Here is a 72,089-nt window from a genome sequence, read left to right as displayed (position 1 = left end):
CAAACAACCCCTAGGGCACTCAACTAGACGATCATTGACCTTCTGGTGCTCTAAACAAATACCACTACTCATATATCCTATCATACAAGGATATACACTATAACACATAGTATAATGAGGAAACTCACCTGAAATGCATAACCGGAGAATACTACAACACTCTCAATTCCTTGAACTGGATAGACCCGCGAACCGACTATCACTCAATAAAGGTCACACCTTGATCAACAACCCTAACCCTATAAGTTAGACCCAAGGTCAAACTGGTGAAAACTTAACGGTCAACAGTCAAAGGTAGTCAACGGTTACTAGGTCAACATCCACCACGTTGTTGCAAACTCTTGGCCACGTCATGGCCAATTAAGGACAAAATAACCAAGATGTTGTGCGTCACCACGTCATGGAAAGACCTTGGCCACGTCATGGTTTCAGGCAGAATTCCATAAATCTCCATTAAGTTCTTAATCCTTACAGACCTAAACCTATGACCTCATATCTGACCATTTTCAATGAATTAATGGATAAAGTTTACAACATTATCCATTATACTTCACCACAAGGCTAGATCTACAACCCTATGTCCATTAATTCCTTAATGAGACCAAAACTTGTGCATGGACACAAGGTAGCTCCAAAAATTACTCCTTTCTCATTTCTCAGAAACTTAATGAACATTAGAGATCCATCAACAAGCTATGGAGTTCTTCAAACTCCCAAAGCATCCAAGAAAGGGACCAAAATCCTTTAAAATGAACTCAAACTTGAAACAAAAAGAATAAGGTTCAAGGTATGAATTTTATACATCAAATAACTCAGAAATCAGAAGACGATGATGGATCCAAACCGAATCCTTGCTTCTTTGCATCAATATAAACTTCCTTTTTCCTCGAGCTTCACCTAAATCCAAGGAATAAGCTCTAAATCAAGAAAACAAGCTCTCAAACATGCATGGAGTCTAGGGTTTCGTGTTGTAGTATTGAGTTAAAACCTTTAAATATGGAGACAACCCTAAAAATCATGGACTTGGGCTGCAGTAGCTTCCACGTCATGGCATCCCTCTTACCATGTCATGGTGGCCATCAGATTCATGTTCCTTATAATCTGCATTCCATGTCATGGTCCTCTATACACCACGTCGTGGCACAAGGTTTTTCCTAAAAACCTTATATTTGATCCATTTAAGTCCTCAACTGATTCATTCTAGAAACCGGATGTTACAGGTCGTAGCGACCATTTCGGGAATAAATAAAAGGCCAAGTGACTTTTTAAAACTTAAGTTTAGTTAAGTGACCAAATGTTAAAAGGTTAAAAGAAAAAATAAATCTATAAAAATGATTTATAAAAGACTAAATTACAATATAAAATGTTGTTGCAACTTGCAACCCAACGATAATCCGGAAAATGATTAAATGCAAAAAAAAAAAAGCAAACATATTTTTTATTGACATTATATAAAGGGAAATGATTTAAAATGGAAACAAATAACACAAAACTTGTTCTTTGGGTCATTTCCATTGCCACATCTAACTAAAAACCTCTTGTAATCATTTTTCTCAAACCACAATCGATAAGCATTAGTAACACCATATTGTTTTATGACATTGTGATTTTAATCGATAAAAATCTATCTAGTTGAAGTTGTGATTTGAGAAAAATGACTATAATAGGCTATTACTTAGACATGACAAAAGAAATAACATTGTTTGTTGTCATTTTAATCGATAAAAATTGTAATCCATTGTATATTAAAACTAAAATAAAAGTTTCTTTGCTTATTGGATACAATTAAAAGTTTATTGACCTAAAGAGCAAATTTCAGTTTATTTGTTGCCATTTGAAGTCATTTTCCCTTATATAAATTGATTAAAGTGTTTTTTGGAAGCAAAATTTTTGGTGGAAGATCATTTTATTAGTTTTTTATAAACTTGATTATATTTTTTAAGGATAATTTAGAAATTTGATGAATTTGTTATTTTGGTGATATCTTGTATTAAGATTGTAACACCCTTTTTCCGAGAATGGATCAGATGAGGGATTTAAGGGGTCAGAGCAGTGTCGTAGCCACTTATGCACAATGTAGCTCCTAGGACCTACCTTTTTTAAATACAACAAGTATATATATAAAAAAACTAGGCGTAACCTCACGCGTTGCGCAAGAATGCATTTAAGTGGTAAAAATAATTATGGAAAAAAAATAGAAATATATTGAAATTTACGTTTTTAGTAATGTATTGGACATTAACCGAATTATCAAATCACATAAAAATTCATCAACTTATATTTTGATACTATCTAATATAGTTCATACCTTATAAACTTTACTTTTACTTTTATAATATCCAATATTTATTATAAGTTTTTGTATAACAATAATATAATCTACTTTTCTTATCTCCGATAATATTTTTTGGATAAAATAAGAAATAAGTTGTTTTGAATGAACTATTAATAAACAATATTGAACTAATAAACTTTGTATTACACTATTTATATTACACCAAAACATCCAGGGTTTCATATATGAACTTTCAAATATTAAACATTGAAATTAAGAATGAAGTCATACAAAATATATCATTATACATAAATGTCATCAAGAGTTTTAAAATAAGTCGATTAGTAAATATGATATTTAATTTTAATTACATATTTTTCAAGGCGTACGTTTGACTTTATGTTGGTGCGCCGAAAATCCTCTTCCTTAATTGTACCTAAAAATTTAAAGTGAATAGGAATATAAAATAGATATTTCTAAGCATTAATATAAATAATTTAAAATGGTATGTGGATCTCCTACCATCGGTTAAAGACAACATAAATCTCTAGTGGTATTGATTCCTATGTGAAATTGAAGTAGTCAGTCTATGTACACCTTGTTCTCTAATTACATAAACAAATATGAGTAACCAAACATAAAAATGTTATATTTATGCAGGAAAAATATTTTAGTTAACTAACAAATTAAATAATATAAGTTTAAGAGTTAGGAGTTTCAAAACATTAATATTTTTATTAATCAATCAATTAAGTAACACATGTTGAAATTTTTACAATCATTATTAAAAAGCATTTAAAATATTAGATTTTAAATGAATTTTGGTTGAAGTGTTTTGACCTCTATTATAATATATATATATATATATGTATATATATATATATATATATATATATATATATATATATATATATATATATATATATAGAGAGAGAGAGAGAGAGATGGAAAGTATAACATATGTATGAGTTTTAATTAATTATCTTTTTGAAACGGTACAATTACAAAACAAAAAAAACATATTTAAAATATTTAATTAAATATTTTCGACATCACCCTATATAACATATGATCAATATATTAACGATTAAACCACAATATACAACGACTGTATTACAATAATCCAAACGAATAAAATATAAAAACGAATTAGTATAACAAACTTACAAATTAAATGCTCTAATATAATAGCATATCTCCAAAAGTGGTCATAAGACTTCAACCCAACACAAAAACCTTTAAGTTTGTTTTCTTTTTGAAATTTGTATATGATTTGTATGCATGTCTTCCCAAAAGATTGGCCTTTTTATAGTAAACTTTTCACTAAATGCTAATTAAACATAATATAAGTTATAAAACTTTTGAGTGTTAAATCATAATTAAGAAAACTTTTGAGTTGCATTAATTAAAAAAGGGGGTTTCAAATGAATGTGGTTTGAGGAAGTTAAAAACTGGGGTTTCAAATGCATGAGATTCAAGAAAAAATGCTAGCTTTATAAGTATGTATGATATGATAAGGAACTACCTTATTTTTGTCAAAAGACCTACCTTTTACATAAGGAACCACGTGGTTTATGGTTCTAGATTCGCCACTGGGTCAAAGGTAAGATTTTTGGGAAAAATCTAGTTCCAAGATGTGGTAAATGGAGAACCACGACGTGACATGTCTAATGTAGAAATGCATGTTTGGATGGTCGTCATGACGTGGCAAGAGGAAGGCCATGATGTAACGCTCATTTCAGGTATCAATTTCTTTTTAGATCTTTATGATTTCAGACTGGAACTCGACGATTTGGGGAGCTCCAACTCGTCGAGTAGAGATCATTTGTGGGACGCGGGATTTAGGACCTACTCGACGAGTTGGAAGCCCTAACTCGACGAGTAGGCGCTGTAAAGGAAAACCCTAAATCTTAGGGTTTGCACCCTATATAATCTCCTTAAAACCTTAAGGCTGACCTTTCATCAGCCTCCAAACCCTAAGAACGCCAGTGATAAACCCTAACCTCCATTTTCTATCATATTGTGAGCTAGAGTGACTTTTGGAGCTTAAGATGAAGACGATAGTGAGAAGAAGGAGAAGATCCAGCAAACAAAGCCCTCACTCTTGAGCTTCACCATCTTGTGGACTATTGTAAGCATTCAAGATTCGATTTTTATCTTAGAGTATGACTAGATCTCGAGTTTACTCTTCCTTTCCTATCATTCTTATCGACTGCATGCATGGGGTTGATAAAGTTTGCAACTTTATGAATCTCCAGGGCAAAATGGTCCCATGGTGGGCTAGATCTAACTTTTGGTCAAGCATGGATACCATGCATGGATTTTAGGGTATATTTTTCCTTCTTTGGCCATTTTGACTTTAAGACATGCATTGGACATGCGTGTCCATAAAGTCTCCATATTTGGAACGTTTTGAGGATTAGAACCTCTTCTAGAAAAGAGGGATTCCAGATCCCTAGAGTCTTGAACCACATGGCTAAGCTTTTGAACTTTCCAAGATTTGTTAAGGGCCTTAGAGCATTCAGAGTGGTTCTAGAGGATAAAGTTGGAAACTTTATCCTTCTAGACACCTTTAGGTTTCAGATCTAAGCCCTAGAGTCCCTATAATCAACGTATCATCAGGATAAGCTAACAGGGGGGAAACTCGACGAGTTGACCTGGCAAATCGACGAGTTGGATCGGGTTTTCCCGTTTTCGGTCTGCAGGGCAAACTTGGCGAGTTGATAAGATAACTCGACGAGTTTGATCGGGTTTTTCCCCGGTTTTCTGAAGACTGAAGGAACTCGACGAGTTACTAGATGCACTCGACAAGTTAGGTCAACATTGATTGTTGACCTTGATTGTTGACCTTTGACTTTGACCATGGTTGACCAAGTTTGACTTTGAGGATATTATTGGTATGTTCGGATTTTGACAAAGTAGTCATATAATGATTGTAGGCAGTTGAGTAGGATCTGTGTTTTGGGAATTATCTGACCTTATCTTATCAGTTCAGCATTTGTGAGAGGAGAGTCTTCTCACCATACCAATGGGTCTAAGGCACCAAGGCCGGCCCATGTTATGTTATGTAGATTATTGATTGATTATGTGTTATGTTGGTATGACATGTACATGAAAGACCCCGGGGGTTCCTGGGGCAATAGATTGAGACCATGTAGGGGTTCCTATGGCAGGAAGACCATGTGGGAGTTCCCATGGCAGGTAGTTAAGACCGCGTGGGGGTTCCAGTGGAATTAGGTATAAGACCTTGGAGTGTTTCCATGGCATCCTTATATGTTGTATGCCTGGCTTATGTGGTTTATGTAGCTTTTATAGCTAATATTATTTATGTGATTATGTGGATTGTGTAGGGTATGCTCTGGGGAACTCACTAAGCATTAGCTTAAAGTTTGTTGATTTGTTTCAGGTACTTTAGAGCCTAAGGGCAAGGGCAAGGCTTGATGGCGCGGCATGGACTCTCCGGTTGATTTTGATGGGACACTCTGATATTTGAAATAAAATGTTGATGTTATGGATTTGAAAACAATTGTATTTGATATTTCACATTTTATGGGAATGTTTTGACTATTTAAAAAATGAAAATTTTCTTTTGAAAATTGGGTTGTTCCAAGTTGGTATCAGAGCCTTGGTTTGAGGGATTCGGGAACACTCTCGGGTGTGTCAGGATTCAAACTAAGGAAATGATAAAATTGTTTTCAAAAATAAAACTAAAAACTTCTTCAAATGGAAAAGAGGAGAGTGCAATGCGCGTGATCGGCCGAGCCAAGTAAGTAGTTCCCCAATATGTTAGCCATGTTATACTGATATTTGAGTTATGATAATCGTATGAATCTTGCTACGTGTATGCTTTCAAAATTGTATACGGTTAGGGTCTTATAGCCTCAGAATGATTCATTTGGCCTTATTTCATGTTCCTTGTCTGGTTGTGGTCTTAGGGTAAAGTCTGTTATTCGAAAGTCTATTTGATCCCGTTCTTTGTATAATTTGCCTACATAAGGTAACCTGTGATGATTGGTCTGATTTCTGGTTTGATGTGGGTAGATCAAATCTTAGGATAGCCTAGGATTTGAGTTATGTTGTAGCCTGTGAGATATGTTTTGTTCTGGGATGACTTAGAGTTATCAGGTAGAACCTTGGGGAATGTACAGGTAGGTGTGGAAGGTAGTATTGGGCCCGTACTACTGAAAGCACGGGACCCGTACCCGAAATGATGTTAGATCTGGAAGCTCTAAGGAGAACCGGTATGGGAGGATCCCCTTTTTGGACATCTTGATCATTATGATTTATGACATTGCAGTTCAGTATGATGGTGACACGATTTGGATAAGGGGGATCAGGATCAGGATCTAGGTCGGGCGACGGTATCGAGCCCATTGATGAGAGGCTGTGCGAGCTCATTGCAGCCGAGGTTACGAGGAGCATCCTTGACGCCACCACAGTGATTTTTGGGACGGTAAAGGAAGGGATGATAGAGATTATGTAGGAGAAGCTCAGATCATTCAGAGCCGAGATTACTGCGGGCCAGGTCGGGGCCCGAACTCCCTCGTTCCGGGAGTTCAAGGCGTGTGGGGCGCCCGAGTTCTTCGGAGTCAGGGACCCCATAGTTAGATGGCGTTGGGTGGAAGACATGGAGAACGCCCAACGCACGAGTTCTTTCCCTGATGCGGCAAAAGTGGGTTTTGCTTCGTGTATGCTGAGGGATCGGGCCCGAGATTGGTGGGGTGAGGTGACTAGCTAGGTGGGAGCAGCCGGTGTAGCTGAGATGACATGGGGAGAGTTTTTTCAGACGCTTTGATCTGGAATTTGCACAACCTATTGAGGTGCAACGGATAGTGAGGGAGTTCCAAGAGCTCCAGCAGACCACCGAGACTGTGGCGGAGATCACCGCCAAGTTTTGGAAACGAGCATTGTTGATCCCACATTATGCTACAGATGAGGACAGGAGGAAGACGAGATATCATTCCATGCTGAGGGATGATATCCGGGAGTTTGTGAGCTTTACAGGGTGCAAAACCCTGAACGAGATGGTGGAGAAGGCCCGTGAGCGGGGTATGGAGTTGGAGTTTCGCACCAAGCGGAAACCAGAGCAGGCACAGACAGCAGTAGGTTAGGCTAAAAAGCCTAAGACCTAGGATTCTACCAGTGGGGGGCAGCAGGGTCATGGCCGGTATGCCAAGTGTGGGAGATCTCATGGTGTAGCTTGCCGGGGGATGGGCCCGGTATGTTATACGTGTGGTCAGCTGGGCCACGTGAGCAGGGATTGCCCCAAGAAGGGCCTGATTTGTTTCCACTGCAACCAGACTGGTCATAAAAAGGCCGATTGTCCGAGGTTGCAGGGAGGAGGAGGAGCGGTGGCGGCGCCTGCGCCCGCCACGATGAGGATCACCGATGGCCGCCCTGCCAATTCGGATAATCCAGCGGTGAAGAGCCGTGCATTCCAGTTGACCACTGAGGAGGCTCGGGCAGCGCCAGACGTCATGGCTGGTACGTATTTATGTTCCTGCTCTATATTGTATTGAATTGCTTATGTGTATATTTGTGCTCATGAATAGGGACCTTTTTGGTCAATGGTATGTCATCTCACGTTCTATTCGACTCGGGTGCTACCCGATCGTTTGTATCCCTTGCGCTTAGCAAGAAGTTCTGGGATGCGCCGGGGACTTTGGATTCCCCGCTTGAGGTTGAGATTGCAGATGACCACACCATGAGTGCTGCGAGGGTGTATCGGGACTGTGACCTGCATGTGCTTGGGGAGAGGTTTCGTGTTGATCTAGTCCCGATACCGTTGTGAGGGCTGAAGGTGGTCGGCGAGATGGACTGGTTGGGGGCCAATAGGGCCATGATAGATTGCGAGCGCCAGTTGGTGAGGGTTCGAACCCCAAGTGGGGGAGAACTGGTTATTCATAGAGAGAGGGCCTCGTAGGGGCCAACCCTCTGTTCAGCTGCGGGGCTAGGAGACTTCTTCAGCAGGGTTGTTATGGATTTTTGGCTTATATCTCAGATACGAGGGTTGAGACCACGACGGATGTGGGCAGTGTACCGGTTGTACAGGAGTTCCAGGATGTCTTTCCCGAGGAGTTACCTGGAGTACCTCCGAAGAGGCAGGTGGAGTTATGCATTGATTTGGTGTCGGGTGCCGCTCCAATAGCCAAGGCACCATACCGGCTAGCTCCGCCAGAGATGCAGGAGCTATCTATGCAGCTTCAAGAGCTACTGGACCGAGGGTTTATGCGTCCGAGTAGTTCCCCTCAGGGAGCACTGATCCTGTTTGTGAAAAAGAAGGATGGGTCACACAGGATGTGTATTGATTATCGAGAGCTGAACAAGCTAATGGTGATAAACCGTTATCCGCTCCCGAGGATCGATGATTTATTCGATCAGCTACATGGTGCATCTTGGTTTTCCAAGATTAATCTTTGGTCGGGGTACCATCAGATGAGGATTTGGGATGAGGATATACCGAAGACCGCTTTCAGGACTCGGTACGGGAACTATAAGTTTGTGGTGATGCCATTCGGGCTCACCAATGCCCCAGCAGCGTTCATGGATCTCATGAATAAAGTGTATAGATCGATGCTGGATCGGTCGATAATCGTTTTCATCGATGATATCCTGGTCTATTATAAGACCAAGGAGCAGAACGAGCAGCATCTGAGGGACGTATTGGAGACACTGAGAACGGAAAGGCTATATGTCAAGTTCTCAAAGTGTGATTTCTGGTTGCGAGAGGTGCAATTTTTGGGGCACATCATCAACCAGGAGGGTATTTCGGTTGATCCAGCCAAAGTTGAGGCAGTGATGTGGTAGGAAGTACCGAAGAATGCATCAGGCGGGGTATTATCAGAGATTCATCCAGGATTTCTCCAAGATTGTCGTGCCATTGACCCGTTTGACCAAGAAGAATGTGATTTTCCGTTGGGGCCCGGACCAATAGTCGGCTTTCGAGACCTTGAGGCAGAGGTTATTTGAGGCTCCGCTTCTCGTACTACCTGAGGGGCTGGATGACTTGGTAGTGTATTATGATGCATCGATCTCAGTGTTAGGGGCGGTACTGATGTAGAGGGGGCATGTGATTGCTTACGCCTTGAGGCAGTTGAAGCCTCATGAGGCCAATTACCCCACTCACGACCTGGAATTGGGGGAAGTGGTGTCTGCCCTCAAAATCTGGAGGCATTACTTGTATGGTTTGTCGTGCACTATTTATACTGATCACAAGAGTTTGAAGTATTTGATGGATCATCAGAACCTCAACATGCAGAAGAGGAGGTGGTTGGATGTACTAAAAGACTATGATTGCGAGATCTTGTACCGTCTAGGGAAGGCCAATGTGGTGGTCGATGCTTTGAGCCGCAAAGCGGCAAGTGCGCCGATCGGGGATGTTTGTTTGAGGATGACGGTGATCCCTGCATTGTTGGATATAATCAAGCAAGCTCGGGTGGAGGGTGTGAAGAAAGAGAATTGGAAAATAGAGCGGATTCGGGGTCAATTTCCCTTATTTGTTCGGGATAGTCGAGGTCTTCTGACACAGTGTGGTCGGGTGTGGGTACCGGTAACCGGGGGGTGTGAGACAGAAGATCCTGGAGGAGGCACACAAATTCAAGTTCTCTATTCACCCCGGGGCTACAAAGATGTATAGTTTCCTGAGACTGAGTTACTGGTGGCCTTGCATGAAGCGGGAGATCGTCTGGTTTGTGGAGCAGTGCTTGACCTACAGGAAGGTCAATGCTGAACATCTGCAGACTCATGGCAAGGTTCAGTCGCTACCCATTCCCATGTGGAAATGGGAAGAGATCACCATGGACTTCATCATGAAGTTACCGAGGACGGAAAATGGTGTGGATTCCATATGGGTTATTGTGGATAGATTGACGAAGAGTGCCCACTTTATTCCGATCTCCAAGAGCATCTCGACGGAAAAATTAACGAATATTTACGTGCAAGAGGTGGTGGTTAGGCACGGGGTGCCAGTGTCAGTAGTCTCCGACCGGGATGTTCGATTCACCTCTAGGTTCTCGAAGAAGTTCCACGAGGAACTGGGCACTCATTTGCACTTCAGCATGACATACCACCCCCAGACAGATGGCCAGAGCAAGAGGACGATCCAGACAGTCGACCTCGAGGACGAAGTCTGGTTCAAGTGGTGGAGATTTGTAACGCTCGTTTCAGGTATCAATTTATTTTCAGAATTTTAGGGTTTCGGACTGGAACTCGACTAGTTAGGCAGCTATAACTCATCGAGTAGAGATCATTTGTGGGACGCATGATTTAGAACCTACTCCACGAGTTGGAAGGCCCAACTCGACGAGTAGGCGCTGTAAAGGAAAACCCTAAATCTTAGGGTTTGCACCCTATATAATCTCCTTAAAACCTTGAGGCCGACCTTTCATCAGCCTCCAAACCCTAAGAACGCCAGTGATAAAACCTAACCCCCATTTTCTCTCATATTGTGAGCTAGAGTGACTTTTGGAGCTTAAGAAGAAGAAGATAGTGAGAAGAAGGAGAAGATCCAACAAACAAAGCCCTCACTCTTGAGCTTGACCATCTTGTGGACTATTGTAAGCATTCAAGATTCGATTTTTATCTTAGAGTATGACTAGATCTCGAGTTTACTCTTCCTTTCCTATCATTCTTATCGACTGCATGCATGGGGTCGATAAAGTTTGCAACTTTATGAATATCCAGGGCAAAATGGTCCCATGGTGGGCTAGATCTAGCTTTTGGTCAAGCATGGATGCCATGCATAGATTTTAGGGTATAATTTTCCCTGTTTGGCCATTTTGACTTCAAGACATGCATTGGACATGCATGTCCATAAAGTCTCCATATTTGGAACGTTTTGAGGATTAGAACCTCTTCTGGAAAGGAGGGATTCCAGATCCCTAGAGTCTTGAACCACATGGCTAAGCTTTTGAGCTTTCCAACCTTTGTTAAGGGCCTTAGAGCATTCAGAGTGGTTCTAGAGGATAAAGTTGGAAACTTTATCCTTCTAGACACCTTTAGGTTTCAGATCTAAGCCCTAGAGTCCCTATAATCAACGTATCATCAGGATAAGCAAACAGGGGGGAAAACTCGACGAGTTGCCCTGGAAACTTGACGAGTTGGATCGGGTTTTCTCGTTTTCGGTCTGCAGGGTAAACTCGGCGAGTTGATAAGATAACTAGACGAGTTGGATCGGGTTTTTCCCCGATTTCTGAACACTGAAGGAACTCGACGAGTTGCTAGATGCACTTGACGAGTTGGGTTAACATTGAGTGTTGACCTTGACTTTGATCATGTTTGACCAAGTTTGACCTGGAGGATATTATTGGTATGTTCGGCTTTTGACAAAGTAGTCATATGATGATTGTAGGCAGTTGAGTAGGAGCTGCGTGTTGGGACTTATGTGACCTTATCTTATCAGTTCAACATTTGTGAGAGGTGAGTCTTCTCACCATAGCAATGGGTCTAAGGCATCAAGGCCGGCCCATGTTATGTTATGTAGATTATTGATTGATTATGTGTTATGTTGGTTTGACATGTGAATGAAAGACCTCGGGGGGGTTCCCGTCGCAATAGATTGAGACCATGTGGGGGTTCCCATGGCAGGAAGACCATGTGGGGGTTCCCATGGCAGGTAGTTAAGACCACATGGGGGTTCCAGTGGCATTAGGTATAAGACCTTGTAGGGTTTCCATGGCATCCTTATATGTTGTATGCATGTCTTATGTGGTTTATGTAGCTTTTATAGCTAATATGGTTTATGTGATTATGTGGATTGTGTGGGGTATGCTCTGGGGAACTCACTGAGCATTAGCTTACATTTTGTTGATTTGTTTCAGGTACTTCTGAGCCTAAGGGCAAGGGCAAGGCTTGATGGCGCGACATGCACTCTCCGACATTTGATTTTGATGGGACACTCTGATATTTGAAATAAAATGTTGATATTATGGATTTGAAAACAATTGTATTTGATATTTCACATTTTATAGGAATGTTTTGAATATTTAAAAAATGAAAATTTTCTTTTGAAAATTGGGTTGTTACACACGATGTGGCAGCTTATGCAGCCAACCCTTGATTTTTAGGGTTTTCTCCATATTTAAGCACCTAACTCAAGGATTAGGGCATCCTCTTCAGCCTCTAACCCCTCATCAATGAAACCCTAGCCTCCATGAAGATTAGAAAGCTTATTAGAACGATTTGAATCTTGTTCCTTGGATTTTGGTGATGCTTGAGAAAAAGGAAGTTCACAAGGAAGCAAGGAAACAAGGAGCTGGTTTGGATCCATCATTATCTTCAGTTTTCTAAGCTACTTGTATAAAGTTCTCACCATGAAACCTCTTCTTCTAGATTCAAGTTTGAGGTCATTTTGGGTGGTTTTGGTTCTTTCCATGAATGCTCTTGGATTTTGAAGAACTATAGAGCTTGTTATGGCTCTCTAATGGTCCATAGGATCTGTTAAGTGAGAAAAAGGCCTTAGTTTGGATGATTATTGGTCCCATGCACATGTTCTAGCCCCATTAAAGACTTAATGGACTTAGAGTTATAGATCTAGATATAGAATGGATTCCTAATGGATAAAGTTGGAAACTTTATCCACTAAATCATTAAAAAAGTAGATCTAAAGCTTTGGGCTTAGATCTATAAGGATTAAGCACTTAATGAAGAATATGGAAATCTGCAAGTTCCTACGATGTGGCAATGGGCTTGCCAAGACGTGGTGGTTCTTTGATTCACGATATCTTGTCCTAGTATTCCCGTGACGTGGCCAAGAGGTCCCCACATTGTGGTGAGCGTGGACTTGGTTGACTGTTGACTTTTGTTGACAAATGACCATTGACTTTTGACCAGTTTTCCTGTTGGTCAAACTTGAAGGACTTGGGTTACTGATTAGGGATTTATCTTTATTTGGTTCCAGTCAGTTCACGGAGGTGATCAGTACACGGAATGAGGGCGTGGTTGTGTTTCCGGGTTTGCATTCAAAGTGAGTTTCCTCACTATATTATGTGTTGTAGTGTATATCATTGTATGTCATGATATAAGAGTAGTGGTATGCTGGTTTGAGTACCATTAGGTGGATAATCTTCTAGTGGAGTGCCCTAGAGGATGAATGTAGTCACGTAGGATAGCTTGAGAACTCTTGATCTAGGATTTCTTGCATGTTCCTTGTTTGGTTATGGCTCTAGAGTGGGATCACATGTTCAAATGTGTATCTCACCTCTGGTTACATAGAGCTATGCATTCCTTGGAGATATTCCGATAGTGGTGTAGTGTATTGTATGAGGCCTGATATGATAGTGAGTTGTTAGACAGGTAGACTAGTGTAGATAGTTGCATGTGTTCATGTGTTTACTTGATTGCTTGTCTGCTTCATATGTTGACATATTGGGTGGTGGGTTGGGGTGGTCCTGCTTTGTGTTGTACACCAAGATACCCGGGTGGGCCAGCGGTGTGTTGTAGGCCAAGTGTGGATCAATTATATGCTGAGAGAGAGCAGTCCAAGTGTACTGTATGCCTTGTGAGGCGGTCCAGTCAGACTGTAGGCTTAAGAGAGTGGTCCAGGCATGTTATAGGCCTTGTGAGGCGGGCCATAGAGACTGAAGGCTCATGTGTTCATGCATTATATGTATATTTTGTAGTGTATGGTATTTTAGGGAAACTCGCTAAGCTTTGACTTACTGTTATAGATTAAATGTTTTTCAGGTACCATTGGTGACCATGGGAAAGCAAAAGCGTGAATGTACACACTCATCAGCAGCCATGGAGATTCCGCATTATTTATATTGCTTTGATTTTCAAACAACTGTAATTTGGAACAAATGGGTTTTCATAACTTGGGTTTGATGTAAATGGTGATTTTGCCTTATTTAAAAATGAAAATTTTGCTTGTGAAAAAGGGACGTTACAAGTTGGTATTAGAGTGCTGGTTTGAGGGATTTAGAGGAACACTTGTGTGAATCCAAACTCAAATCAGGATCCAAGAATTTTCATAAAATGTTTTCGAAAAAGAATTTTTAAGAAGACAATTGGGTGAGAGACATGTGATCGGTCTCTTGTTATGTTCTTGTTTGGCTGTTGGCCTAGGATCGTGAACATGGATCTCTGACTCAACTTGTGTTTAAAAGAAGATGTGATGTGTACAGTCAGTCGGAGCCCGAACAACAAAGTGATTCCCAAAATATCCATATTGGTTTATATGTTGATTTTGAGCTTGCTGATATGTGAATTGTTAGAAATGCATGCTAGTGGATAGGCTGAGGATCCCTTCAGGAACTATATGTTAGTATTTTCCTGACTTTTGTGATGCCTTAAAGCCTAGGAAATCGCTTGTTATGTGCTACTTGGTTATGTTAATTTCTAAGTGTATGTTGTATAGTTGTATACGATTAGGATTATATAGCCTTAGAATGATTGACTTGGCCTTATTTCCTATTCCTTGTTTGGTTTTGGACTAAAGGTAGAGTCATTTATTCGACATGTTATTTGATCATGTATTGTGTACAACTTGCATGCACGAGACAATCTTTTTCAAAAAGCCTAACTGAACATTTTCAATACTGTTAGCACAAACCATCTTTTGTATAAATAAAATTGCATTATAAATATATGTAGTTAACAAAAGTACTATTTATGATTTTGTTAATTGTATGAATTATATAATTTGTCATGAAAAATAAATTATATAAAACTGTAGAAAATCATCATATTATTATATGAATTATTAACGAATATATGTTATTATATGGGTAAAAATATTTTTTTCTAGCTTCTTTAGTTGGTCGTTTTAATTTTTACATTTGAATTTTTTTATATGTATATACAACTCTATATGCAAGAAAACGAATATATATATATATATATATATATATATATATATATATATATATATATATATATATATATATATATATATATATATATATATAACGGTTTACTAATAAAAACTAAACATAAAATTAAGCATAAAAACAAAGATGTAAAAACAAGAATGCCTTAAAAAAACCATACATAAAAACATTAATGTAAAAAGTTTTATTAAAAAAATTCATATAAATAAAAAATAATCTTATTACAATATATAAATCAAAACTATAAAAATGATTGAGAAATGTTTTAAAAGTATTAAGGGTTCAAATTTTTAACAAAAATTAAAATTCATGTAAACAATGTATGTTACAAAGAAAATGTCAATGTAGAAGTGTAATAAGAATAATGTCATCTAAGAAAATAAGAGGATTGGAGGATTAAAACCAAGATTCTAAAAGGGTTGTCATGCTTCGTCATGGCGCGTCATGACTCCAAGGTTTATATTTGACGTCACGCTTTAACAAAATGCCGCCTTAAGCAATATATTTATGTAAAAATGAATAATAGTAGAATATATATATATATATATATATATATATATATATATATATATATATATATATATAGAGAGAGAGAGAGAGAGAGGGGGGGGGGGGAGGGAGAATTATTAGTTATATACAAAATTATCGCCTTAAGTCACGCCTTACAAACGACGTAACTCGCCACGACTCGTAAAAGTTTAAGGCTTGATCTTTTAAGAACATTGATTAAAACCTTCGATCTGTTAAGATACACATTTGCTGTGGAAAACGTCGTGAAAAAAAATATTTAAAACTGTTAAAGGTTAAAAAAAATTAAAAATAGGCAAACAAATATTATTTGAAAAATAGGTTAATGTAATAAGAAAAACACCATCTAAGAAAATAAGAAGATGGAAGAATTCAAACCCTTAATCTCCAAGATATACATTACAGGGGAAAGAGTTTAGAAAATAAGTAGATGTTGACCCATATTTGCTGACATGTATGTGGCACTGACATTGTCGTACTAAACAATAGTAGAAGAGGGAGTCGAAAGATGAGGCTCTCGAAGAAGATTGTGAAGCCATATAGTTTTGGTGAAATGCATTGGCTACACCCTGATATTCGGCCTTGGTGCTTGATCTGGAAACGGTGTTGTCGTTTGGACGACCATTGTAAGAAGCCAAAATTTAAAGAGATTTGACTTTTAGTAAGATATTCATTAAAAGGGAAAATGGTTATTTATGAGAAGTTGGTAAGTTTATGAAGTTGTGACTTCATGAAAATGGTCAGTATAAGTTTAAAGTCAGTTGGATAAGGTTAGATAAGTAAGTTCAAGAGAAGAAATGCATGGTAAGATGCATTTTGGACAAAGGGGTAAAATGGAAAATTTTATGCTTTTTAGGCCAACATTGTGGCTTAATAGATTAAAACCCATATTAAGTCATTGAAAAGTGACTTAATGGAGTTGTAGAAATCTTTCCCACCTTCGCGTGGATATAAAGATCATAAAAAACAGGTTAGAGACGAAGAATATATGCGCTTTAGAAGATTGGAAAAAAAGTCCCAAAGTTGGAATATAATTGGCTAAGGGAGTTGTTGTCAAGCAGTCATCGTGGCGTGGTGAAGAGGTTGAAACAACACGGTGAGAGTGACGAGGTTTCTGATGATAATTCTCGTCGTAAGTGGAAGGCAACGTACTTTGCACTACATCATGGTATATGGCTACCGCGATGCGATGGCCAAAGTAGATTGTTATGGGAGAAAGGCATTGCGGCTTGGCAAGAGGCTGATCCCAGCCAACTTACACATACCACGATACAGTAAAGGTAATACTGTGATGCGGTTTCGAAGATAAAACACATGTTTTAACCTGTTAAGAGGTCATTTTGATCCATTTTCTTTGGAGATCGATGGGAGAGCTTAAAGATGGAAATTTTGATACCAAAACCATACTATGATAAAATAGAGATGGTGGATTACTAGGATTATTATCCTTTCCACAATAAGGTAAAAATTTCTCCATTTTATCAAGATTTGAGCTTTAATTGAGAGATTTCTAGTTTGGTTATAGTTTTTGGTTTGATCAACCTATAGCTTAGGTCTGATGCTATTAAGAGTTTTTTATAAGCTTTAATCAAGGTTTGGAAGTGATTTTCATGGTGAAATCAATTCATTGGGAGTTAGGGTTTAAAACCCTAACTAGTGAGATTAGTAAATTAATTCAATAGATTAGATTGTAATGAATTAGGTAGTATGTGATGCTTAATTCATTGGTTGGAATAGGTTCAAAAGTAAAAAATTTAGAAGATATAATTATGATCCATTAAGTGGTCATTTTGACCAACAGTGTCATTAAGCTCTTAATAGGCTAAGACAAGTTTTAAGAAACTTGATATGTTGTATGAATAGGACTTGAGCAAAGAAGATGGATCAAGATGCATCAATTGAAGAAAGGAGCCAAGGGGTAGTTTGATGGGTTTTAAGCACTATAACAATCCTATGGTGCACGTACAACCCTAATGCTTAGGATCTAAGTTTTCTCAAGTTATACATGAAATTTCATTTCATCCAATGCATAAACCCTAACTAGCATACAATTGGAGAATTACAACATAAAATCTAGTTTGATGAATACCTCTTAGTTGTAGCTTGTAGTTCTTGGCCTTTCAAAAGCTTAGTACCTCAAATGTGATACTTCTAATAATTCACAAACACCAAGAACAATGGAGGATAGTGAGAGAGAGGCTAGGAGGCACCAAAGATCGGCTAGGGTTTCTTCTTGGAAGTCTTGGCTGATTTTGGGAAGGCTAGGGGTTCAATTTATAGTGTGGAATCCTTAGGGTTTCATACATAAAACCCTAATTTACTTAAGCCTTTAAGTATTCCAATAATCCATATGATAGGCCCTTTGGACTAAATCTTCATGGACTCTCACATAGATTAATCCATCCCTAATCAACATGGATCATTAGCCTAAACTATAAGTATTACTGATCTACCTAATCAGTCCCTTTTAATCAGTCTCTTTTGATCACTAAATTAATTCCAAATTAATTCTTGATCAAGACCAATTAAATAATATGATTTCTCAATTAATATAGTATTCTTATAATATATTAATAAATCACAAATAATCCAACAGTCTCCCACTGTGATAAGTCTAATAACTATAACTGCCAAAGTAACTTGAAAATCCGATTAGCAATTGTAGCTCTCAAAAGCCGCTGTCGAACTCTGATCTTATCAGTAACGCGTCCTTTAGATAAGGGATCAAATATTCCTCCATTCTACAAGATATTGTATGGACATGAGACATGGATTATGATCATTCTCTCTGTCCATGTGTTGTTTCCCGATTTCCGATTTACGACAACTGACAACTGACTACAATTGAACACATCAACTTAGTCCAGGCTTGGCCAAGCGCTTAGGGTGTCATCACTAAATCATCGAGGCGCCCACATATATCGCTTTTATCCCTCTTAGGGTAAAAGGAACGGATAAACTTCGACTCATATGCTTGCTCAATTTACTCATCAAATCACACACAACAATACGTTTTATAACACCAAGTTACTGGTGCGTTTACGTATTATTAATGTGCAACCGACTCGTAAATAACAACTGTATGTCTCCGTTTGAAAAATATAACATATTATCATCTCACAATCACTCGTGATAAAATCCATGAAGTGATTCATGTGAGCGTGGGTTTAATCCAATACTAAAATTCGTATTTCAATAGTACTCATGAACACTGCAACAAACATTTGCTATGTATAAGCTTTTAGACAATCTACAGACGGATTCATGATAGTCTTTCCTCATTACTTACTTCCAAAGTATGATCGACTGTGGATGTTTGAATAACCTAGTTATTCGGGAAGTAAAACATGCGAAGTGAAACACAAGAATAATTTAATCCAATATGGTCTCAAAACTTTTCAATATAAATAAAAAACACTTATTATTTAATCACCATATCGATTACACATTATTCATTGTATAATTGTTTCGACTAATCAACTTAATACTTGAATTAAAACAATAGTTATCCCATGCTCTAAACATGCACACTATGTTTACCTATGGTCCTTTCTTTGTGAAACAGATCAATTGGAAACATTTCCAATGATGCTTATTTCACAATTCCAAATCCTTATCATAAGTGTAATCTTACCAAATTCTTCCACTATTAGAATGTGTTAGATTCTAAGCTGTTATGCAATGATCATTTTGTAATGACTAGGCACCAAAGTCATAGAGACTTTGCCAATTACAAAACATTCCATTGGGATACGAAGTCTCATATTCAAAGTACATTCCTTTGAACGTCTTTCTTGCATAAAAGTTTCTACACATAGATTCTTAATATCCAACTCCAATTATGGAAACATTTCCATATTTCCATATGACTATCCATTCTTAACAGAATCCTATCTATTCAGAATCACGTCAATATGGTCCATCCATTATTGTACTTCCAACTGTCCATAAGTAACCAATCTTTAACGAACTTCAGATTGTCCTTGACAGTTGCTTAAAACTTTCAGTCATATATTGTTCTAGTTATTTTTCCCTCTTAATACCCTAGGTATTTGGCAATTAGAATAATCGAATATTATAGCATATGTAATCGATCCTATATCCGAAGAACATGGGATACGATTTGTAATGTCTTACATAAAGACATGATATTAGACCAGTCCTTTGCTATAACATTTCTATATATACAAAATTTCTAACGTTGAAAACATTTCAACATTACATTCATATATATCCATGACTAAGTCCCTTTAATAATTTCAATCTAATCTTTTTGATTCGAAATGAAGTATGAGCTCCTATCCCTTAAAAAATTTTATAACGAAATAACTTTTCAAACTCTGCAACTTTGCAAATTAAAACTTTGTTTCCTATTAATAGTATTGCTAACTCGCAACACATAAATGTAATAATTGTGCTCCCGCTAGCATAATAATTACATACTTATAAGCATAACACTTATGCTCCCACTAGCTTTGACATGTATTTAGAAATCATCTGGACTTCTAGAAATCAATACTTATTGACTTTCTTACCAAAGCTCAGATTTCTGATACGAAACGCTTCGATAAGTCTTTATCTAAGCTCATTAATCATTTATTAGAAAGCTCATATGTGTGTTTAAACTATTTCAGAACTTAGAACAATAAGTCCCGAATTTTGAAACTATTTGCCATTTTCTCACAATTCGAACTATAAAGAGGGATGCCGCAATCATAATCGAATTTGAGAACGCAATTAACACAACTGCTATCTCCTTAAAATCTACCAGTGAAAGCATTTCCTCACAATCATTTTCATGAAGGAGAGAAACCTTTTTCCACTTAGATTTTATAGTGTATGTGTTCCTATCCATGTGAATTTGTCATAACCATAATCACAAGACAAGGTTTGTGAAAAATCCAAACTCATAAGGACCGAACTTGTCCAATCTTAATTTATTGCAATCTAGTAGCACAAGGGCCTACCATTGCTTCCAAGTTGTTGTACAGCTCACCACTATCGATCAATGTACTTTCATTGACCAAGGTGCTTTGCCTTATTCAATCAAATGAGAACTCCTAGAACTCACATGCATAGTTAACTTAATTGGAACGGGCACAGAAACAAGAATATGTCAACACGATAGGTTGCAAACCTCAAGTCGTGTGCTAGTGATTAACAATAGGTTTATTCTTGATTAGTTCTTGAAACCATTCAAGATATTTTAAGACTCCCACTGACCTCTTGACATATAAGATTCTCTTGTTAAGGAACATTCCTCGACAAACTAATATTCAAGAATTAGTACGGGTTCTCATCAAGAACAACATTTCATACGATTTGTTTTGATCTTTGTTTTATCCAAAACATCACAACTTCCAATCTCAAATGTACATGAGTAAGAAAACTTTTCTACTCTACATTTTATGAGGCGTTATAAACCTACTTAGAACATGTCACTCAAGGTATAACTTGGAGTAACTTAGAGTACGATTCTAAAACTCGAATTTGGAACGAAGTATGATTCATCTTATTAATTTAACCATTTCAACAATTCCCGATTCCTCTTCTTAGCCATACAAGTGCACTAAGGTGTCCTTAGAGGATCAATTGTGACATGGTTCCATAATCAATAGGATGATCATAAAACACGATACTAAAGTACTCTCCTTTCCTTTCAGATTGGAGAAACTTTTATCTTTCTGCCTAATTTGATTCTTCTTATTTGTTCTGCTATACTTTGAATCTTTTTAAGGTATCAAAATTATACTTAATCTTGTGAGCATAATCATATTTACTGGAATTTCAGTAAATCATGACGAATAGACTTTATCGCCTTTTGTGGTGGATCTGACCAGTTCACATCAATGTGTACTAGATCCTTTAGTCTTTCACTTGACTTACATACTTATGTAAACAAGGAATTAGTCCCAATTTTCCCAAGTATCAAGATTTTCATACATCACATAATTCCAATCATATGATTCCAAGTTTCTGTCCAATTGAAACTTGGGCGATGAGGATATTTCCTTACTTAGAAAAATGATGACACTGCCCCAATCGATATAACTAAGAATCAAACCATTTTCGACATTGCTATTAATAGAAACATACAAACAACAATTTTCACAAATGTCATTGCAAGGAAACATAAAATAAGATAAAATCAAAATTTTCTTTATTTATAAATGCGGAAAAACTTGTCCTTACAATGCAAATTCATATGAAAACTATGTTTCTAAATATTCCTAAGCAATCTATCATAACTTGTAAGCAGCAGCTCAAAAATCTGATCATCGAACCATGTGATCGAAATCCATCTCTTCACGATCAGACTCAGCTCAATCTTCCTTTAAGCTTCCTTTCTTTTCTTTGATCCTACATGTAAGTCCCGAATTCGCTTGTGTATCAATCAGATCCGTTTGATGGTGCAGAATCTCAATCAAACGGATGATGTCATATCTAATGAAGAAGAAGGAGAAGAAGAATATGATGAATCTTGTATGATTTGATTAGAATGTAGATCCAAATACAAGATTCACACACAACTTACACACACTTAGCTCCTCTCTATCTCTCTTCTCTCTCTTGGCCGTACACTCTACCACATGCACTCCTCACCACTAATACAATATATAGTGGACATGGGCCGTGAAAGGGTTCACGGTCGTAAACACCACCTGGCCGTGAACACACCCGTGAACACATCTAACCGCAAACACCAAGGATGTTTACGGTCCTAGACTAAAAATACAATTGCCTAGAAAAGCAAAGTATAAACCAATATTTTTGACCCAACAATCTCCCCCTTGGTTTATAGCTTTCTTTTCTAACTGACCCAACAAACTCCCCCAAAAAAGGTAGCTAGTTTTTTTTTGTTAATCATCATTGGGAGCTTGGCTTCAGCATTAATCTTCAAATTCTTCACAGCTTCAAGATGAACTTGATGAATCTTCAATAAATGACTTCATCGTGAGCACTTGGGCTTTTCTTCAGAATTTGGCTTTGAACGCACGTTGGGTGAGGAGGCTTGATGTACTGATTCTTGAAAGATAGCGATTTCAGCTTGAGAATCTTCAGAGAGAACAATAGAGAGATCTAATCTTCTGGATCACTTCAGCAGGTTCATAGATATCAGCAAATTGATCGAGGAGGCTTCAATGCAATCTGTCACATAATCTTCAAGTCATCTTCACCTTGCTTCTAGGGTTGAAGGATTGAATGTTTAAAGAATAGTCTTCATTTCTTGCTCCTTCGAATGATAATTCTTCGATGATCACGGACGAAGCCTTGGCTCAGAAATTCTCAATACATTCTCCATGAGTCTCATATTTATCTGAATTCACTTTTCAAGACAAAACAAAACTAAAAGAAAACTTAGCATACAATATTTTTGTATTTTTCATATTTTCTGGAAAAATAAAAACAGAAACAAAAATATTTTTGGATTTTTGATTTTTATGAACAAGAAATAAAACATAAATAACACTATTTTTGGATTTTGAATTTTCTGATTTTTGTTTGATTTTTGAATTTTGATTTTTTTTTAATTTCTCCCCCTAAATTTGTGCATAGAGGAAAACTATGAACAAATTTAACAAAACCAAAATATTTGGGATCAAAGTTGTGAGACAGTCTTAACTTTGTTTATCAGTACCTTCACCTTCATGAATAGATCTGGTCAATTGCTGGTATTGTGGTCCACTTAAACACGAAGAATATTGACAAACTTTTCCAAATATACCATTCAGCTGACGACGAGCACGGGTATTGTTGTCCACTTAAATTAAGCAGCGAGATCTACAGACAACCTCTAAATGGTTCAATTTTAGTTGCACTAGAACGTGTTCCCCACTTCCCGATATACCCTGGTTATCAAGAACTTCCAAAGAACTCCTTACTTTAGGTGAGTAAACAATTATTAAGGAAGAAATCAGATATAGAAGTGGGTGCATATGTTGTGTCCCAGGTCGGATCTCTTTCAATCACGCAGAGGGGACAACAAATGACTAACATAGATAGAGGGATTGAGAGGTAGAATGTTGCATATGCTGTGTCCCAGGTTGGATCTTCCGATCACGCAGAGGGGACATCATATGGCTAACAGATAGAAAGAATTTCATAGATAAGGAGGTGCGTAGAATTAGAGTTGCATATGTTGCAATCTAGGTCGGATCTCTTCCAATCACACAGAGGAAGCAACATATGACTGACAGATACAAAGCAAGAAAACAATTTCCTACAGACCTACTTTATCAGAACCCCCAGTTGCCCTATCAGAACCAGAATTAAGGACATAAGTCCGTACATCAAGGAAAAGTTGAACCACTGTTCTAGATGCAATTTAATTTAGTGTATCCCGTGGGTTCCCATGTTTATCTCACTGCTCAATCTACCTGAGCGTCGTATGGTCAGTCCAAACAATCCTATCTAAATCCACACTGTCAAATCCTTCGTGCCTACCAACACATTGAACACAGAGTCTAGACAATTCAGATTCAGTCCCTTACACTAGTTTAGACTGCCCGTTATCACTTTCTTGATATCACTTCCTAATAAACATATAAGAAAATAAAAGATTATCTATAAAACGAATCAGTGTAAGATAAACTCAGGAGTATCGAGAAGAAAAATCAAACTGTAAGTCATTGATTGAATTTGTACAGTTAAGAGATGTACAGTTAAGAGATGTCCCCTATCATGTTCCTGGAACAGCCACTACCAACAAACCAAAGTCTGATGATATGCCTCCATACATGCTCTAGCACAGAGCGGAATCAGTTGGTCTTTGGAACCCAATCTATTTTGAAACTGGGTTGACCTTTGTCATCCTTGCACGGTACTCTCTCCCATGACATATCCTATTTATCACAAACAAAAGATGTAGAAATATTATAATCATTAGAAGATTTGGGAGATTGAACCTTTGGTACCCATCTGTAGTTGGGTTTAACCCATTTCTTGTTCGATCCGATGGGTGCCTCAGTACTTGCTTTTGAACTGGAAGCCGATCGTTGAGATGAATTTGATCTGACTGATCTTGATTTCGCTGGAGCATCTCTTGGATTGGACTTCTTGGCCGGCATACCCTTCATGTCGTTGGGAGTTGGATTCTTGGCCTTGGGAGTTGAATTCTTGGCCTTCTTGGCATTCCATTCGCCATTGTCTGATCGTGACCTTGAGGGGGTTCTTTTGGAAAATCTCCCTCCTGGCACGTTCTGCCAGCCTTGTGCGTAGTAGGGAATGTATGCACGATTTGGACAATTTCTGGAAATGTGTCTAGGTGTTCCACAGTGAAAACATGTCTTTTTCTTCACTGGTAAATTGTTTCTTCCTGCCCCTGGTGGTGTGTCCTTGCCTTGTCGCTTATTGTTACCACAAGAACACTTGCAACAGGCCGTCGATTTCGCTTATTTTGGTGGCCTGTATTTACCAACAACAGGTTTGTTAGAAGTAACTGAGTTTAAAGCAACAGATTCAGAGTTCAAGGAGTCATTTGTTTGTTCAATAGTGTTCTCCTTGTTCTCATCATCCACTACTTTACCTGCACAAGAAGTAGAAGCATTAGAATCGTTCAGCTCAACACTTTCTGGCACAACCACGACAGAATTATCAAAGATATCATCAAATATATCGAAAAAATTTGAGTCATCAGACTTTGATACAATTTTATTATCAGACACACTCTCTTCAGCAGCTTGCTTTCAATGACTTAGAGGTTGATCTGCATAGGAAGTAGAAACATTAGTATTCTCAACCTTAGAACCACTTTCCGGCACAAATACAGCAGGTTTTCCATATTTGAGATGTGCCTCTCTGTCCATTTCCTCTTTTGTCAAAGGATTATACTGATAGGTGTGATTAAAAGGAGGAGGCACTTTATCATACCCTAAACCCTTTGACTGATTATCTTTGAATCTCAAACTATGTTCTATCATGGACGCAACTACCTCACTTGACACATCAAATTTTCTGAAATTAAAATCTGCATTTTTAAACTTATTTTTCAATGTGTCAAGTTCAGCAGTTAACTCAGCAAGTTGTCCTGTCACATATCTATAGTTAGCACATTTATTGTTGTACTCTTCCTGAAGTTTTCTAAAATCTTTGGTTTTGCTTCTAATTGTGCTTTCAGAGGTTTCTGTCCTTTCCTAAGTTGATATGCTTCGTATTTTAGGTCCTCATTTTCCTTTTTTAGCAAATCAATTTGTTCGCGAAGAAATTTAATCGTAGCTTCACAAGATGGAGTACATGAAACTTCATTTACCGGAATGGATGTAGAACTCATTGTTTACCAAGAATGCCCTTTGACTTAAAAACTCAAAAGTCAACCTTAAAAGTCAAATTTAAAAAGTCAAACTTAAAAGTCAAAATTGAAAAGTCAAACTTAAAAGTCAAACCGAAAAGCTAAATGTGAAAATTTTAGGGTTAAACGAGAAAGTCAAAGTTTAAAGTCAAAAGTCAAACTTGAAAGTCAAAGTCAAAATTTAAGGTCAAAAGTCAAAAATTAAAAACTAAAATTTTTGGGTTGAAAATGAAATTTAAAAATAAAAGAAATTGATTTTTGGGTTAAAAATGTTAAATTTGTGAAATTAAAGTTGAAGCAACGAAGCCTTATGAAGTAAATTGGGAAGGATTGTATCGTGTGGCAGACTAGCTCAAGTAGACAGGACGCGTTGACTGATGAGGTAGAAGACCCGGGTTTGATCCCCGACACCCCCCAATTTTTTTAATGTATGATGATGCGCGTGCGAGGATCCATTGCAGGGCCGAGAACGAAGCTAAGACCGAGAACCGCTGCTGAGCCGTAAACTCCGAAGCGAGGCTGGCCGCAAATTCCCGAGCCGTAAACCGAGGACCGTAAACCCGCCTGACCGAACACGTGTCTTCGGACCGTAAACTCGCGAGACCTCAGACCGTAAACCCTCAGACCGCAAATCGTTTCCGGCCGCAAACCCTTCGGAAACCCTAGCTGCTGGCCGTACACGCCGCCACCCCCTCGCTGGTTACGACCAAAAATAGCATTTTTTCGACTTCGTAGCTCCAAAACACGATCAAAAACTCGTTTTTATCAAAAACACGAAGAACAACCCCCCTATTTTGCCAAGATCTATCCAAAAACGAAAAAGTCCTTCAAAAATAAGATCAAAAACGCTCCAGATCTGCAAACTTTGATTGATACAATCTAAGCTCTGATACCACTTGTAAGTGCCGAATTCGCTTGTGTATCAATCAGATCCGTTTGATGGTGCGGAATCCCAATCAAACGGATGATGCCAGATCTAATGAAGAAGAATGAGAAGAAGAAGATGATGAATCTTGTATGATTTGATTAGAATGTAGATCCAAATACAAGATTCACACACATGTTACACACACTTAAGCTCCTCTCTATCTCTCTTCTCTCTCTTGGTCGTACACTCTACCACATGCACTCCTCACCACTAATACAATATATAGTGGACATGGGCCGTGAAAGGGTTCACGGTCGTAAACACCACCTGGCCGTGAACACACCCGTGAACACATCTAACCGCAAACACCAAGGATGTTTACGGTCCTAGACTAAAAATACAATTGCCTAGAAAAGAAAAGTATAAACCAATATTTTTGACCCAACACTACAAAACATCAAAATGCAATCTTATCACATCATGTATTAAGAATCTATAAATTAGGAACTTAATAGAGTTAGATAGTAGACTTACCTGAAGTAGAGTCATACATTTTGACTTTACTATCATTGCGATCCTTCAGGTAGATACATCAGCTTCGCATCCACTGCCCCTTCTCTTGGAAATATAAACAAATAGACTCTTTTGGAATGACATATGGAACAATCCCAGACCTGGCCTTTCTCTTATGGTCAAACTTTTCGACCATGGCTAATTTCTCTCCCTTAGGAGAAGAAATCTTTTCTGCATCATCATTTCCATCGCCTATGTCTATGGAAATTTTGGAGGTAGATCTTCCAATCAAATTTGTTTTACAAGTGTGCCAAATCATTTCTGATTCAGCAACAATCAGCAAATATGTCAGATCAATGAGGATTATGTCGTGATCTGTCACACAGTAGTCATTAACAAACTGACTATATGACTCGGGAAGTGACTAAAGAACCAAGTCTACAGCTAGCTTCCTTGGGAAAACGACACCCAACATTCCTAGTCTATCAATATGTAACTTCATCTCCAAGACGTGAGCACATACAAACTTTCCATCTTCATGTTTACTTGTCAATGGGGCTTGAGTGATCTTGAACTTTTCAAGTCGACAAACATGTGGGTCAGGGAGAATTATTGGAGGAGGTGGAGGAAGAGAAATTCCACCAACGCACGAGGAAGGAATTGATCTTTCACCTTGATCGTCACGTGGAATATCATCTTCATGAGGAAAGCTTTTTCCAAAAGATTTAGGAAGACCATAGTTGTCAGAACTATACATCTCTAAGGGAGAAATTCAAGTTAGTTGATTCAATCCTTAATATAACACCCAAATGAAATATTAAGGCTAGGACCCAACACAATGATTCACAATTCGGAAGAGGGATGCCGTAATCCAATTGTAAATTATTTGTCGGTAGGTAAATGACTATTTACCAATTCCACCATGAAAACAAAATCTTAAACGAATTAGTTTTTAAATGAAATTCCTAGATCTTTTGAGATTCATTGAACTTCTCAATGGCATGTTTAATCTCGATTATGCCCTTCAAGTTTGTGACTGGGATACCGAGGATCACAAACAAGGTGTGAATAACCATGAAAATTAGCTTGGTACTCTCGAAGTCATTTATCACCTAATCAATGTGCCGGTTAGCCACACACGCTCCATTGATCTATGATAACCTACGAGCTACCCATTGCCATCCTTCATTAGTCTCATATTAGTGTGTCAGTTAACCACACACGCTCCACTAACGACCAATAAGGTGCAATGTGCAATTTCATTAGTTAGCATCAAATTCATATTTTTTCTTAAGTAACTAATATTGGGAATTTATAAAAGGTTTAGTTACTTGTATTTTCATTATACTTATTAATGAGAATGCCATATCCTACCCGTTCGGCTAACGACCCTCCACTAGTCAAGAGTGTGGTGGGTAAGAGTGTATACCCAATGGCGGTCATTTTACAGGCCGCTTCCTTAAACACCCCTTATAGACCAGCTTCATGAATGAGGCCTACTAACTGTAATACTGACTTTTAACTTATACATATATAATATATTAGACTTTTAATTTTATATAGTATAAGGGTGTATTTTAAACCTTTAAAATACCGGGAGGTTTAATCTTTTAAATAAATTAGACTTTTAATTCAATTAAAACTTTAGACCATTCTATTATGGATTTATTAATACTTTTTTAATTAATTATCAACAAAGCCATAATTATTCCTTCTAGTTGTGTCCATTTAAATTTCCAAAATTAAAACCTTTAATTCTAAATTTAAATTATGAAACCAAAAGGATGTATTTTAAACATTTAAAATACTAGGGTTTTAGAGTTTAATATTTCACAATTAAAACTTTTTAATCAAATTTTAAATTCCAAAATTTGAGGGCAAGTTTTGAAACTTTGTAAAACCTTTTGGATCAATTTAAAAACAATTAAATTATTTATATGATTTATTTATATCACAAAATTGACCTAATCTAATTTCATATAGCAAGATGATTCAAATCAAATTCTACAAATAATTAATTTTTCACAAAATCAAGTAATTATCTTAAAATTTGACAATCGTCATTCAATTGGATGAGTATAATGATTGCCTTATCAGAAAAATTGAATTTTATCAGTCAAAACAGTTTGTGGTAATGATCCTAATCCAAACCTGGCCAAAAACTCGAAAAATCTGCCAATAGATGATCCAACTCGTCGAGTCAGGGCATGGACTCATCGAGTTCATCACCAGATGATCCAACTCGTCGAGTTCCCTCATAGTACTCGTCGAGTCCAGCAGTCAGAGGCAAAAAATGAAACTTATTCAGCTTTGAAAAAAGTACAATTGCATCAATATAACAGAAAACAACCTGGGCTCTGATACCGCTGATGGGTTTTAAGCACTATAACAATCATATGGTGTATATACAACCCTAATGATTAGGATCTAAGTTTTCTCAAGTTATACATGCAATTTCATTTCATCCAAAGCATAAACCCTAACTAGCATACAATTGGAGATTTACAACATAAAATCTAGTTTCATGAATACCTCTAAGTTGTAGCTTGTAGTTCTTGGCCTTTCAAAAGCTTAGTACCTCAAATGTGATACCTCTAATAAGTCACAAACACCAAGAACAATGGAGGATAGTGCGAGAGAGGCTAGGAGGCACCAAAAATCGGCTAGGGTTTCTTCTTGGAAGTCTTGGCCGATTTTGGGAAGGCTAGGGGTTCAATTTATAGTGTGGAATCCTTAGGGTTTCATACATAAAACCCTAATTTACTTAAGCCTTTAAGTATTCCAATAATCCATATGATAGGCCCTTTGGACTAAATCTTCATGGACTCTCACATAGATTTAGTCCGTCCCTAATCAACATGGATCGTTAGCCCAAAATATAAGTATTACTGATTTACCTAATCACTCCCTTTTAATCAGCCTCTTTTGATCACTAAATTAAATCCAAATTAATTCTTGATCGATACCAATTAAATAATATGATTTCTCACTTAATATATTATTCTTATAAGATATTAATAAATCACAAATAACCACTTTCTCAAATATCCATCCTATCAAATTGCTCCGGTGAAGGCAACCCAAAAGGACCATGCTACTATCGGTTCAAGTACATACCAATTATAGTTATGGGCTTGGACACTTAATCCAATATAGTTAGTATTCACTAACTACCAAGGTGAGTTATAGCTCTCATTCTCTCTTTAGATAATGTGTATATGTTTTATGTTTATATTTATATATATATATATATATATATATATATATATATATATATATATATATATATATATATATATAGACACACACATGTATGTTGAATCTTGAGTCAGTAAGTGAATACCCTCAAGTTATTATATGGAAAGAGATTCTATTTATACGTTTAAAATCATGTAGTTGAGCATGTACATATAATTAGAGTATGTATGAAGAGTATACGTTTAAAATCATGTATCTGAGCATGTACGTATACTTAGAGTATAAATGGTTGGATGAGAAGATTATTTTCTAAATACCTAAGAGAGAGTAAAAAGAGATAGAATATGATTATATGCATTATAATCATATAAATGAATATGTATGTATGTGCAGATGTTAATGGTATTCTGTAGAATACCTATGTGTATGAGATGAAGATAGAGATTAAGTACTTAATGACTTAAGTACTATATGAGTAGTAGAAGATATATTGATGAGATAAAGAGGTAGAATATCCATGGGACAAGTATTATGTAAGACTATGGTGAGACCATAGTAAGTGTTGAGAAAGATTTTGAGAAGAGTATAAAGATGATTTCCTTTGGGAATAAGATTATGATTCCTTTGGGATACATATAAATGATTCTTGTAGGAATGAGGTTGTGGATGGTTAGAGAAGATAGAGGAAGGGTTCGATGAGTGAAATAGGATAAGAGAGTTATTTGGAAGAACCTAGATGTCATCCGCGAGGGATGAAGAGTAAGGAATCCGTAAGGGATGTAAGAGAAGAAGTATGGTTAAGGATCCACGAGGGATTAAGAGAGAAGGGAGTAAATCGGGATGCATGTACCTGGAAACGTTAGTTGGATTTTGTTTTCCTTATATGATAGATGTAACTATCATATGAGATTGGACCGTTAGGTCTAAATAAGAATAGAATCCTAAGGCATGAGGAGTTGAGAATAAAGAGGTAAGTGTAAAATGAGTACGAGAAGGCGTGCTAAGAGTAAAATATATGAGAAGGGAATACATAGGGTATGAGAAGAGAAAAGAGATGTGATGAGATAAGAGTAAGGTACACGAAAATACGTGAAATGGGAAGAGTATGAGAGATGTAAAAGATAAAGAAGAACAAAGTATGGGACGATCCTGAGAAGAGGCTTAGAAAAAGTATGAGACGAGAAGGAAAGATTAGAACAAAAGAGTATATGAAGCGAAAGAATATTGAGTAAGCTAAGAGAGAAGATATTAGATTTACATAGTATGAGACGAAATAGAGAAAAGAATGTTAGAATATGTAAAGAAGGAAAGATAAGAAAAAGAAGAAGATGAAGAAGATGAATTACATGAAAACATATAAAATATAACTCACCGGACATTGTTGTCTGATACTGTAGAGATGTTTCATATTTTGAAGGTTCTGGTAGCAGATGTGGTACGTGAGAAGATAGGAGCACAAGAGTTTGAAATAGAAGAATAATTTTATTCTTTGTATTTTCCCTGTTTCTTTAATTTTTATTTATGTTTTAGTGTAAACCCGAAACTAACCCTAGGATGTAAATTGGTTGAGTTAATAAAATTCCGCATTTTAGTAGAAACTTTGATAATTCCTCTTTAAATAGATGTAAAAATGTTTAGGTCGTTACAACCATGAGACTAGATTATCATTGAGGAAAACACAATAGTCGGATGTAGAACAATGGGTGACTAGGCATCCACCCCAATCGACATTAGAGCAGGCAGTTAGGACCGAAGATAAGGTAACATATAACTAGAGACTATGGATGTTATTCAGGACGAAACCAGACCCGGCCTGAATAAACCAAAAACCGAATAAGACTACTTAGAGGAACTGAAATCCAGATCGATTAAACCAATACAGGTTTAATTCGGTTAAGGTATTAATCAGTTTGGTTTGGTGATATCCGGAATAAACCAAATAACATTTACAATATGATTAAGGACCGAACAAAACCAAATAATACTGAAAAGAACCAAATAAACATTATTGTTTGGTACTTTTTTTTAACTTAGGAGCTATTTTTGTAATTATTTGAGGTATTAGAAATGTAATAAGATATATTTTCGAATGTATTAAAATATTTATATTGTTGGGTTTCACAAGTTTTAAAATAATATATGTATTTTATATTTTTAACATGCTATGATTCTATATTTAAATGTTAACTCATATCAATTCATTTTCAAAAAAAAATAATCATGATTGATTATAGGTAACTTCAAATTGTACGCATCCAAATCTTGAGATATAGTTCTGAAAGCAATATATTAAACACTAAATATTAAACATCCAAAAATCCATATATAAGTATATAAGTTACATATAAAACATTAAACACCCAAACTAAAATATGAATAAGCCTAAAACACATACCTAATAATTGAACAGAATAGCTTATTTGGTCCTAATTCGGTATGGTTCCTTTAAAACTGATTAAGTAGTTATTCAAGTAAACCAAACTATAATACCCGAGAACTGAATAAGCCTAAAATACATACCCGAGAACTGAACCGAATAGCTTATTCGGTCCTAATTTGGTTCGGTTTCGGTACCGATTCTAGTATTCAGTCCAAACGCTCGTACCTAGTAGAGACCATGATCAAGCATATCGTGAATGTAGCGTAAAATACGTTTGAGATCATAAAGGTGTGACTCTCGAGGACTGTTCATATAAATATACACTTTTTGGGCAGCTAAAGAGATGATTGGTCTAGTAAATATCCAATAGTCAAGTGTCCCCGCAAGACTACGGTATAAAGATAGGTCGGAGTCTGGTTTACCGGCTGCTCCGAGCTTCGAGGTTGGATCAATCAGAGTCATGTACATGTTACAATTTTCCATTTTTGCTCACCGAAGATTATCCGTTGCATATTTCTATTAAGATGAAAATTGTTCAGAGGTAGACCTGGTCGCCTAAATGCCAAGAAAATAGTTAAGTGGCCGCAAGTTTGTCATTGAGAACTTGATACTAAGGAGAGAGATGATATGTAGCATGAGAGTCATGTTGGAAGTCGTGAGGATGATATCGCCCATATATAATAGTATATATGAAAGCACTTGCCCCCAACGCAAAATAAAAATGGGTGGGTCGGTTGTCTGGTTCATAAAATCGAGGTAGAGTACATACTCGACAAATCTTTAGAACCAAGAATATCGAGTTTGTTTTAGATTGTATATAGAGTTTTGAATTTTGTAAACATGGTAGGGAAAACTAGTTTGTGCATGAAAACCCCCCTCGGAGAGTTATACATGAAGAAAGGCATTCTTAACATCAATTGAGCATTGTTTGTATGGTGGTGAGTTTAACAACCGGGTTAAATGTCTCATCACAATCAATACATGGTTGTTAGATATTTATGTTTGCAACAAATTGATCTTTGTACCTTCTAAGAGAACCATCTGCACCGAATTTATGTTTTGACAACCACATAGATCGCACAATGTTTATTCCATGGGGTCGGGGAACAAGTAACTACATTCCATTTTTAGTAAGAGTGTTACATTCATCATGCATATCTGTTTTCCCAATTTAAATCCTTGATGGTTTTAATATGAGATTTTGGAAATGAAAGAGAGTAGTGGAGTGAATATTTAATCTTTGAATGGGTTCAGTGATTCCTAGGCTTGACCGCATGGTCATAGGGTGAGCGAAATGAGTAGTAGGGGTGAAGGAGGAGTTATCGATACTGTGATAGGGTATGTCGATGTTGTTACATAGGTTGCTGGAGGTGGCAGTAGGTCAGTTGTCGGTGGTCACCAAGATTGAAATATAATCTCATTTAAATTATTTTAAACAATTTGATCTTATATAAGGGTGGAGGGTATCCATCCCTCCCAACCCATATCACTGCCACATCAACTTTTCTCTCTCTCTCTCTCTCTCACCCATCTCACAACACATGGAAACTCATATTTCACCCCATCCCATCCCAACTCATTCATTTTATTTTATTTTAACTTTTTACTAATTAAATAAAAATAAAAATAACATTTAGTTAAAAAATACTACAACTAAAGGTAAATTAAATACTAAAATGAGAATTAAAATCATAAAATGACCATTATAATCCTAAGGCGATAATTAAACTAAACCAGTTTTTCATATATGAAATGTTGACATGCTTAATGTAATATAAAAGATAGGAACAAAGCTAGTGGTGGGTTTCAATATTACGTAATTCATGTAGTATTTCTGTGTCCACTACTTGATCACTAGGAGGATCATGATTACGCACATGAGATCTCGCAACACCATCATATTGCAGTATCATATTGTGTAGTATAATGCAATTATACATTATATCTCTAATTCTCTTCGATCGAATTTATTGTGTCGGTTGCTATAATATGGCCTAATGTGATTCAAGGAACCCAAAAGTACATTGTAATTCCTTTCTTTCTAATTCTCGTTCCACCTTGAACAGTTTTTTATCGCTATTGGATATGGATATGATTTCACAAATACTGCCCAAGTTGAATATATCTCATAGTGACCTTACTTTTAATGTTCACCGTTCAAATTAAATAAACACTTGGGGTGCTGTTCCATGATATCTCTAGTCAAAAAGTGGTTATTAGTTGAGGACATTAAGATCATTGTTTGAATCGTTCACACCTCAAAATTCATACCAAAACCATAAAACTTGTGACGTCATCGCTTCTAGTATCATTTTTGTATACTAATGATCACCTCTCATGTATTGGCCTCTCAATTCTTCTATGCAATTCCTCCAATTTCAATCTGTTGCGTTCAATGATACCAATCATTCCATAGAATTCATTTCCAGATTCATGTGCATGGTATCAAGTTGAATGTCGATGGATGTTGGATGACGCAAATATTTGGATTTATATAATTAGACAACACCATATCAGAAGATTTGAATACTTTCATCCGAAGTTCTTTTTTACATGTTCAAATACTCATCTAAAGAGTATGGGTTGCTTCTGTACACTATTTTACATAGTGGTTGAGGTGCATTTTTGTAGTGCACTGAAACTTCTCTAATGTATTTCATTCCTTGTTTTCTAAAAAATAGGGATAATTCATCTCTAGCTAGATCACCAACAATAGGAATAAACAAATTTTTGCTCATCCGAAAACTTCTGCAAAATTGTTCGTTAGTAAAGGTTAAATTAGTTGCAAAGAAATGTCATATTAGTAGTTGTTCCACCTCTTCAGAATCTTTTTGGATTATGGTTCACGTATGACTAGTTTTGTTGGAACTGACATTATTCTAAAGAAGTATTCATGCAATACGAGATAACGCAACTAACAAACTAGCATCGGTGGGTTCATCGACGGATGAAGATGAACCATAGGGATTTTCTTCATTATTATTTTTCTAACATTTGGATTCATTACGTTGAAAGGTATATATGGAATTGAATTGAGTTATAAGTGGTTATTTATAATAAGAATACAAATATATATATATATATATATATATATATATATATATATATATATATATATATATATATAACAAGTCAATGGTCAAAAAGAGCGAAAGGGAAAGACTATGTAAGAAATACAGGACGAAAGATGCGGCCTCTTAAGCTCGTTAGAATGCAACTTTACGGTATCCACCCACTCGGAATCGTTAGCTCAACCGTCCAACAACTTTGTCCACCCTAACTATATATATATATATATATATATATATATATATATATATATATATATATATATATATATATATATATATATAGGGCTAGGTTCAAATGTGGATGAACATCTATCGTGCGGACGTGTGGACACTGCTATTTTATTGTTCTTTTGTAAGAATAACTAAGAAAATATGTTGTTTTGAAATATGAATACGTTCAACCTCACATAACTATTGTTATTATCACACATTCTCACTAACTTAATCGTCTATAAGGGCATTATATACTTTTTTTTATGATTCCCATTCTGTCAGGATGTGTTATTGATAATTGTATTCTGTAAGAATTTAAATGAGTGAAAAATGATGTGTGAGAACTAAAATGAATAAGAATTAGTGAAAATGAATGATAGTGACGATAATTGTGTAAGGTTGAACGTATTCACATTAGCAAACAACTTATTTTCTTAGTCATTCTCATAGAATAACACTGTCCACACAATATATGTTCTTCTACATTATAACCTAGCCCTATATATATATATATATATATATATATATATATATATATATATATATATATTGCTACATATTCTAGAAATGTGTTTTTAAATAAATCTCTTGTGTGTATATGTAGGATGATGATTCGTGTAAGATGCAATTTTATTGAGAAATCAAATATTCTTCTACATTTTTTCTTAGATAAATCTGAAAAAATGGTCCCTGTGGTTTTTCGAAAATTATCGTTTTGGTTCAAAAAGTTTTAGACTAGCATCATCGGTTCAAAACTTTGATTTTGTTATGAGTTTGCTTCAAATTATTTTGATTGTTTTTAAAAAGACAAGTTTGGCCTTTGTATTTTCATTTTCTATTTTTTTTATATTACCATAACTAAAAAATTAAAAAAGAAAAAGTATTATGTGTTGTCACCTACCCCTCCCCCCTCTATCTCTCTTTAAAGTACATACACCACCACCAGTCGAAAATTATAAATGACATAACCACAACTGCCAGAAGTTTTGAATGACACCACTACAAGAATTCAACACCACCTTCCTGAAACCACCGTATCTGCTGGAAACCACCGCTACAACCACCATTCTTGCCGGAAAACACCTCCAAAACCTTCATTCTCTCTATACTTTGTCACTCTTTTTTTCCAATGTCTTTGTCTTTGTCTAGTGTTGCTTACCAGAAATCACCACTATAGTCACTGCCAAAAATGAAATTTTCTCTCCACTCCGTCTCTTCTTTGTAGATCTGGAGCACCATTTCCTATCTTCTCCTACGTTACTTACAAGAAACCCACACTGCCAAAAATGAAATTTTCTCTCCACTCCGTCTCTTCTTTGTAGATCTGGAGCACCATTTCCTATCTTCTCCTACGTTACTTACAAGAAACCCCCGCCTACCAGAACCACAAGCCGCCGTCTGAATGATGGTTTTAAGAGGCACCGCTACTAGGGTTTTTGTTTGATTAAGGTGTCTAAACTCATAACTATATTGGTATATACTTGTAATTAAAAGCAAAGTCCTTTTTAAGTTGCCTCATAACTACATTTTGATTAGAATGACATTTGTTGAAAGAGGATAATCTATTAGTTTATTATGTGATTAATAAATTATTTGGAAATTATGATAGATTATTTATTAATAAATTATTTGATTAATATATTAATTAGAAATAGTAATAGTTAATTAAGAATTAATCGAAATTAATTTGGAAATTAATTCTAGGTTAATTAGAATTAACTGAAAATACAAAGGCTGAGCTGCAATTGTTCAATAGTTGAACAAAGAAGGATTCCAAAACCTTCCATCATATGGACGGTTTTGAGGACCCTATTAGGGTTTCTGGAAGCCTCCAAATGATAAATAGAAAACTAGAAAATTACCTGGTTTGAAATATAATTATTATATGTTCAAATTTTGGGTTTCTAGGGTTTCCAAGTAGTTATAAATAGGGGCATACCCCTATGCATTTTCGGCATGCCTGTGTACCCAGAGAATTTCGACTTCTCTTGTGATCCTCTTTACTCCTCTCTTGTCTTCTAGTTCTAGAGTTTGGGTGTGAGCCATTAGAGACATCATACTTTTGGTGCTTGCTTTCTGAAGACTAAAAGGAAAGGATTAAAACAATTTTTGACTATAACAATTCAAAAGGTATGTAACCCTAATCTCATTATTTTTTATTATTGTTAGGGTTCTTATAGTTCATTTTATGTTGCTTTCAATGTGTGAAGACATAGATCCTTATAAGTTGCATGTACCCTTAATTGGTAAGAATATTTCTGCAAGTACATAATTTTTCGTAACCTATAAATTCCATCAGTTTTTAGATCAGGCGTGATGACAACGGATCTGAATCGTCGCATATCTAAAACGTCTCGTTTGAAGATTCTCTGATCTTGTTTGAAGATTTTTCCACCGAAAACTTAACCCTAACCGCGTTCTTTGTTCTCGTCGCCCTTCTTCGCAAATCTGGAGCATCGCTATCGTCAGTGAGATTTCCAGCAACGACGTTGCTATCGCCCTTCATCTTCTTCGGTAATGGAACCCCTAGATATTCGGTAGCTGGCTAGGAGGTGGCGTTTCTATGAGTTTTCTCCATTGTCGTCATTCAGATCTGGCAGTTGGTGGCTGAACCCTAGCAGCGGGTGACGGTTGGGTAAGGACGTCTCCAGTGGTGTTTCTAGTGAACAAGAGAGAGAGAGAGAGAGAGAGAGAGAGATTGAAGGGTTGTCATTAGGGGTGGGGGTATTTGGTTAAGTTTATATTTTCTTTTTGTTTTGTTTTTAATTAGGAAAATTGTAAAATAAATAAATAATTAGAAAAAGAAAATAATAAGAGCAAAACTACCATATTAAAAAATTTAAAAAATTATGGACAAAAATTGCAGAAAAACTTATTATGGACCACTGTATTAACAAAAATGACAATCTTTTGCTAACACATGGACTATTTTTGCTATTTTGTTTTTGTTTTTTTTTCTACTTATCCTTTTATTATATATCAAGAGAATTATCAAAATAAAAAATAGAGTAAATTACACGAATGGTCCCTATGGTTTGGGGTAATTTGCGCGTTTAGTCTCTAACTTATTTTTTTAACTCGGAATGTCCCTAATGTTTGTTTTTATTACGAGCTTGACCCCTACTGTTTGTTTTAGTTACGCATTTGGTCTCCATCTTACCTAAAAAGACTATTATTTGAATAGGGAAAAATGGTGGGGTGGATAAGATAAGGTGAAGGGGATGGTTTTGGGGGTGTGTTTATTTAAATAAATTAAAAAATTGAGGGTAAAATAGTCTTTTTAGGTAAGATAGGGACCAAACGCGTAACAAAAAAAAACAGTAGGGACCTTCCGAGTTAAAAAAATAAGTTAGAGACCAAACGCGCAAATTACCCTAAACCATAAGGACCATTCGTGTAATTTACTCTAAAAAATAAGAATTATAAGAAAGAATTAGTGATATCTACGTGTTATAATCTTATATGAGTAAAATGATCTATATAAAGAAAAGGTAGAAGGATATATAAATATTTATTTAAAGAAAAGGTAGAAGGATATATAAATATTTATTTTTCATTTATTTAAAGATTTTCATATAGACGGAACGGAAGTTACATTTTAAATTTGTTGTCCAAAGTGCTAATATGATTCTTAAAAATAGATACTATAAAACTTTCATATTGCAATGGTCGTATTTAAAAGAAAATAACTAGATGTAATAATACGATCAATATAATGATGGAAATATAAATATATACATAATAAATTAATAGTAATAATATTTATTTCTAAAATATTAAAATAAAATGATGTTACATTATAGAAAGGTATATAATAAAAGTACAAAAATTCAAAACTTGGAAAGCAAGAACCCTAACGGCTATCTCCCCACCACCTTTCCAACCTCCCATTTGATCTCCCAAAAAGGCCAAAACGCCTTTTGACAGCCTAGACCGCCCCACTACCTCATGATTTAGTATATCATTTATAACTCCATACTTGAAAGACACTATTTTCAGTTCAGTATAAAACTCCCAAGCTTCCCACTCCATACATAGGCTATCATCATCTCCATTCTTTCCTTCTTCAACCCAGAAAATGGGTAAAAGAAGATCACCCATGTTGCAGAAAGTTTCAAATCTCATCAAACTCTCCATTTTCATAGCCAAAATGAGGTTAATCTATCTCAAAAAATCAACCAAACTCAACAAGTTTAAGTCTTTGAAGCACTACAACAGCTATGGGTTCCTTCAAGAACACCAGTTCTCACCTTCAAGCACTCCCCTCATCCGTTTTCATCGCCGCAAAACAAATGGGGTCCCGGTGTATTCGATTTGCTTTCTTTCGTGTTTTGGAGGGCGACATCATGGGGTGATGGCTGATGAGAATTATTCGTTTGAATCTGCCATTATCCAAGTGGAGAGAGAATGTGAAAAAGAAGAAGAAGAAGAAGAAGAAGAAGAAGAAGAACATGAAGAAGATTCAGTAGATGAAAGGGCTGAGAGGTTTATTGAGAGATTTTATGAGGAGATGAAAAGGCAAAGGAGGGAGTCAGCTAATTTTCCTCTCAATAGGATGCTGGAATATTGAGTTCATCACTTCAATTTTATTTATTTTTTTAAATTTTAATTATTTTCTTTATACTTCCACATATTTTGGAAATAGCGGAGTAAGTGAGAGTTGGTTTTCACGAGAGTCGTTTTTTGTCATGTTTTAATTGATTCTTTTGAGTTCATCACTTCAATTTTATTTATTTATTTAGATAGTTGATTTCGTTGTATCTATGAGGTCATTATAAATTTGTAATACCATAATAATAATAAATCATTTTTTATCTAATGTGTTTCAGTTTGTGTTATTACTTCATTAACTTATATGTAGTTATTCATTAAGATCCAGTCAATCCTCCACTCTCATGTGTTCATTGGTGTTGATTTCTTACCAAATCTCCATTCCTAATAATTGCCTCCCCTAAATGCCACATGTCACCTCATTACGCACCATCCTTCCACGTGTCTCTTTCTCAATTCTGTGTAGAAAAAAATTCCCACCCACTGCATTAAATGCATTAAATACGAAAACCAATTACAAAATTACAAAATTTAAATACAAAATCTTTCCCTAAAATCACATTTAAATTTAAACGATGTTTTCTGAATCTTCCTACTAATTAATAACTATGTTGCCATATTCTAAGCAACTTTGAATATTTTTGAATTAAATTGATTTATCTTTTACCCATTATATATGCATTATAATAGGAACTAATTGCATTTGTGATTTTATCATTTATCACATATCACATTTACATATATATCTGTATCTAAATCTAAAATTATTTGTTTACCTTTGCGTCTTTCATAATTTCGTTCTCTGTACGTCTTCTTCACTGCTACTCTGGTAATTCATTATCATCTATATTTTTTCTTCTGTTGAATTAAGTATTGTTCTTCTGTTTATAGTTCTCCTTCTCCTCCTGGTATGCGTATATTTCTTCTTCTTAACAAAAACCTGTTTATCAGTGAACTATATACGCATCAAAAAAATTATATTGTATATTGTTTATCTTTAATCTTTAATAAATTGACGATTGTTCCCTGTTGTGTACCGAAGGTTATTGACAATAATCTGTTCATACCTTCATAGCTGATGTGTATGTTATTGACGATTATGCCCTGTTGATACCTAATTGCAACAAAAAGTTTTCTGATTTTGAGTGTTGTTGTGATTATCTTAACAAAAACTTGTTGATCAGTGAACTATATACACATCAAAGAATTGATATTGTTTATTTTTAATAAATTGATATTGTTTTTCTGTTATTTTTTTTTTCTGTATTGAGTATTTTGTTTATGTATCTGTAATTACACCATTTCTGTAAAAAAAATTATCTACGTCCATATACCATTAAACTAAACTATCACAAATATGTGTTGTTAATTACAAGTGAGATTATTCTGCATTTTGTAGTGGGTGTGATTTTTATAATATTCATATATACCCTGCAAATTGTAGGAAAATAAATATTCATGAAAGAGAGTGGGGCTGCCCTATTCTGTTATTGTTTTTCTGTATTGACTATTTTGTTTATCTAAAAAGGAGAATGAGTACTAACCTGCTTGCGTGAATGGTCATTATTTAAATATATTTACATAAATGGTCCCTATGTGTAAATAATTACTCATGTATAGGTTTTAATTTTTCTTTGCATAAAAGTAAAGCATAAATAGAAATAAAAATAAAATTATGATGCAGTATTAGACACAAAATTTAAAGTACCTTTCTATTTTCTGTAAATTAACATTTGGTGGTGATAATATCATAATCAAACTTACGTTCAGTTATGAAATTAACTATCTAATTATGTTCTAAATATTAACTGTTTTTTTTTAATATAGTACCTTCGAGTTCTAAATATTAACTGTTTTTTCATATATACCCTTCTATTTAATTAATTTTTATTTTTTCTACTTTTTTTGCAGATTAATGGCAGCACCAAATATTACTTTCATAGCTGATGTGGATGTAACTAGGGATGACTTGACTTTTAAGCTTCGTGTCATAAACCTTTGGCATCAAATGTCTTTCTACAACAAAAATGAAATTTGGTCAATTGAAATGATCTTAATGGATGAACATGTATCTTACAAAAATTATTTTTATATATTTCTTACACATATTTCCATAATTTTAATTACTTTACAACTTTTTCTTATTGTATTAAATATTTTTAGGGAACAAAATCCAAGCAATGCTCTCCAAAAAAAACTTATATCGATTAAAAAATGTAGTAAAGGATGGGTTGACATTCTACATCAGAGGTCCAAACTTTGCAGCACTGAAGACGGGTAGTTTTAAGTTAACTCCTCATGATCAGAAATTCACATTCGTCCAACAAACCGTTGTTACAGAGTGTAACGATTTTTCTGGATCTGTGTTTGGGTTTTCATTGAACCATCCTCATGATACATCTGTTGGTTAGTACATATCATTATATGTTTAAATATAATATTATGTTTTCCAATTCCAAACATAACCTTCATTTGCCTATTTTTTTGTTTTATAGATGTTATGAGTTTGGTTGTTGCAATTGCTGAGATACAACAAGGTCATCCAGAAAAATCAAAACACAGGCTGAACATCCGCATCCAAGATGCAAAGTTGATTTTCTTATATCTTTACATCTTCTAATTTATAAATTTTAAATAATATTATCTTAATATATTTTTTTTATAAATAAATTTCTTTTCAGCGGTTTGCAACTTCATGTCAATTTGTGGGGTGAATATGCGTACAAGATGCTTGATTATATACATAACAATGAAGACATTCGGCGCATCGTTCTTATTCTTCAATTTGGTCAGATTAATGTTTGGAGAGGTATTCAAATTATGTTATTAATATTTATGTTATCCTCATTTAAAAAATATTTATATATTTTTTTGTATAGATCGTCCAAGTGTAAACATCTACTTTACATCTTCCAAGTTGTTCATTAACTCTGACATAGATGAAATTACTAATTTCAACAAAAGGTAACTTATTTTTTATTGTGTTTATTGTACAATAAAATCCTTTATGTGATTTTTTTTTGCGTACATAACAGTTTGGATGGAGATGATCGTCCCGATTCATCTACAAATACATTTTCAATTATTCCATCCAATCAAATTTCTGCATATGATGATTTCATGGTAAAAAATAACCTGAAGGGTATCGCTGAGGTTTGGGAACCCGTCGAGGTATTTCATGTCTTATTGTTTGTTTCAATTTAATATGTTGCTTTAAATATTTTGACCATGTTTTGTGTTTTTTTATGTTTGTATTATATAATTTAAATATATATTATTTACAGTTGTCTTATGTATGTTAATCTAAATTACATACCTTTTTTTTGTAGAAATGTAATTTCGTTATCGTGGGTACTATAAAGGGAATTTTACAAAACCAAAAATGGTATTATCAAGCATATACCAACTGTTTGGAAAAACAGATAAAAGTGATCCTCATCAAACAAAGTCTTATGAATGTCATAATGAAAATTGCACAAAAACTACCACTTCAGTTGTTCCAAGGTTGTTACTTTACACTTGAATCGTAATGAACTATCTAATATTTCATGTTTATCACAATATTAATATTATTATCAATTTTTTATAGGTTTATGATTCCTATACGCGTGTAAGATAATACGGGAACTCTAACCTTAACCATGTTTGAGAGAGAAGGGAGGTATCTGTTGAAGCAGTCAGCTAAAGAGTTTGTTACAAAAATGATTGAGGTCTTCTCTTTATTTCATGATAATCATATAACTTTGTTATATACTATCACTTTAAACAAAATGTTTTTTTTATTGTTTTTAATTGTAGCGTGGAGACGATCTTGGTTTATATCCGGGGGAAATTAATGCATTGAAAGGTTTGAAATTGGCCTTTAAAATTTCTGTTACAAAATTCAACATGTCCAACAAAAACAACCAATATGGTATTGCTAGAATCAGTGATGATGAGACTTTAATTGAACAACTTGAAAATAAGTTTGACGAGTCACAGGTTATTTTATTACTTATTTTTCGTTTATTTTATTTAAATATTCTTTAACTTTTTAGAACATTATTTTATTGTTTATTTTTTGTATTATACAACCTTTTAATTCACAGTCGTTAGATTTTGGTTCGGTCGATTTGCAATCTCAAGATATCAAAAATTTAAAGGTTAAATACATTTTAAATTTTTTACATACTCTCTAAAACATAAATTCATTTAAGCAATAATAATATTATACGATTATATTTTTTTTAGGATGCAGTTTCTGGCACGGACGATAACATAACTCCTTCCACTATCGACAAAAACGACACAACAAATCCAATGAAGATTTTGAACACAACACCGGTCTTAAAGCGACATCTGGAAGAAGTTTTCGATTTAGAGATGAATGATCACTTATCTACATCAAAAACTCCAAAAATATCTCCAGATGGTCCAGGAAAACAATTGTTGAAAGTAAAGTTGGAGAAAAATGACTGATTTAATCTTTACTGAGATATTTTAATAGCTGTTCCATTTTGCAATTGCATGGACAATTACTTCTTTTAATTTGCATACTGGATTTTTCACATTGTGGTTTTTCATGGTTCAAACATTTGTTTCCTATGATTGTTTTTTAAATGGTTGTATATTTTGAATGCAGTGGTTTATACAATTGAATTTCAAAAAAGAGGTTTGCCTCATAGTCATATATGTCTATTTATGCATGCTGACTGCAAGCTTCCTACAGTTGAATATATCGATCCCATTATTTCTGCTGAGATTCCAAATATCGATGATGATCCAGAATTATATTCACTTGTCAAGGAGTTCATGATTCACGGTCCATGTGGAGCTGAAAATTTGAATTGCCCATGCATGGTTAACAGAAAGTGTTCTAAAAACTTTCCAAAGCAATTTTGTAATCATACTTCAGTTGATTCAAATGGTTTTCCGTTATATAGGAGAAGAAATGATGGACATTTTGTTAAAAAATCTGGTGTTCAGTTAGATAACATAAGTGTTGTTCCATACAACAAATATTTATTGAAAAGATATCAGGCACAAATTAATGTTGAATGGTGCAATCAAGGATCCTCCATTAAATATTCGTTTAAATATATAAACAAGGGTCCTGATGGAGCTACTGTTTCTATGGAGCGAACCAATAATGATTCTGATAACAACGATGCAGGGGATGAAATTAAAGAATACTATGATTGTAGATATATTTCTGCATATGAAGCATCATGACGGATTTTTAAATACGATGTTCATTATAGGCATCCTGCTATGATTAGACAATCTTTTCATCTTCCTGATCAACCACAAGTTGTATATGAGGCAGACGATGACATTGAAGATGTTCTTGATCGCCCTTCAATTGCTTCTTCGATGTTCACATCTTGGATGAAGTGTAATGCAATCAATAAAGAAGCACGGAAACTTACATATGTTGATTTTCCTACAAAATTTGTTTGGAAACGTAAAGATCTGATTTGGAAGCCAAGGGAAGTTGGATATGCGATTGGTAGAATCCACTCGGTTTCTCCTAAACTTGGAGAAGCATATTTCTTAAGAATTCTTTTAAATATAGTGAAAGGTCCTAAATCATTCGAAGAAATTTGCACAGTCAATGGTGAACTATGTTCCTTCTTTTAAAGATGTGTGTTATAATCTTGTCCTTTTAGATGATGACAAAGAATTTATCGATGCAATTAAGGAAGCAAGTCTTTTCTGGATCTGATTTTTATCTACGGTTCTTATTTGCTACGATGCTATTGTCCAACAGTTTGTGTAAACCAGAGATTGTTTGGCAAAACACCTGGGAATACCTGTCAGATGGAATTCTCTACAATCAACAACAAAGATTAAAGTCTCCAGGTAATCTAAAATTTACTCATTATTATTAAAAAACTATCATATAAAATTTTAGTATAAATCCAATTATATTTTATGTTTTAATCAATTTGTTTTTTATACGTTCTAACTAATATATTATTTTACGTATAGATTTATCACTAAACGAAGATCAACTTAAAAACTTGACTTTGTTTGAGATAGAACAAATTTTACTTCGCAACAATTCCAGCCTTCAAAGTTATGGAAAGACGCCTTACCCAGATGTTGATTCTGTTTCATCTTTAAACAATCGTCTTATTACCGAGGAGCTAGATTATGACATACCAAATTTAAAGAATGAGTTTGATCAGCTGTTTGTTGCATTAACATATGAGCAATGAGACATTTTTGTTGATATCATGGATGCAGTTAAACATAATAAGGGAGATGTATTCTTTGTTTATGGTTATGGTGGAACAGGTAAGACATTTCTTTGGAAGACAATTTCTGTAGCAATTAGATCTCAAGGTCAAATTGTTTTAAATGTTGCTTCAAGTGGGATAGCTTCATTATTATTGACTGGAGGCAGGACATCACACTCTCGGTTTATAATTCCCATAAATCTCATTGAGGATTCTTTTTGTTCAATAAATCCAAAAAGTGATCTTGCCAGTTTAGTAAGAAAAACCTCATTGATCATTTGGGATGAAGCACCCATGGTACACAAACATGCATTCGAAGCTTTAGATCAAACTTTGAAGGATATATTAAAGTGTGTCAATCCTACGAATTCAAATATTCCATTTGGAGGCAAAGTAATTGTTTTTGGAGGTGATTTCAGACAAATTCTACCTGTTGTTCCAGGTGGCAGTAGACAAAACATTGTTAATGCTTCTTTAAGTTCTTCTTATTTATGGCAACAATGCAAAGTTCATAAATTAACAAAAAACATGAGGTTAACTGTTGGAAGCAAGAAATAAAGTTGTCCAAGAAATAAACGATCGTTTGCTGTCATTGTTTCCATGAGAACAAAAAGAATACTTAAGTTCAGATAGCCTATGCCGATCCGAGTTTGTTCATGATGAGTTTGATGCAAATTTATATTCACCTGATGTTTTAAATGGTCTTAAAGTCTCAGGTCTTCCAAACCATAAGCTCATTTTAAAAGTCGGTGTCTCAGTTATGTTATTGAGAAACATTGATCAGAAAAATGGCTTATGTAATGGGACTAGACTACAGGTTAAATCTTTGGGCAAACGTGTTATTGAGACAGTTATCTTATCTGGAAGTAATATTGGAAACCGGACTTTTATTCCAAGAATGTCTTTAACTCCTTCTGAAGACAAGATCCCGTTCAAATTCCAAAGAAGACAATTTCCATTGGATGTATGTTTTGCAATGACAATTAATAAGAGCCAATGACAGTCTTTATCGAATGTTGGTTTGTTCCTCAAAGAGCCTGTTTTCACACATGGTCAATTGTATGTTGCTTTATCCAGAGTTCAAAGTAGAGAATGATTAAAAATGTTGATTTTAGATAAGGAGGGTAGACTAACAAATAAAACTTCTAATGTTGTGTATAAAGAAGTTTTTAGAAATTTGTAAAAAAATTTGTACAATTTTATTATTCATAAAAATTTCGTTATTTGTTATTTGTTAAATTTATATTTCATTTCATAAAATTATAATTTCTTTGCATATCTACAAATACAAAATTTCAATTGCATATTCAAACCACTACCGGTTCGTATTATTAACCAACAGTTATGTCGTTATCTTATTAAATAAGTACAATTTAATTAAAAAAATTAATTTTTAATCCGTGGTGCACACGAGATATAACCGAGTACATAAAAAAGTAGTGCAGGCGATGACATTGACAGATAAAACGTATCAAACCAAAATTTTAACCGCCATAAAGTTGAAACAAAAAGTTGATTGCATTTCTTCTGGGATTAATTATTAAAAGATTAAGAGAAGCCCAAGTTGCTATCTTTGATGCCTAATATTTTTATTATCATTAGCCCAATACTACAAATCTAGCCCAATATCATTGACCAATTTCTTGATCAAGTTTATTAGTAAGACAAGAAACAATTTGTTTTCCTTACTGACGATGTCTTTTTGATTAAAAGAAAATAGAATAAAAGTCTTTATATTTTGGTTTTATTAACAAAAACTTTTTTTGTTATTAATTTTTTTTTTCAGTTAAACCATTAAAACCGGCTGTTACTGCAATTTTCAGATTACAACAAAGAATAACAGCTTTCAATGGTTAAATTGTAAACAACATATCAATGGTGGGTTTTTTTGTCAGTAGGGTAAAATATAAGTTTTTTTTTAATGCATAATTTTAACCTCAAGTTTTATCTATATTAAGATTAAGATGGTGTTTGGGATTTCATTTTGAACTTCAAAATGACTTATTGACTTTTGATGGTGAAAAAATAAGTTTTTTTTTTGTTTTTTTTTAAGTATTTAAATTAGCTTTTGTGGTGGAAAAAATCAACAAGTCAATAAGTTGTTTTTTTTAAGTGTTTATATTAACTTATACATGTTTTCATATTACCAAACACTTTTTTTTTTTTTAATTTATTGACTTTTTAAAAAGCTAATAAGTCATTGTTGATAACCATTATGAAAATCCAAGAGAGAAAAAAGATTGTATAACGTTTCTTGTTTGGATTTTTTAAAATCGTAGGCATATTAATATCATTGTTGTATATTTTAATATACGTTCTATATAAACTAAGAATAATTATTGTTGAGTTATCGCAAGAATAAAGCTTCTATGTCATGTAGAGAAGACTGTTTTGCATCTTCTGCACTGATAGACATATGGACAAATTAGATACACTATTTTTAACCAAATACTTGACATGTGGATGTATATTTCATATTAAATTTTGACAACAAATTTTCATCTGCAGATCATCTTCCTTTTAATCGGCTTTAATATTTTATTAAATAGACATATAATTAAAAAATTGCATTTATTTATTATCATATCTTAAAAATCAAACAAAATCGTATTTATTTATTACCATATATTGATATATAAGATGCAAAACAATCTTGTCTGCATGACATAGAAGCTCTACTCTTGTGATAACTCGGCAATAAGTATTCTTAAATTATATAAAATATAGATTACAATATATCACGTTGATACCAATATGTCTACGATTTTAAAAATCCAAACAACAAATGTCATACGGTTTTTTTTCTCTCTTGGATTTTCATAATGGTTACCACTGTAACGACTTATTAATTTTTAAAAAGTCAATAAGTTAAAGAAAATATGTTTGGTAATATGAAAACATGTATAAGTTAAGAGAAACACTTTTTTAAAACAACTTATTCATTTATTGACTTTTTCAACCATAAAAGTTAATCAAAATACTTCTTAAAACACTTATTTTCTCACCACCATAAGTCAACAAGTCTTTTTGAGGTTCAAAATGAAATCCCAAACAACCTCTTGATCTTAAAATAGATAAAACTTAAAGTTAAAAATTATTATGCATTGAAAAAAATACATATATTTTGGTCTAATGACAAAAAATCCACCTTTCATATGTTGTTTACAATTTAATCAATGAAACCTGCTTTTGGTTACAGTAACGTGAAAATTGAGCCAATTTGCAAGTAATAGTCAGTTTCAATTGTTTAATTGCAAAATAATAATAATAATAATAATAATAATAATAATAAAATTAGAGTTGACTTTTTTATCATTATTATATATATATTAAAGTTGTGGAAGAAAGGAATAGTAAACTTGGGATACTTTGTCCAAGTTTGGTCCCTTGATTTACATATTCGGTCCCTGTACTTCTTTAATTAATTTATTCATGTCCTTTTGTTTATGTTCCATTCAACTTCCTATTTTTTTGGCAGAATTGGTCTCTGTATTATTGTTGGAAGTTAGGAATACTAAATTTGGATGTTTTTTGACAACTTTGATCATTATTCTTTACCCATTTTGACATTTTTGGTCATTGCAATCAATATTTTTACACTTTTTTGGAACCTTTTAATATTTAAAGTTTGGCCACAAAACTTTAACGGTTTGACAACTTTAATCCCTTTTCTAAAAAGTTGCTAATTCCTACCCCTTTAATTCTTTAGCCATTTTCACACTTCTGGTCCTTGCAGTCAAAACTTTTACATTTTTTGTCCGGGGCAAAGCCCGGACTTTTCATCCTTGCACTTTCTATGTCTGTCATATTTATCAATTCGGAAACAACATTGAAAGCTTCTGGACCCCGCGTGGCGGGGGTAACCTTTCTAGTTAGAATTAAAATATAAGGAATTTTATGCATATTTTCCTTTGTTAAATATGAAGCTCCAACAGTTTTTAAGATTCAAAAATATATTTGAATTTTATGTAGTTATATATTAGGTTATTGTGAAAAATAATTCTTTTATTTTGCATTTATTATGAAAAACTCATATATTTTTCTAAATGCTTTAGGATCGAATATCTTTTATTTTTTTTATATTTTAAATTAAATTATAACTCGTGTAATATACGGTTAATAAAATAGATAACACTGAAATTTTAAATAATAATTAATCATCTGCAAAATTATCAATCACAGTTGTGGAATTAAAAATATCTATACTAAAAAAACCAAAGTCGAATTGGTTTGAATTTCTTCCAAAATTTCTATTAAATGGTTCATAATGATATTTTTTGTTTTTGTTTTTTTGTTTTTTTTATGATTATAGAACTTAAATATAAAAAATACATCTTCTCTAATAAATGAATGTTTTTTTTGCCATTTGTCACACTCTCATTCAATCTGACAAATGTCATTTTATAATTATTTTGAATTAATTTTTTCCACATGTCATTTTATGAGTTTTTCAATTTTATTAAATTTCACATAATATTTTAATGTAATAATTGCAATAAATGTAGTAATAAATGGATATCAATTTCATTAATCAACTTACCTTTTAATTTCAAAATTCCCAAAATTAAAGCTTATTAATTTCTTTTATTTATTTAAATTATTTGTTTAAATTTAAAAGATAAAAAACATTTTTATTATAATAATTCATTATTTTTCTTATTTTCTTATAAATTCAAAGTTCTCAAATATTTAAACCTTTATATTTAATTTTTTTTAATTAATCCATGTAATACATGAGACTCACAACTAGTATAAAATATATCAACAAACTGTATTTATAAAGAACAAGACCAATGTAATATAGTTTATGAAATTTAGTTATAACATAAAAAGTAAAAAGTCACTCAGAATTTGTTATGCTCCGTGAATGAAATAACAAAACGGGTGAGAAAAGGGAATTTTGTTCATGATTTTTGGGATTCCTAATAGCTATTTTAAAATTTTAAATTGAATTGAATAGACAAATGAATGTTTTTCAATTTGAAATTTGGATATGATTCTAACATTAATTCGGATTGATATATCAACCCAGTTGATTGGGATTTACAGATTTCGTTCCTGATTTATAGAATATTCAAATAAGAAGGGTATATTCGGTAGTTTACTATGAATGTGTAACACCTGTTCTAGGTATTATTTAATTTTATAAGTTTTAGGATTTTGTGCTGGGACTCGACGAGTGGGGAGCTCCAACTCGTCGAGTAGAGGTTATTATGAGGACGCGGGACTTCGGATCTACTCGACGAGTCGGAAGGCCCCGACTCGACGAGTAGGCACTGTAAAGGGAAACCCTAATTTTCAGGGGGTTGTACCCTATTTAAAGAACTTATGGCTCATTTGAAGCCTCTTCCATCGTTCTTTCAGCCCAGAGAAACCCTAGTTTGAGCCTTGCACCTTCTTGAGTGTGTGTGTGTGTGTGAGAGAGAGAGAGAGAGATAGAGCTTTTGAGAGTGATTTTGGTGTGGTTATGAAGGATTTTGGAGCTTGAAGAAGAAGGAGCAAGGAGAGAAGCAGTAGATCCGACATCTACTTTGTATTGGCAACCATCTTGAGGTATAAAGTCACTATCTTGGCCTTTAATTGATTAGATCTCTTTTCTTGGAAGTAAATGGTCACTTTTGGTGCCAAAAGGGTGTTATCCTCGGATCTGGACTTGTCACAAGGATATGGTTCCAGATCTGGACACCTCTAGGTCTTCAATGACATAAAGTTGCTCACTTTATCCAACTTAGGCCCTTTCCATGCACAAAAACCTTGAAGGAACCTTAGTTTTGGTGTTTTAGCCTTGTGAGGCCTTGCATGCACGTAAAGTTTGCAACTTTACGTGGTAACTACACTAGGAGAAGTTGGATATGAAGTTTGGGACCTTGGATCCCACTGGAAAGGGCTGAACACAAAAAAGGACTGAAGGAACTCGTCGAGTCCCTTAGCCAACTCGACGAGTCGGGTAGGGTTTACCCGTTTTCGATGATTCTGAATGAGTGCAGTGAATGATTAGAGTTTTTGGTCTGCATGAGTTTTCGGTCTTCTGGACATTAAAGAACTCGACGAGTTACATAGGTAACTCGGCGAGTTGACGAGTTACTCAGGTAACTCGACGAGTTGCTGGATGCACTCGACGAGTTGAGGTCAACATGGACTGTTGACCTTGACTTTGACCAAGGTTGACTTTGAGGGTATTTATGGTATTTCGGGATTGTGACGAGTAAATCACAATGATGCTTATAGGCAGTTGAGTTGGAGCTATGCGTTGGACTTATCAGATCTTACCTTGTCAGTTCAGGATTCGAGAGGTGAGTCTTCTCACCATACCAATGGGTCTAAGGCACCAAGGCCAGCCCATTTTATGATATGGGGATTGTCGATTGATTATGCGTTATGTTAGTATGACATTTGCATGGAAGACCCCCGGGGGGGGGGGGGGGAGTTCCCGTGGCAGTAGACTGAGACCATATGGGGGTTCCCATGGCATTTGGTGTAAGACCTTGGAGGGTTTCCATGGCATCCTAGTATATTTGCATGTTTAGTTTGTAAGATATTTGCTCGGTAGTGAAGACCATGTGGGGGTTCCCATGACAGGTAGTTAAGACCATGTGGGGGTTCCAGTGACACTAGGTGTAAGACCCTGGAGGGTTTCTATGGCTTCCTTATATGTTTGTATGCATGACTTATGTGGTTTATGTAGCTTTTATAGCTAATATGGTTATGTAATTATGTGGATTGTGTGGGGTATGCTCTGGGGGATTCACTTAGCATTAGCTTACAGTTTGTGGATTTGTTTTAGGTACATCTAAGCCTAAGGGCAAGGGCAAGGTTTGATGGCGCGTCATGCACTCTCTCTCGGGCGCTTTTATGGGACACTCTGATGATTTGAAATAATATTGTTATTGTTATGAATTTGGAAACAATTGTATTCACAATTTTATGGTTTATGGAAAGTGTTTTGGCTATTTAAAAATGAAAAAAAATTCTTTTGAAAACTGGGTCGTTACAAGTTGGTATCAGAGCCTTGGTTTGAGGGATTCAGGCACACTCTCGGGTGTGTCAGGACTCAAACTAAGGAAATGGTAAAATTGTTTTCAAAAAATAAAAGTTAAAAACTTTTTAAGAATGGAAAAGAGGAGAGTGCAATGTGCGTGATCAGATGAGCCAAGTAAGTATTTCCCCAATATGTTAGCCATGTTATACTGATATTTGAGTTATGATAATCGTATGGATCTTGCTATGTGTATGCTTTTAAAACTGTATACGGTTAGGAGCTTATAGCCTTAGAATGATTGATTTGGCCTTATTTCCTGTTCATTGTCTGGTTGTGGTCCTAGGGTAGAATCTATTATTCGAAAGTCTATTTGATCCTTTTTCTGTGTATAATTTGCATGCATAAAGGCAACCTGTTATGATTGAGTTCTGGTTTGATAGGGATGGAGGAAATCTTAGGTTAGCCTAGGATTTGAGCTATGCGGTAGCCTATGAGATATGATTGATTATGGACGAATTAGAGTTATCAGGTAGAGACTTGGGGAAGGTACAGGTAGGTGTGGAAGGTAGTATTGGGCCCGTACTACTGAAAGCACAAGACCTGTACCCGAACTGATGTTAGATCTGGAAGCTCTAAGGAGGACCGGTGTGGGAAGATCCCCTATATTGGATATCCTGATCATTATGATTTATGGCGTTGCAGTTCAGTATGGTGGCGACACGACATGGAGCTGGGAGGATCAGGATCGGGATCCGGATATGGGTCGGGCCACGATACCGAGCCCATTGATGAGAGGTTGTGCGACCTCATTGCAGCCGAGGTGATGAGGGGCATCCTTGATGCTACCCCAGTGATCTTTAGGATGGTCAAGGAGGGTATGATGGAGATCATGGAGGAGAGGCTCAGGGTATTCAGATCCGAGATTGCTGCAGGCCAGGTCGGGGCCGGAACTCCCTCGTTCCGGGAGTTCAGTACGTGCGGGGCGCCAGAGTTTTTCGGGGTCAGGGAACCCATTGTTAACCGACGTTGGGTGGCGGACATAGAGAATGCCCAGCGCACGAGTTCTTTCCCTGATGCGGAAAAGGTAGGTTTTGCTTCATGTATGATAAGAGATAGAGCCCAAGACTGGTAGGGAGAGGTGACTAGCCAGGTGGGAGTAGTCGGTGTGGCTAAGATGACATGGGCCAAGTTTGTTAGGCGATTTTACCTGGAGTTTGCACCAGCTATTGAGGTGCAGCGACTGGTGAGGGAGTTTCAGGAGCTCCAGCAGACCACCGAGACTGTGGTGGAGATCACCGCCATGTTTCGGGAACGAGCATTGTTGATCCCACATTATGCTACAGATGAGGACATGAGGAGGATGAGGTATCATTCCATGTTGAGGGATGATATCCGGGAGTTTGTGAACTTCACAGGGTGCAAAACCCTGAATGAGATGGTGGAGAAGGCCCGTGAGCGGGAGATGGAGTTGGACTTCTGCACCAAGCGGAAGCCCGAGCAGGCACAGACAGCAATAGGTCAGGCTAAAAATCCTAAGACCTCGGATTCATCCAGTAGGGGCCAGCAGGGCCGTGGACTGTGTGCCAAATGTGGGAGATCTCATGGTGTAGTTTACCGAGGGATGGGCCCGGTATGTTATACGTGTGGTCAGCAGGGGCACGTGAGCAGGGATTGCCCCAAGAAGGGCTTCATCTGTTTCCACTGCAACCAGATTGACCATAAAAAGGCCGATTGTCCGAGGTTGCAGGGAGGGGGAGGAGCAGTGGCGGCGCCTGCACCCACCATGATGAAGATTACTGATGGCCGCCCTGCTAAGGCAGATGCTCCAGCGGTGAAGAGTCGCGCATTTCAGTTGACCACCGAGGAGGCTCGGGTAGCGCCAGACGCTGTGGCTGCTACGTATTTTATCTCCCTGCTCTAAATTTATTGCATTCCTTATGTGTATATTATGCTTATGTATAGGGACCTTTTTGGTCAATGGTATGTTTGCTCACTTTTTGTTCAATTAGGGAGCTACCCGATCATTTATATCTCTTGCTCTTAGCAAGAAGTTTCAGGATGCGTCGGGGACTTTGGATTCCTTGCTTGATGTTGATATTGCGGACGACCGCACTGTGAGTGCTGCGATAGTGTATAGGGACTATGTCCTAAATATGCTTGAGGAGAGGTTTCGTGTTGATCTAGTCCCGATACCGTTGTGAGGGCTGAAGGTGATTGTCGGGATGGACTGGTTGGGGGCCAATGGGGCCATGATCGATTGCGAGCGCCAGTTGGTGAGGGTTCAAACTCCAAGTGGGGGAGAGCTGGTTATTCATGGAGAGAGGGCCTCGCAGGGGCCAACCCTCTGTTCAATTGCAAGGGCTAGAAGATTTCTGCAGCAGGGTAGTACGAGATTTCTGGCATATATCTCGGATGCGAGGGTTGAGACCGCAACGGATTTGGGCAGTGTACCAGTGGTACAGGAGTTTTGGGATGTCTTTCCCGAGGAGTTACCTGGAGTGCCTCCGGAGAGGCAGGTGGAGTTTCGCATCGATTTAGTATCGGGTGTCGCTCCGATAGCAAAGACACCGTACCGTCTAGCTCCGCCCAAGATGCAGGAGCTATCTATGCAGCTTCAAGAGCTGCTAGACCGAGGGTTTATCCGTCCGAGCAGTTCCCCGTGGGGAGCTCCGATCCTGTTCGTGAAAAAGAAGGACGGGTCCCACATGATGTGCATTGATTATCGAGAGCTGAACAAACTAACGATGAACAACCGTTATCCACTACCGAGGATCGATGATTTGTTCGATCAGCTGCAAGGTGCGTCTTGGTTTTCCAAGATTGATCTTCGGTCGGGGTACCATCAGATGAGGATCCGGGATGAGGATATACCGAAGACAGCTTTCAGGACTCGGTATGGGCACTATGAGTTTGTGGTGATGCCATTTGGGCTCACCAATGCCCCAACAGCGTTGATGGATCTCATGAACAGAGTGTGTAGACCGATGTTGGATCGGTCGGTGATCGTTTTTATTGATGATATCCTGGTCTATTCTAAGACCAAGGAGCAGCATCTGAGGGAGGTATTGGAGCCATTGACAACGGAAAGGCTGTATGCCAAGTTCTCAAAGTGTGATTTCTGGCTGCATGAGGTGCAGTTTTTGGGGAACATCATCAACTAGGTGGGCATTTCGGTTGATCCAGCCAAGGTTGAGGCAGTGATGCAGTGGGAAGTACCGAAGAACGCATCCGAGATCAATAGCTTCTTGGGTTTAGCGGGCTATTATTGGAGATTCATCCATGATTTCTCCAAGATTTTTGTGCCTTTGACCCGCTTGACCAAGAAGAATGTGACATTTCGATGGGGGCACGGATCAACAGTTGCCTTTTGAGACCCTGAGACAGAGGTTATGTGAGGCTCCGATTCTAGTACTACCTGAGGGGTTGGATGACTTGGTAGTGTACTGTGATGCATCGATCTCAAGGTTAGGCAAGATACTGATGCAGAGGGGGCATGTGATAGCTTACGCCTCGAGGTAGTTGAAGCCTCATGAGGCGAACTACCCCACTCACGACCTGGAGTTAGGGGCAGTAGTGTTTGCCCTCAAGATTTGGAGGCACTACTTGTATGGAGTACGGTGCACTATTTATACTGATCATAAGAGTTCAAAGTATTTGATGGATCAGCAGAACCTCAACATGCGCCAGAAGAGGTGGTTGGACGTGCTGAAAGGTTATAATTGTGAGATCTTATATCATCCAGGGAAAGGCCAACGTGGTGGATGATTCTTTGATCCGCAAGGCGGCGGGTTCCCCGATTGGGAACGTTTGTTTGAGGATGACGATGATCTCTCCATTGTTGCATATGATCAAGGAGGCTCAAGTCGAGGGTGTAAGGAAAGAGAATTGGAAGATAGAGCGGATCCGGGGTTAGTATCCCTTGTTTGTTCGGGATAGCCAAGATCTTCTGACACATTGTGGCCGGGTGTGGGTAGCGGTGACTGGAGGAGCGAGACAGAAGATATTAAAGGATGCACATAAGTCCAAGTTCTCTATACATCCGGGCGGCTATGAAAATGTATAGAGATATGAGACTGAGCTATTGGTGGCCCTGCATGAAGCGGGAGATCGCTTGGTTCGTGGAGCGGTGCTTGACTTGCAGGAAGGTCAAGGCCGAACATCAGCGGCCGCATGACAAGGTTCAGCCGCTACCCATTCTTATGTGGAAGTTGGAGGAGATCACTATGGACTTCATCAAAAAGTTACCGAGGACAGCGAGGGGTGTGGATGCCATATGGGTGATTGTGGATAGGTTGACGAAGAGTCCCCACTTTATTCCGATCTTTGAGAGTATATCTGCTGAGAAATTGGCGGATATTTATGTGTGAGAGGTGGTGGCTAGACACGGGGTGTCAGTGTCGGTAGTCTCTGACGAGGATGTTCGATTTACATCGAGAATCTGGAAGAAGTTCCACGAGGAGTTGGGCACTCAGTTGCATTTTAGCACGGCGTACCACCCCCAGACAGATGGCCAGAGTGAGAGGATGATCTAGACACTTGAGGATATGCTTCGGGCATGCGTGTTGGATTTTGGAGGGAGTTGGGATACATACCTCCCGCTAGCAGAGTTTTCATACAATAATAGTTATCATGCTAGTATTGACCGACCACCGTTTGAGATGTTGTATGGTTGGAGGTGTAGGACCCCTGTTTGTTGGGGCGAGGTAGGGCACCGGGTCATGGGGAGAACTGAGGTGGTTCTCAAGACGACCGAGTTGATTCAGCATGTGCGTGACAGGCTACGAGTCGAACAGAGCCGTCAGAAAAGCTATGCTGACCGACGACGATCGGATCTTGAGTTCCAGGTGGGGGACTTTGTGTTACTAAAAGTGTCGCCTTGGAAGGGAGTCATCAAATTTCAGAAGAGATGCAATCTAGGGCCCCGATATATTGGATCGTTCAGGATTACGGCTCGGGTGGGCAAGGTGGCCTATTGCTTGGATCTGCCGGATGAGCTTAGCCAAATTCACAGCACCTTCCATGTGTCACAGCTTCAGAAGTGTGTCACCGATGAGGCCGCAGTCATTTCTCTGGACGATATTCAGGTGGACGAGAGCCTAAACTACATTGACAGGCTTGTTGTGATTCTATATAGGAAGACCAAGGTTCTTCGAAACAAGGAGGTGAAGTTAGTAAAGGTGCAATGGCAGCATCGAAGGGGCTCCGAATGGACATGGGAACCGGAGGAAGAGATGCGGGATCACTACCCGGACTTATTTGGGTCAGCAGACTTCGAGGACGAAGTGTCACACCCCCAAATCGGAACGGCGGAAACGTTCGGGGGCGGAGGACGTCATGCGTAGTATCACAACAATTGTATCATAGCAAGCATAGTAAACACAACCAGACATTGAATACATATGTGAAAAAGGTTTACATTGTTTAATACATAGTTTTGTTCATATCAAAAGTAAAATAGAAAGGCGTGACTCTAACGCTCCGACTTCTCCGAACTCCTGGAAGTACCTGTCTACTAATTCCCTAAGAATACAAGCAGTTTTGAAAGAATATCAGCATAAAACTGGTGAGTTCATAAGCATTTAGTTTTGGTGAGAAAATGTTCTTTGAATCCTTTTGAAAAGTGTTCTTCAAGAAAATCCTGTATTTTCTTATGAAAAGCGGTTTTGAAAGAGTGTCTATTAGTAGAAAATAAACCATCAGTTTTAGAAATACCATTGTTATCTTGGGAAAATCCCATATTTTCCTTAAAAACAGGTTATCCTTCCTAGAGGTAGAGATGTAAGTTTAGAAAATCCCTGATTACTATCAGTATGTATATGAAAGTAGTTTTATTACTCAAAATAAAACAAGTAAAAAGTAGAGTACGTAAACCAAAGTTAGTTTATACTTAGTTGCGAGTCGTATAACCATACTTGATATGACCTAGAGACCTTTATAACGTTCTTCAGGCGTTTATGCTAAATGACATTTGTCCACCACAGGCATGCCTGCCTAACTGTAGCTAGCAGTTCTGGTGTGGGATTGTCAGTCCCGAATAGATCTATTCACAAATCTCACGCTCTCCCTCCAGGAGACTCTGGTTATACTGAGATAGGATTTATCACTATACACCTAAGGGTACAGTATTGAAGTAGAGCCTCACAATTCTGTATAATCTAGTTTACTAGCGAGAAACAATATAAAAAAACAATTATCCTTGAATAATAATACTTTATACTCCTGAGAAAATATATAACATAAACTAAATCTGCCATAGTTTATATATATTCATTTATGAAATCTGATTAGGTAGAGACTGCCTAGAGGGTTATCCCAAACTATACCCATTATAGTTTATTAGAATTCGTATGGAAAATGCTTTGTAAAAACCTTTCTGAAAGCCATGAAGTTAGATTTCCAAAATAATAGTTTCCCTTATGCTCAACATATTACAAAAAGAGATAAAATATCCGAATATGTTATTAAACGTGGAAATCGTTGGACTGCATTAGTAAGTTTAAAACTTAATAAAATACTTTGAGTTTGGCATGTATTCCCCCTGAAAACATTAAAAACACGGAAAATGTAGGGGTATGAACTCACCTCGGACGATTTGAAAGAAGGATCGATTCGGAATGCGGGATGTTCAAGTGAAGCCTTGAACACGATTTGATCCTAATTAACAAGTATTGACACATAAAGGAGTCAAATGAAGGTATTTCACCACTAAATGTGATGGGGAACCACTCTAGGAACTTGGGACTACTTGCACTAAGTGTTAGAACCTTGAAGGATTGCATGAGGGAGGTGTATGGCCACCTTAAAGGTGTGTGTGGCCATGGGTGTGCGGCCCAGTGGGTGTGTGGCCGTACACTCATGATGGAAGGTGCTTTCGAGGTGTTTTCAAGGTCCATACTTGCATCCATGAAGTGTTCTAGGTCTATACTCGATTGTAGTGGAAGTTAAGGGTCCTAGAAGTGTGTTTGTGGCCCTAGAATGAGTGTGTGGTCGCACACTTGAGTGTGCTACCGCACACTTGGAGTGTGCTACCGCACAAGTGTGTGTGCGGCCGTACACAGGTGTGTGCGGTCGTACACCCCACACAAAATGTCCAAAAATGGCATTTCCAAGGTACAACAAAGCTAGAGCATGTTTTTCTCGAATATGGAAGTCAAACTCTCACTTCGGAGGGTGTTTTAAGAGTGTGCGGCCACCTTAAAGGGGGTGTGCGGCACACTCTTAAAACACCCTCCAAAGTGAGAGTTTGACTTCCATATTCGAGAAAAACATGCCCCTAGCTTTATTGTACCTTCGAAATGTCATTTTTGGACATTTTGTGTGGGGTGTACGACCGCACACACCTGTGTACGGCCGCACACATACTTGTGCGGCAGCACACTCCAAGTGTGCGGCAGCACACTCAAGTGTGCGACCACACACCCTAGTGTGCGACCACACACTCATTCTAGGGCCACAAACACACTTCTAGGACCCTTAACTTGCACTACAATCGAGTATAGACCTAGAACACTTCATGGATGCAAGTATGGACCTTGAAAACACCTCGAAAGCACCTTCCATCATGAGTGTACGGCCGCACACCCACTGGGCCGCACACCCATGGCCGCACACACCTTTAAGGTGGCCATACACCTCCCTCATGCAATCCTTCAAGCTTCTAACACTTAGTGCAAGTAGTCCCAAGTTCCAAGAGTGGTTCTCCATCACATTTAGTGGTGAAATACCTTCATTTGACTCCTTTATGTGTCATTACTTGTTAATTAGGATCAAATCGTGTTCAAGACTTCACTTGAACATCCCGCATTCCGAATCGATCCTTCATTCAAATCGTCCGAGGTGAGTTCATACCCCTACATTTTCCGTGTTTTTAATGTTTTCAGGGGGGGGGGAATACAAGCCAAACTCAAAGTATTTTATTAAGTTTTAAACTTACTAATGCAGTCCAACGATTTCCAAGTTTAATAACATATTCAGATATTTTATCTCTTTTTGTAATATGTTGAGCATAAGGGAAACTATTATTTTGGACATCTAACTTCATGGCTTTCAGAAATGTTTTTACAAAGCATTTTCCATACAAATTCTAATAAACTATAATGGGTATAGTTTGGGATAACCCTCTAGGCAGTCTCTACCTAATCAGATTTCATAAATGAATATATATAAACTATGGCAGATTTAGTTTATGTTATATATTTTCTCAGGAGTATAAAGTATTATTATTCAAGGATAATTATTGTTTTATACTGTTTCTCGCTAGTAAACTAGATTATACAGAATTGTGAGGCTCTACTTCAATACTGTACCCTTAGGTGTATAGTGATAAATCCTATCTCAGTATAACCAGAGTCTCCTGGAGGGAGAGCGTGAGATTTGTGAATAGATCTATTCGGAACTGACAATCCCACACCAGAACTGCTAGCTACAGTTAGACAGGCATGCCTGTGGTGGACAAATGTCATTTAGCATAAACGCCTGAAGAACGTTATAAAGGTCTCTAGGTCATATCAAGTATGGTTATATGACTCACAACTAAGTATAAACTAACTTTGGTTTACGTACTCTACTCTTCACTTGTTTTATTTTGAGTAATAAAACTACTTTCATATACATACTGATAGTAATCAAGGATTTTCTAAACTTACATCTCTACCTCTAGGACGGATAACCTATTTTTAAGGAAAATATGGGATTTTCCCAAGATAACACCGGTATTTCTAAAACTGATGGTTTATTTTCTACTAATAGACACTCTTTCAAAACCGCTTTTCATAAGAAAATACAGGATTTTCTTGAAGAACACTTTTCAAAAGGATTCAAAGAACATTTTCTCACCAAAACTAAATGCTTATGAACTCACCAGCTTTATGCTGATATTCTTTCAAAACTGCTTGTATTCTCAGGGAATTAGTAGACAGGTACTACCAGGAGTTCGGAGAAGTCGGAGCGTTAGAGTCACGCCTTTCTATTTTACTTTTGATATGAACAAAACTATGTATTAAACAATGTAAACCTTTTTCACATATGTATTCAATGTCTGGTTGTGTTTACTATGCTTGCTATGATACAGTTGTTGTGATACTACGCATGACGTCCTCCGCCCCCGAACGTTTCCGCCGTTCCGGTTTGGGGGTGTGACAGATTGGTATCAGAGCCCTTGTTTATAGCGAACTAAGTATACCGAACCTTACATGGTATACAACTATAAATATCAAGGGGCCTAAGTGCTCTAAACTAAAAGTATACTTTCAAAAATATAAGTATTTTTATATAAGTATACCCGAGTATCAGAATCCGTGTCGTAAGTAGAACAAAACAAAAGTATTTGGATGTTGGACATCGCAGTTAAACCTGGGCAGTTATGTAATCATGTCTTGGGTGAATATAGCCTGATCAACTATATTCAGTCGAGACATGACCAACATGTGCTTGGGAGTGACTGTGGTGTTGCAGCAAGCCTAAAAACTTACCTAGATACCAGAAGAGTTCTAGAACCGAACATAAGGATTAAAATACTATAGGAGTATTTTAGGATGCTATAACGACCAAGCCAGAAACTTACCCAAGAATCCAATCCTCAAGAATCAACCCTGTAGCTATAATACATTGGAAGTATTATTAGATTCGATGCCTGTTAACTATCCGTTTACCATGACCTCGCGTAGATAGCATGGATGGATTCCACCTCCCTGGCGACCCTTACTTTCCCAACCAAGGAGATGATGGATGGATCGAGCCAGAGCCAGGAGGAAACCATGAAATCCCTTTGGACAAGGGCTTTGCCGAACCATTTCCTGAAGAGACTGACTCGGAACCCGAAGTCGAGAACCTACCTCAAGTGGCCCCAATGCCAAACCCTAACCCTCGAGTTGAATTCCAAGGTCCAACGCCCATGTGGGTTGGGAGTTTGAATAGGTGGGGCCATGAGCAAGGCCAACCCCTCCCATACCACGAAAACCGCAACTTCTACAATGTAGATGAAGGAGGTTCTGCAGATAGGGCCCTTCCAATCATAGTCCGCCGAGTGGCCCACAACGTTGAACTAAACGTGGCGGCCATTCAGCGAACTATGGAGCTTGAGGCAGACTCGGACGCCAACACAAATCGCATTCGCAATCTTGAAGTTGCTCACGGGAGAACTATGAGGGACAATGAAGCTTTGCAACAAGAGCTAGTTACCAGTCAAGCTGAGGTCATAGAGCTCCGAGCACGCCAGACAGTATACGAGAGCCGCCTGCTTGACATGGAGTGCCAGCTGGCTAACTTAAGGATCCGTCCGAGGAGTGCCCGTCGTCGATAGGAGAATACTCTACTCATCCTTCCTTTTTGGTCTAAGGAATAACTTTCATATTTATGTTCTAAGTAGCTCTTTTATGTAAACATCTCTGTCCTTCGTGTTGCCAAGATGTCCTCTGTATTAGTATGATTTAGACCTACTTTTAGGTCGAGGTTTCCAAAATATATGTAATCTCGGTTTCATTATTAGTGGCAAGAAGCATTTATCAGTTGAAGATTTTCATTGTCAAAAGTATACCTTAGATCGATAGCATGCAAAGTAAGCAACTTTATCAAGGTCCTACCACTGTTTTGTCCTCAAAACATGAATCATAAGATGTACTTAGACGATTATTCCTTTTCCCATCAGTTTCCATAAAAACTTCGATGTCCTAGTCGGCACGGGATGGTTAAGCCCCAAATCGTGCTAATATCATTTGCTTTGAGAAAGCAATTCGTCTCAACCTTCCCTTCAACGAAATCCTCACTGGTCTCAGTAATAAGATTTTTCGAACCTTCGTGTCATTTCCTGCGTCAAGCCTAGGAGCATCTGCGGAAGGAATGCTATGCATTCCTGGATCATGTTGTCAATGAGACGCAAGAAGTTAAGGACCTCGAGAGCATCTCCGAAGTCTGCAACTTTCCCGATGTCTTCCCCAAAGACATTCCAGGGATTCCTCCCGAGCATCAAGTTGAATCTTGTATCGACTTGATTCCCGGAGCTATTCTTATAACTGACCCTCCATCTCATCTGGAGCCGAAGAAATGGGAGAGTTACTCAGCCAGCCCGATGAGCTGAGCAACCAGGAGTTCTTAAACTTATTGTATGAGAACTTTGTTGTGCTCAAATCTTTTCTATTCTTGCTAAGACCACATCATGGGGATGTGGGTCGAATCAATGAGCGTCAGATAGCAAAACGGGAAAAATCTCAATGCATAGATAAACATTTAGGATACATCCAGAGGCAACCATTGTTGCTCACAAGCTTCTTTTCTTAACATGTAGCAGAATCATGCCTCCGAAGGAACGTACCCAACCCACCAATAAGACACCACTCCTTCAAATGGACTCAGCTACGTTCCAAGCTACTGTCACAACAGCCGTAGTAGCCGCCCTAGCTGTTCTTAACGCTAACAACTCAAGTGGGAATGGGAACATTTTCCACATCTCGAACTGTAGCAACACATCAGGAAACCAACAAGGGCTTATCCAGGAGGACACTCCAACTCCCAAACCTAAGAGCGCCAAACGAAAATTCTGGAACAAGAGGGAGCGCAAGTCGTGTCAGAAACTTGCCAAGAGACAACAACCCGTGATAGCTCCTACAGCCACAACATCCGCCAAACCAGTGCCAACGCCAGTGCGGTGATATGCTGGAAAACTTCCAAATTGCGAGGAATGCAACTTCCACCACGTAGGAAAATGTTGTGAATCGAAATGTAAGAACTGCAACAGGCAAGGACACACCGCTCGTTACTACAGAGCACTAGCACCGTCAAACGCCTCGATTTCTGGTGAAAAGACGGGTCAGGTTTGCTACAAGTGTGGCGAACCCGGACATTTCAAAAGAAATTGTCCAGGGGCTGAGGATGGCCAGGAAGCTCGCTTCGCAAAGACCCCGACTCAACACATCACTTCCACTACCGACGCTAGCATAGTTCAAGTGTGCGGTACATGTGGCGAAATGGGACACTTCACAATAGACTGCCCAACAGAAAAGAACAATGAGGAAACCGGAGGAGTCTGACCTTAGTGAAAGAGGAAGCATCGAAGGACCCTGCCTTGTATTGGTACGTTTTCGAAAACCCCAATAATTGTTCATGATTGTGATTACTTTCTCGTCCGGATTGAATCACTTAATCCTTATAAGGTTTAAATCCCTAATAAGCAAATCATGATAGCTTAAGTGATTATGCTAGGGTCAGTTGTATACCATTTCATGAAAGTTCATAGTTTCAAAACATTAGAACCCTCGTGTTAGTAGTACCTATTAATATCGAATCAAACATAGCAAACACCAGAGACATTCACCCCGGGGCATCAATGTCCTAACAAAACGATTCTTCCAGACTAACTTAACGTGCAATTCTACAACGACATCCCACTTAGTTCGACTAAGTTAAGCTATACCAAACCCTTTGTCTTAAATCGTTCGATCGCAAAACTCCCGTCACTCGTAACGACAAATTGGATGCGAACTTCGAAAATTCATCACTCTTCGAAAACCCGAAAGTATTCATATGAAGAGTATCACCCACAAAGAAATGGACAGAGTAAGAGGGCTATCCGGACAATTGGAAAAACGTCGTGGGACACTCATCTACCCTTAGTTGAAATTTCTCGCAACAAACGACGACCTTTCCAGCATCAAGGCTGCGCTGTTCGAAGCCCTCTGTGGCCGTAAGTATAGATCCCCTCTGTGCTGGGCTGAGGTGGGCGACACGCAACTAGTCAAGAGTCAAGTCCACGACAGTACTCTCACGAGTCCTAAAATCACCCTGGAAAGGCCTGATACGCTTCGGAAAGCGTAGTAAGCTAAATTCAAGATACGTTGGATCGTCTGAGATCCTTGCTAGGATCGGTCCCGTAGCGTACAAACTCCAGCGCTTAGCAGTGTTCATCCCGCCTCCTACGTGTCAAACCTAAATAAGTGTCTGTCCGATAAGACACTTGTGGTTCCCCTCGATGATATCGAGCTAGACGAGAGTCTACTCTTCATGGGGGGTGGTCATTAAAATTCATGGAATAGGAATTCAATCGAACGAAGTAACGTCACATCCATATAGTGATGGTACGCTGGAATGCCAACCGGGAACTTGAATTCATTTAAGAACACAAGAATACAAGGAAACAGAGGTACCCCCATCATTTCCAAGTCCGCGAGTTACATCTTTATTCTTGAATTTCGGGACGAAATTCCCTCTAACGGGGGGATGATGTGACAACCCGGAACTTTCTCATTTTACATCTAGCCAATTCAATAAATGTTAAGCTTGCGCTGTTAACTTTGAGCACTGTTTTTGGGTCCATTTAAGTATTCTAAGCATGGGTACAGTCAAGGTTGAGGTTAGGAATGAGTCAGCAAGGCGTATAGTAACAAAACCAGACCATACACCCCTTTTGGAGGAGTGTGCGGCCGCACACATGGGTGTACGGCCGTACACCCCCCCCAGGACCACACACCCACCCCTATATAAAGGGTAGACCCCTTTCCTTTCATTCCTTTGACACCTTGGCAGCACACAACACATTTCCTCGAAAGTTTCTTCAACCGCAAACTCTTCAAAGCTTCAAGAACGTGAGTAATTCATCCTCTAACTTGATAACCATGAAAGACCACTCTATCTAGACCTTAAGTGTGCAAAATCGACATACTCCTCGTGTATGGAAGAGAGTGCGGCCGCACACCCCCTTTAAGGTGGCCGCACACTCTTAAAACACCCTCCAAAGTGAGAGTTTGACTTCCATATTAGAGAAAAACATGCCCCTAGCTTTGTTGTACCTTGGAAATGGCATTTTTGGACATTTTGTGTGGGGTGTACGACCGCACACACCTGTGTACGGCCGCACACACACTTGTGTGGCAGCACACTCCAAGTGTGCGGCAGCACACTCAAGTGTGCGACCATACACCCTAGTGTGCGACCACACACTCATTCTAGGGCCACAAACACACTTCTAGGACCCTTAACTTGCACTACAATCGAGTATAGACCTAGAAAACTTCATGGATGCAAGTATGGACCTTAAAAACACCTCGAAAGTACCTTCCATCATGAGTGTACGACCGCACACCCACTGGGCCGCACACCCATGGCCACACACACCTTTAAGGTGGCCATACACCTCCCTCATGCAATCCTTCAAGGTCCTAACACTTAGTGCAAGTAGTCCCAAGTTCCTAGAGTGGTTCTCCATCACATTTAGTGGTGAAATACCTTCATTTGACTCCTTTATGTGTCGTTACTTGTTAATTAGGATCAAATCGTGTTCAAGGGTTCACTTGAACATCTCGCATTCCGAATCGATCCTTCATTCAAATCGTCCTAGGTGAGTTCATACCCCTACATTTTCCGTGTTTTTAATGTTTTCAGGGGGGGAATACAAGCCAAACTCAAAATATTTTATTAAGTTTTAAACTTACTAATGCAGTCCAACGATTTCCACGTTTAATAACATATTCAGATATTTTATCTCTTTTTGTAATATGTTGAGCATAAGGGAAACTATTATTTTTGAAATCTAACTTCATGGCTTTCAGAAAGGTTTTTACAAAGCATTTTCCTTACAAATTCTAATAAACTATAATGGGTATAGTTTGGGATAACCCTCTAGGCAGTCTCTACCTAATCAGATTTCATAAATAAATATATATAAACTATGACAGATTTAGTTTATGTTATATATTTTCTCAGGAGTATAAAGTATTATTATTCAAGGATAATTATTGTTTTATAATGTTTCTCGCTAGTAAACTAGATTATACATAATTGTGAGGCTCTACTTCAATACTGTACCCTTAGGTGTATAGTGATAAATCCTATCTCAGTATAACCAGAGTCTCCTGGAGGGAGAGCGTGAGATTTGTGAATAGATCTATTCGGGACTGACAATCCCACACCAGAACTGCTAGCTACAGTTAGGCAGGCATGCCTGTGGTGGACAAATGTCATTTAGCATAAACGCCTGAAGAACGTTATAAAGGTCTCTAGGTCATATAAAGTATGGTTATACGACTCACAACTAAGTATAAACTAACTTTGGTTTACGTACTCTACTCTTCACTTGTTTTATTTTGAGTAATAAAACTACTTTCATATACATACTGATAGTAATCAGGGATTTTCTAAACTTACATCTCTACCTCTAGGACGGATAACCTGTTTTTAAGGAAAATATGGGATTTTCCCAAGATAACACCGGTATTTCTAAAACTGATGGTTTATTTTCTACTAATAGACACTCTTTCAAAACCGCTTTTCATAAGAAAATACAGGATTTTCTTGAAGAACACTTTTCAAAAGGATTCAAAGAACATTTTCTCACCAAAACTAAATGCTTATGAACTCACCAACTTTATGCTGATATTCTTTCAAAACAGCTTGTATTCTCAAGGAATTAGTAGACAGGTACTTCCAGGAGTTCGGAGAAGTCGGAGCGTTAGAGTCACGCCTTTCTATTTTACTTTTGATATGAACAAAACTATGTATTAAACAATGTAAACCTTTTTCACATATGTATTTAATGTCTGGTTGTGTTTACTATGCTTGCTATGATACAATTGTTGTGATACTACGCATGACGTCCTCCGCCCCCGAACGTTTCCGCCGTTCCGGTTTGGGGGTGTGACATGAAGTCTAGTTCAAGTGGGGAGATTTGTAACACCTGTTCCAGGTATTATTTAAGTTTATAAGTTTTAGGATTTTGTGCTGGGACTCGACGAGTTGGGGAGCTCCAACTCGTCGAGTAAAGGTTATTATAAAGACGCGGGAATTCGGATCTACTCGACGAGTCGGAAGGCCCCGGCTCGGTGAGTAGGCACTGTAAAGGGAAAACCTAATTTTCAGGGGTTTGTACCCTACTTAAAGAGCTTATGGCTCATTTGTAACCTCTTCCATCGTTCTTTTAGCCCAGAGATACCCTAGTTTGAGCCTTGCACCTTCTTGAGTGAGTGAGTGAGAGAGAGAGTGAGAAAGAGAGAGAGAGAGAGAGAGAGAGAGAGAGCTTTTAAGAGTGATTTTGGTGTGGTTGTGAAGGATTTTGGAGCTTGAAGAAGAAGGAGAAAGGAGAGAAGCAGTAGATCCGACATCTACTCTGTATTGGCAACCATCTTGAGGTATAAAGTCACTATCTTGGCCTTTAATTGACTAGATCTCTTTTCTTGGAAGTAAATGGTCACTTTTGGTGCCAAAAGGGTGTCATCCTCAGATATGGACTTGTCACAAGGATATGGTTCCAGATCGGGACACCTCTAGCTAGGTCTTCAATGACATAAAGTTGCTCACTTTATCCAGCTTAGGCCCTTTCCATGCACAAAAACCTTGAAGGAACCTTAGTTTTGGTGTTTTAGCCTTGTGAGGCCTTGCATGCATGTAAAGTTTGCAACTTTACGTGGTAACTACACTAGGAGAAGTTGGATCTGAAGTTTGGGACCTTGGATCCCACTCGAAAGGGCTGAACACAAAAAGGTCTGAAGGAACTCGTCGAGTCCCTTAGCCAACTCGACGAGTCGTGTAGGGTTTACCCGTTTTCGAAGATTCTGAATGAGTGCAATGAAGGATTAGAGTTTTTGGTCTGCATGAGTTTTCGGTCTTCTAGACATTAAGGAACTCGACGAGTTACATAGGTAACTCGGCGAGTTGACGAGTTACTCAGGTAACTCGACGAGTTGCTGGATGCACTCGACGAGTTGAGGTCAATATGAACTGTTGACCTTGACTTTGAATTTGAGGGTATTTATGGTATTTCGGGATTGTGACAAGTAAATCACAATGATTCTTATAGACAGTTGAGTTGGAGCCGTGCGTTGGACTTATCGGATCTTACCTTGTCAGTTCAGCATTCGAGAGGTAAGTCTTCTCACCATACCAATGGGTCTAAGGCACCAAGGCCGACCCATTTTATGATATGTGGATTGTCGGTTGATTATGCGCTATGTTAGTATGACATTTGCATGGAAGACCCCGGGGGGTTCCCGTGGCAGTAGACTGAGACCATGTGGGGGTTCCCATGACATTTGGTGTAAGACCTTGGAGGGTTTCCATGGCATCCTAGTATATTTGCATGTTTAGTTTGTATGATATTTGCTTGGTAGTGAAGACCATGTGGGGGTTCCCATGGCAGTTAGTGAAGACCATGTGGGGTTCCCATGGCAGGTAGTTAAGACCACGTGGGGGTTCCAGTGGCACTAGGTGTAAGACCCTGGAGGGTTTCCATGGCTTCGTTATATGTTTGTATGCATGGCTTATGTGGTTTATGTAGCTTTTATAGCTAATATGGTTATGTGATTATGTGGATTGTGTGGGGTATGCTCTAGGGGACTCACTAAGCATTAGCTTACAGGTTGTGGATTTGTTTCAGGTACATCTGAGCCTAAGGGCAAGGGCAAGATCTGATGTTGCGGCATGCACTATCTCTCGGACGGTTTTATGGGACACTCTGATGATTTGAAATAATATTGTTACTGTTGGAAACAATTGTATTCGCAATTTTATGGTTTATGGAAAGTGTTTTGGCTATTTAAAATTGAAAAAAAATTTCTTTTGAAATTTGGGTCGTTACATATTGTTTACAGGCTAAAAAGATATCAGTGACACATCAAAATGATTTTTTTAATAGGCATGAAGACTTTACGTTATGTTTAGAGTTTTTATTTATGTTTTTTGATTTCTTTTATAATAAAACAAATACTAAAGCCCCAGCATCCTACCTTCCTTTTTCGATGACTTGCCATTCTTACCATTTTCATATCGTTGAAGGAACATAATATTATATTATTAGAATATAACTCGGGTAATGCACGGTTGACAAAATAAAATAACATTTAAATTTTAAAAACATAATTATTAATCATATATGCACACTTGCGGAATCAAAAAAATCTATACTATAAAAACCAAATTTGAATCGCTTTGAATTTCTTACAAAATTACCTATTAAATGGTGCATATATATATATATATATATATATATATATATATATATATATATATATATTTGTGATTATAGAACTTAAATATAAAAACTACATATAAAATATATCAATGTTGACGAGTATTTATGAAGAACAAAACCATTGATTATGGTATATTTATAACTTCTTAAATATAATTTGTGAACTTTATTTATAAAATAAAAAGTAAAAAGCTATTAAGAATTTGTTATGTGGATTGAAAAATCTG

The 72,089-nt window shown here is 37.0% G+C and overlaps 4 protein-coding genes across 4 annotated transcripts; all 4 read left to right on the top strand.

Annotated features, from left to right (window-relative positions):
• The first annotated feature begins 40,074 nt into the window (after positions 1 to 40,074).
• Positions 40,075 to 40,946, top strand: LOC145162581 (cotton fiber protein). The gene has a single exon (XM_079081685.1). The coding sequence runs from the start codon at positions 40,240 to 40,242 to the stop codon at positions 40,729 to 40,731; it is 492 nt and encodes a 163-aa protein (XP_078937811.1). The 5' UTR covers positions 40,075 to 40,239; the 3' UTR covers positions 40,732 to 40,946.
• Positions 40,947 to 42,390: 1,444 nt separating this feature from the next.
• Positions 42,391 to 45,349, top strand: LOC145163986 (uncharacterized). The gene is made up of 14 exons (XM_079082718.1): positions 42,391 to 42,395; positions 42,624 to 42,780; positions 42,938 to 43,118; positions 43,208 to 43,301; positions 43,394 to 43,521; positions 43,592 to 43,676; positions 43,748 to 43,883; positions 44,042 to 44,216; positions 44,328 to 44,422; positions 44,511 to 44,693; positions 44,801 to 44,854; positions 44,943 to 45,146; positions 45,199 to 45,266; positions 45,334 to 45,349. The coding sequence occupies exons 1-14, from the start codon at positions 42,391 to 42,393 to the stop codon at positions 45,347 to 45,349; spliced, it is 1,581 nt and encodes a 526-aa protein (XP_078938844.1).
• Positions 45,350 to 45,962: 613 nt separating this feature from the next.
• LOC145163985 (uncharacterized) lies at positions 45,963 to 46,912 on the top strand. Its single transcript, XM_079082717.1, has 3 exons — positions 45,963 to 46,301; positions 46,361 to 46,553; positions 46,683 to 46,912. Exons 1-3 carry the CDS (start codon positions 45,963 to 45,965, stop codon positions 46,910 to 46,912), a joined length of 762 nt encoding a protein of 253 aa, XP_078938843.1.
• Positions 46,913 to 46,930: 18 nt separating this feature from the next.
• Positions 46,931 to 47,491, top strand: LOC145163984 (uncharacterized). The gene has a single exon (XM_079082715.1). The coding sequence runs from the start codon at positions 46,931 to 46,933 to the stop codon at positions 47,489 to 47,491; it is 561 nt and encodes a 186-aa protein (XP_078938841.1).
• Positions 47,492 to 72,089: the final 24,598 nt, after the last annotated feature.

This window comes from Lactuca virosa, chromosome 3, assembly GCF_052849685.1.
Source record: "Lactuca virosa cultivar CGN04683 chromosome 3, Lactuca_virosa_CGN04683_v6, whole genome shotgun sequence".
NCBI lineage: Eukaryota > Viridiplantae > Streptophyta > Magnoliopsida > Asterales > Asteraceae > Lactuca > Lactuca virosa.
The sequence above is the reverse complement of the archived record's forward strand: the minus strand, read 5'-3'. Positions and strand labels throughout refer to the sequence as shown.

Coding starts and splice junctions, on each gene's coding strand:
- LOC145163985 (XM_079082717.1), top strand. CDS start 45,963: ATGATTAGACAATCTTTTCATCTTCCTGATCAACCACAAGTTGTATAT. Junction 46,302..46,360: donor CATTCGAAGAAATTTGCACA/GTCAATGGTGAA, acceptor TTGTCCTTTTAG/ATGATGACAAAGAATTTATC. Junction 46,554..46,682: donor ACAAAGATTAAAGTCTCCAG/GTAATCTAAAAT, acceptor TTTTACGTATAG/ATTTATCACTAAACGAAGAT.
- LOC145162581 (XM_079081685.1), top strand. CDS start 40,240: ATGGGTAAAAGAAGATCACCCATGTTGCAGAAAGTTTCAAATCTCATC.
- LOC145163986 (XM_079082718.1), top strand. Junction 42,781..42,937: donor TGATCTTAATGGATGAACAT/GTATCTTACAAA, acceptor AATGTAGTAAAG/GATGGGTTGACATTCTACAT. Junction 43,884..44,041: donor AGGTTTGGGAACCCGTCGAG/GTATTTCATGTC, acceptor TTTTTTTTGTAG/AAATGTAATTTCGTTATCGT.
- LOC145163984 (XM_079082715.1), top strand. CDS start 46,931: ATGGATGCAGTTAAACATAATAAGGGAGATGTATTCTTTGTTTATGGT.